Here is a 72,089-nt window from a genome sequence, read left to right on the forward strand (position 1 = left end):
ATGATGTGTATAGATCTATAATTCTATTGATTCTATAATTCTATACCAATTTGTACTTCCCAAGCGCTTAGTACAGTGCTCTGCACATAGTAAGCGCTCAATAAATACGATTGATTGATTGATTGATTGATCTATATTGATGCTATTGAGGCCTGTCTACTTGTTTTGTTTTGTTGTCCGTCTCCCCCCTTCTAGACAGCGAGCCCGTTGTTGGGTAGGGATAATAAGAGAGCCAGCTCTCTTCCTCCCTTCAAGGCCCTACTGAGAGCTCACCTCCTCCGGGAGGCCTTCCCAGACTGAGCCCCTTCCTTCCTCTCCCCCTTGTCCCCCTCTCCATCCCCCCATCTTACCTCCTTCCCTTCCCCACAGCACCTGGATATATGTATATATGTTTGTACATATTTATTACTCTATTTTATTTTGTTAGTATGTTTGGTTTTGTTCTCCGTCTCCCCCTTTTAGACTGTGAGCCCACTGCTGGGTAGGGACTGTCTCTATATGTTGCCAACTTGGACTTCCCAAGCGCTTAGTACAGTGCTCCGCACACAGTAAGCGCTCAATAAATACGATTGATTGATTGATTGATTGATTGATTGATTGTCTCTGTTCCCGGATTGTACTTTCCAGGCGCTTCGTACCGTGCTCTGTACACAGTAAGCGCTCAATAAAGCTGAATGAATGAATGAGTGAGAGGGCGACCGTGGACTTCTAACGGTCCTAATCAAAGAAAAGATAATAATGATAAAAATGGCATTTATTAAGCGCTGACTATGGGCAAAGCACTGTCCTAAGCGCTGGAGAGGTTACAAGGTGATCAGGTTGTCCCACGGGGCGGGGGGCTCACAATAATAATAATAATGATGGCATTTATTAAGCGCTTACTATGTGCTAAGCACTGTTCTAAGCGCTGGGGAGGTTACAAGGTGATCAGGTTGTCCCACACAATTTTAATCCCCATTTTCCAGATGAGGTAACAGGCCCAGAGAAGTGAAGTGACTTGCCCAAAGTCACCCAAGCTGGCAATTGGCAGAGCCGGGATTCGAACCCATGACCTCTGACTCCAAAGCCCGGGCTCTTGCCACTGAGCCTCGCTTCATCCCCATTTTCCAGATGAGGGAACTGAGGCCCGGAGAACCAATCAATTGTCTTTGTTGAGCGCTGACTGGGTGCGGAGCACTGGACTAAACGCTCTGCCTTGTAAGCCCACTGTTGGGTAGGGACTGTCTCTATATGTTGCCAACTTGGACTTCCCAAGCGCTTAGTCCAGTGCTCCGCACCCAGTAAGCGCTCAATAAAGACGATTGATGATGGAGCCAGAGAAGGGAAGTGACTTGTCCAAAGTCACCCAGTTGATAAGAGGGGTGGCGGCGGGACTTGAACCCATGACCTCGGGCTCTTGCCACTGAGCCTTGCTTCATCCCCATGTTCCAGAAGAGGGAACTGAGGCCTGGAGAACCAATCAGTCGTCTTTGTTGAGCGCTTACTGGGTGCGGAGCACTGGACTAAGCGCTCTGCCTTGTGAGCCCACTGTTGGGTAGGGACTGTCTCTGTATGTTGCCAACTTGTACTTCCCAAGCGCTTAGTCCAGTGCTCCGCACACAGTAAGCGCTCAATAAATGCGATTGATGATGGAGCCAGAGAAGGGAAGTGACTTGTCCAAAGTCACCCAGTTGATAAGAGGGGCGGCGGCGGGACTTGAACCCATGACCTCGGGCTCTTGCCACTGAGCCTCGCTTCATCCCCATTTTCCAGATGAGGGAACTGAGGCCCGGAGAACCAATCAATCGTCTTTGTTGAGCGCTGACTGGGTGCGGAGCACTGGACTAAGCGCTTTACCTTGTGAGCCCACTGTTGGGTAGGGGCTGTCTCTATATGTTGCCAACTTGGACTTCCCAAGCGCTTAGTACAGTGCTCCGCACATAGTAGGCGCTCAATAAATGCGATTGATGATGGAGCCAAAGAAGGGAAGTGACTTGTCCAAAGTCACCCAGTTGATAAGAGGGGCGGCGGCGGGACTTGAACCCATGACCTCGGGCTCTTGCCACTGAGCCTCGCTTCATCCCCATTTTCCAGATGAGGGAACTGAGGCCCGGAGAACCAATCAATCGCCTTTGTTGAGCGCTTACTGGGTGCAGAGCACTGGACTAAGCGCTCTGCCTTGTGAGCCCACTGTTGGGTAGGGACTGTCTCTATATGTTGCCAACTTGTACTTCCCAAGCGCTTAGTACAGTGTTCCGCACCCAGTAGGTGCTCAATAAATACGATTGATGATGGAGCCAGAGAAGGGAAATGACTTGTCCAAAGTCACCCAGTTGATAAGAGGGGCGGCGGCGGGACTTGAACCCATGACCTCGGACTCCAAAGCCCGGGCTCTTGCCACTGAGCCACGCTTCATCCCCATTTTCCAGATGAGGGAACTGAGGCCTGGAGAACCAATCAATCGCCTTTGTTGAGCGCTTACTGGGTGCAGAGCACTGGACTAAGCGCTCTACCTTGTGAGCCCACTGTTGGGTAGGGGCTGTCTCTATATGTTGCCAACTTGGACTTCCCAAGCGCTTAGTACAGTGCTCCGCACATAGTAGGCGCTCAATAAATGTGATTGATGATGGAGCCAGAGAAGGGAAGTGACTTGTCCAAAGTCACCCAGTTGATAAGAGGGGCGGTGGCGGGACTTGAACCCATGACCTCGGACTCCAAAGCCCGGGCTCTTGCCACTGAGCCACGCTTCATCCCCATTTTCCAGATGAGGGAACTGAGGCCCGGAGAACCAATCGCCTTTGTTGAGCGCTTACTGGGTGCGGAGCGCTGAACTAAGCGCTCTGCCTTGTGAGCCCACTGTTGGGTAGGGGCTGTCTCTATATGTTGCCAACTTGGACTTCCCAAGCGCTTAGTCCAGTGCTCCGCACATAGTAGGCGCTCAATAAATGCGATTGATGATGGAGCCAGAGAAGGGAAGTGACTTGTCCAAAGTCACCCAGTTGATAAGAGGGGCGGCGGCGGGACTTGAACCCATGACCTCGGGCTCTTGCCACTGAGCCTCGCTTCATCCCCACTTTCCAGATGAGGGAACTGAGGCCCGGAGAACCAATCAATCGCCTTTGTTGAGCGCTTACTGGGTGCGGAACACTGGACTAAGCGCTCTGCCTTGTGAGCCCACTGTTGGGTAGGGGCTGTCTCTATATGTTGCCAACTTGGACTTCCCAAGCGCTTAGTCCAGTGCTCCGCACATAGTAGGCGCTCAATAAATGCGATTGATGATGGAGCCAGAGAAGGGAAGTGACTTGTCCAAAGTCACCCAGTTGATAAGAGGGGCGGCGGCGGGACTTGAACCCATGACCTCGGGCTCTTGCCACTGAGCCTCGCTTCATCCCCATTTTCCAGATGAGGGAACTGAGGCCCGGAGAACCAATCAATCGTCTTTGTTGAGCGCTGACTGGGTGCGGAGCACTGGACTAAGCGCTCTACCTTGTGAGCCCACTGTTGGGTAGGGGCTGTCTCTATATGTTGCCAACTTGGACTTCCCAAGCGCTTAGTACAGTGTTCCGCACCCAGTAGGCGCTCAATAAATACGATTGATGATGGAGCCAGAGAAGGGAAGTGACTTGTCCAAAGTCACCCAGTTGATAAGAGGGGCGGCGGCGGGACTTGAACCCATGACCTCGGACTCCAAAGCCCGGGCTCTTGCCACTGAGCCACGCTTCATCCCCATTTTCCAGATGAGGGAACTGAGGCCCGGAGAACCAATCAATCGCCTTTGTTGAGCGCTTACTGGGTGCGGAGCACTGGACTAAGCGCTCTGCCTTGTGAGCCCACTGTTGGGTAGGGGCTGTCTCTATATGTTGCCAACTTGGACTTCCCAAGCGCTTAGTACAGTGCTCCGCACATAGTAGGCGCTCAATAAATGCGATTGATGATGGAGCCAGAGAAGGGAAGTGACTTGTCCAAAGTCACCCAGTTGATAAGAGGGGCGGTGGCGGGACTTGAACCCATGACCTCGGACTCCAAAGCCCGGGCTCTTGCCACTGAGCCACGCTTCATCCCCATTTTCCAGATGAGGGAACTGAGGCCCGGAGAACCAATCAATCGTCTTTGTTGAGCGCTGACTGGGTGCGGAGCACTGGACTAAGCGCTCTGCCTTGTGAGCCCACTGTTGGGTAGGGGCCGTCTCTATATGTTGCCAACTTGGACTTCCCAAGCGCTTAGTACAGTGCTCCACACACAGTAGGCGCTCAATAAATGCGATTGATGATGGAGCCAGAGAAGGGAAATGACTTGTCCAAAGTCACCCAGTTGATAAGAGGGGCGGCGGCGGGATTTGAACCCATGACCTCGGGCTCCAAACCCCAGTGGCCCCCCCACCGCCTGAAGCCCCTCCCTAGCAACGGAAGACGCCCTTCCCTAGCAACGGAAGACGCCCCGCCCCGCCCTCGTAGCCCCGCCCCTTCCGGTCCCCGAAGCTGGATTCTGATTGGCTCCTTCCCCCCCCCCCCCGGCCGGAAGTGGTGTGGAAAACGGGGAAATTCAAATCGTCTCCTCAAGGAACTTCCCAATATTCCAGCCGTTAGCGGTCCTGCTCAACGGTTTTTGCTCTTTCGTCCCCAATCCGGTCTCCGGGAGTCTCCGAGGCTCCCGGGATCCGGCGTCTTCTTCACCGAAGCCCGGCTTTTCCTCTCCTCTGGATCTGCGAGGCCGGCGGCTTACTGAGCGGTCAGTGGGGATCATCATCAGTCGTATTTAGTGAGCGCTTACTACGTGCAGAGCACTGTAGTAAGCGCTTGGGAAGTCCAAGGTGGCAACGTATAGAGACGGTCCCCACCCAACAGTGGGCTTACACTCTAAAAGGGGGGAGATGTCTCTGAGCTTAATCAATCGTATTTATTGAGCGCCTACTGTGTGCAGAGCACTGTACTAAGCGCTTGGGATGTACGAGTCGGCGACACGTAGCATTTGACTGAACTGACGGATAGTCGATCGTTTTTTATCGTCCTCCCCCGGGAGCGAACTGTCAAAGTTGTTCCCCCTTCTAATAATCAATCAATCGTATTTATTGAGCGCCTACTGTGTGCAGAGCACTGTACTAAGCGCTTGGGATGTACGAGTCGGCGACACGTAGCATTTGACTTAACTGACGGAAAGTCGATCGTCTTTTGTCGTCCTCCCCCGGGAGCGAACTGTCAAAGTTGTCCCCTCTTCTCATAATCAATCAATCAATCAATAGTATTTATTGAGCGCCTACTGTGTGCAGAGCACTGTACTAAGCGCTTGGGATTTACGAGTCGACGACACGTAGCATTTGACTTAACTGACGGAAAGTCGATCGTCTTTTGTCGTCCTCCCCCGGGAGCGAACTGTCAAAGTTGTCCCCTCTTCTGATAATCAATCAATCAATCAATCGTATTTATTGAGCGCCTACTGTGTGCAGAGCACTGTACTAAGCGCTTGGGAAGTACAAATCGGCAACACGTAGCATTTGACTTAACTGACGGATAGCACACTCACTCAGGCGATCGTCTTTTGTCGTCCTCCCCCCGGGAGCGAACTGTCAAAGTTGTTCCCTCTTCTGATAATCAGTCAATCAATCAGTCGTATTTATTGAGCGCTTACTGTCATCATCATCATCATCAATCGTATTTATTGAGCGCTTACTGTGTGCAGAGCACTGTCCTAAGCGCTTGGGAAGTACAATAAGGGTATTTATTAAGTGCTTAATACGTGCTAAGCGCTGGGGAGGTTACAAGGTGATATCGGGTTGTCCCACTGTGGGGGGGCTCACAGTCTTAATCCCCATTTTACAGACGAGGGAACTGAGGCGCAGAGAAGTGCAGTGACTTGCCCAAAGTCACACAGCTAATTGGCAGAGTCAGGATTTGAACCCATGACCTCCTACTCCAAAGCCCAGGCTCTTTCCACTGAGCCACGCTGCTTCTTCTGACAGCACACATCTGTCCGGTTAGACCACAGTGTTATATCTTGCGTATATATGTACATATCTATTATTCTATTTATTTTATCAATGTGTCTATATCTATAATTCTATTTATATTGGTGCTGCTGAGGCCTGTCTACTTGTTTTGTTGTCTGTCTCCCCCCTTCTAGACTGTGAGCCCGTTGTTGGGCAGGGACTCTCTCTCTTTGTTGCTGAATTGTACTTTCCAAGCGCTTAGTACAGTGCTCTGCGCCCAGATGGCGCTCAATAAATACGATTGAATGAATGAATGAATGAATGAATGGAGCCCCCTCCTTCCTGCTGTCCTCTGACAAGAACGGTGCTGTTAGGGAACTTGCTATGGAGCTTTTTTATGGCCCTTCAGTAGTCTAACCTCTCGCCCTGTTGCTGTTGAAGTTCAAACTGCAGAAACCCCATCTTGAAGATGTGCATGTGATAGGAGGTTTCTGTGGATGGTTGTCAAATGTGAGCCCATTGTTGGGCAGGGATTGTCTCTCTTGCCGAATTGTGCTTTCCGAGCACTTAGTACAGTGCTCTGCGCACAGTAAGCGCCCAGTACATGCGATCGAATGAGTGAATGAAATGTGCTGGGGAAAGAAGGGTATAATAATAATGATGGTATTTATTAAATGCTGAATCATCATCATCATCAATCGTATTTATTGAGCGCTTACTATGTGCAGAGCACTGTACTAAGCGCTTGGGAATGGGTGCCAAGCACTGTTCTAAGCGCTGGGGAAGATACAAGGGAATCAGGTTGGCCCACGTGGGGCTCACAGTCTTCACCCCCATATGAGGTAGCTGAGGCACAGAGAAGTTAAGTGGTTTACCCAAGGGCACACAGCTGGCAAGTAGTGGAGCCGGAATTAAAAGGGCTCTGCATGAGAAGAGAATAACAGTAATAATAATGGTGGCATTTGTTAAGCGCTTCCTATGTGCCAAACACTGTTCTAAGGGAAGGCAGCAGGACTTTTAAGACTTGACCCCACCACTTGTCTGCCGTGTGACTTTGGGCAAGTCACTTCACTTCTCTGTGCCTCAGTTACCTCATCTGGAAAATGGGGATGAAGACTGTGAGCCCCACGTGGGACAACCTGATTCCCTTGTGTCTACCCCAGCGCTTAAAACGGTGCTTGGCACATAGTAGGCACTTAACAAATACCAACATTATTATTGTTGTTGTTATCATTGTTATTATTATTAGGATGTGGATAGTGCCTTAGGTAGCAGTCGGATTAGAAAGGACCAGAGAAACTTTGAGACATAGAGCTTTGTGTCTGTGCCAGGCTCTTCAGAAGCAGTGTGGCCTAGTGGCTCTGCCACATGTTTGCTGTGTGACCTTGGGCAAGTCACTTCAGTTCTCTGTGCTTCAGTTATCTCATCTGTAAAATGAGGATTAAGATACTGAGCCCTCTGTGGGACAGAGATTATGACCAACCTGATGATCGCGTATCTACCCCAGAGCTTAGAGCAGTGCCTGGCACGTAGTGAGCACTTAACAAATACCATTAAAAAAAACTTATCTGTGCCTCAGTTTCCTCATCTGTATAATGGGGACTAAAACTGTAAGCCTCTTGTGGGACAGAGACTGTGTCCAACCTGATTAGTTTGTGTCTGCTGCGTGGCCTTAGGCAAGTCATTTTACTTCTCTGTGCCTCAGGAAAATGGGGATTGAGATTGTGAGCCCCATGTGGGACAGGGACCGTGTCCAACCAGATTTTCTGGTATCCACCCCAGCGCTTAGTACAGGGCCTGGCACATAGTAAGCGCTTAACAAATGCCATTATCATTATTGTATCTACCCCAGAACTTAGTACAGTGCCTGGCACAAAGTGCTTAACAAATACCATAAAAAGGGGAGGGTAGTACCTAATTACAGACTGAAACATGGTGAGAAGGTACACTTAGGAGGGACAGAGAGTGCATAAGTGAGAGAGAGTTTATATGATTGAGTTCCTGTTTGTTGCAGCAGGATGGGTAGCGCTTAGTACAGTGCTTGACACATTAATTGCTTAACAAATTCCATAATTATTATTATTATCATTAATCTTTGAAGGTTTTTGAGGAATGGGGAGATGTGTGCAAAATGACATTTTAGAAAGATTTGGGCAGCAAAAGGAAATATGGCTTGGAGAAGGGTGTTGCCAGAGGCAGAAAAACAGTGAGGAGACATTCATTCATTCAGTTGTATTTATTGAGCACTTGCTGTGTGCAGAGCACTGTACTAAGCGCTTGGGAAGGACAAATCAGCAACCTATAGAGATGGTCCCTACCCAACAGTGGGCTCACAGTCTAGCCAAGCTATGTTGAGTGATTGGGTGAATGTGATGGTTGTTTTAGTGGAGAGAAAGGGGCCGATTCCGAACTTGTACTGGAGGCAAGAGGAAATATGAGATTGCAGGAAGGAAGGGAGCGTAGGTAGATTCAGAAGTCATCTAGAGGTGGTAACTGAAGTCGAAACAGTGGTTGAGCTCCATGGGGGAGTAATTTATAGAGGGAGAAGGGAAGGGGACACCCACAGTTAGAGGTTGAGAGGTGGGAGAGGGGACAGAAATAATTGTATAAACTACAAGTTTCTTTACCTAGGCCAATCACTGATTCTATCCAAGGCCAGAGGAAAAGTTGGATTTTCTTCTCAGTCTCAAGAAAAAAGTTAACGCATTTGTTCTCCAAAAATAATTTTGAATCTTCTTTTAAAAATTCTGTACCACATCATGATCTTGTTTTTGTTTTAAACTTTTATTCTTTCCACCCTACAGGATACTGTATCCCTAAACAAACCTCACCAGTATGGCAGCGGGAGATTATGATGATCTACTCAAGTACTATGAATTATATGAAACTATTGGGACAGGTAATCATTCGGGGGAAGGGGGAGTTGACAGGAGTGAGGGATGACGGGTGGTTTGGGTAGTTTACAGCTTACCGAGACAGTTTTCTAATTGGTAAGATTCCCCAGTTGATCAGTAGTATTTGAGTGCTACCTATATGCACAGCATTCAACTAACACTTGGGAAAGTGCAATTGAAATAAAGACATGATCCTTGCCTTTAAGTAGCTTTAGCATCTTTGTTTTTTTTTTTTTTGGAAACCAGTCTATCTGCTTTGGTCAGAATATAACATTCTGATTTTTAAATGCTTCGAAGAGTATTGGGATTTTGGCATCCCTCATCAATGCTTTACTTTTAAAAGTGTTGAAAGCTTCAGGATGAGACAAAGAACCACTCTTAGGTGGTGGAGGTGAAAACCACAGGAAGGAGCTTCATTTAGCAAATAAATCCTAAGGAAGCATTCCAACATTTCACTACTCCTGATCTTTTTAGATTATTTAAAGTGCTGGAAAAAAATTGAGTTTGAGGACGTGGTCCAGAACTAGTAATCTTGGCTCTTTCCTGCCCCTTGTAAATAACAGCTAAATTTGAAGCCACTTAAGATTTTGTTGTTTGTTTTGTTTTTTTTAACTCAGGAGGCTTTGCCAAGGTTAAGCTTGCTCGCCATGTTCTAACTGGAGAAAAGGTAGCAGTAAAAATCCTGGACAAGCTTGCTCTTGGGGTAAGTCATTATTTACATGCGAGATCAAAGCAGCCAGGCAAATCAAAGCCCGCCTGACAAAATTTCCCTCTTTGACTTTTGTAATGTAGTTGATGTTTTTTCCTCATTTTTGTGTTAGAAGTGAGGGGAAGATGTCAAGTGGAGAACTTTCAGGCTACTTTCACTACTGTTCTTGGCTACTCTTGGTGCCTGTGGGGGAGCGTCTTAACTTCAAATATCACTAAATCAGTCACCCTGTCTCCCAATCAATCAATCAATCAATCGTATTTATTGAGCGCTTACTGTGTGCAGAGCACTGTACTAAGCGCTTGGGAAGTACAAACTGGCAACATATAGAGACAGTCCCCATCCAACAGTGGGCTCTTCCCCCCTCCCAACTCCCCAAATTCCAAACAGGTGCTTTGCAGAGGCCACTTGCATTCCCACCCAGATAACATTGGAATCTGATAAATTTATAAAGTGCCCATGACTTTTCATGCTTTTATTTATATTTTTAAAGTATGCCATTCCAACATCCTGACTTAACTAAACTACTACGGATACGCAAAAATGTGGCTAATATATGGAATGCTTGATCTGTCTTGATTAAAAAGCAGTTAATATAGGCAGAGGGATAACATCATCTTGACTCACCAGATGTAATAGTGGCCTATTTGAGGGGAAAAAAAGCCTCTGGTTAAAACAGGGTATAGTATCAAAATAACTTCTACCACATTTTTTTTTACTTTCAGAGTGTTAGAAAATTGACTTGGTTTACCACGTCCCTACTGTACACAGTGACAGTATTGTATTATTGACACTGTCATCTTTTAAATCCTTTTGCATTTCAGCTAAAAATGAAATTTCTTGAATGAATGCCCATGTTTATTTCTTGGTAGTTATCTACTGAAAACAATGGAGTCTAATGATCTGCACTAATAGTCCAAATTTTGGATTCGAAAAAGAAAAATAAGTTTTTATTCAGTTTCTGCCCTTGGGTTTAATAAACTACTTTGGGTAGTTTTTAGGTCTGGGTCTTCATTTCGCCCTGCTTAAAATGGTTAGATTACAGTACATAATTAAAATTTTTATATTGCTTTATGTGGAATATAAAGCATCTACAGCTATTTGAACAGTTTTCCAGATGTTATTTTGTTGTGATCTAGCAGGGGCTTAACTTGTGATATTTCTTGAAAATAAGCTTGCAAAAAATGTTTTCTAAATGCTTTCTACCAGATTAGTTAACACTCTTACATATGATATAAAGCTGCCGGGACAATCTAAACTTAAACAGTTTCCTCTTCTCCCCCCAACCTTCCATAATTTCTGATAGAATTTAAAAGGAAAAAGTACTTTCTCCTTTTTATTGTTTTTCCTTACATTTAAGACAATTCCTGTTTCTTACTCCTTCTGTCCTTCCTAGTTCACGATTGTTCGCCCAGTCCCCTGGACTTGGTTATGTTTGTTCCTGTTTGTGTATTTTTTGTTTCGGCAATAGCATTTTGTAACGTGCCTGAACTGCTGTAACTTTTTTTCTCAGAGTGATTTGCCTCGTATAAAAATAGAGATAGAGGCCATGAAGAATCTAAGTCATCAGCATATCTGCCGCCTTTATCACGTGCTGGAGTCATCGAAAAAAATATTCATGGTTATGGAGGTTAGTGTTTTTTTGTTTTTCTGAACATTCACAAGGTATCCTGGAAACTCACCTTCTGGATAGGCATTATAGAATTGCATACATCTAGATTGTGCTGTTTAAAAGTTGTGAGAACCAGTATATTAACAGTAGAATTTTGCATTAAAAACTTCTGAATAAGCCTGGATTCCAAGTGGGTAAGTGACACCCAGTTCCAAACGCAGGTTTCTACTGTTAGATCTATGTTGCCCTCACTATCCATTATAGAGGCATGTACTATTACTGCCGCCTCTGAGCCTGCCTCAAGAACCCCGAAGTCACCACATTGCCCTAAACGAAGAACAGACATCTCTCCTGTAATGCAAGACTTGCTTTCCCGAAAACTCTTTGTAGTTCCCTGTTTCAACACCGCATGCATATGCACCCAAGTCAGAAAACCTTTATACACTGCAAATATTCTCATTCTTTAGAAAAGTGCTTGTGCGATGCTCCTTGAAGATAAGTACTGTATTTTTATTGTTGCAGTACTGCCCTGGAGGAGAATTGCTAGACTACATAGTTTCAAAGGCTCGTTTATCGGAAGCAGAAACACGTGTATTTTTTCGCCAGATTTTATCAGCAGTCGCTTATGTGCACAGTAAGGGCTATGCTCATCGGGACCTTAAACCAGTAAGTGGCTTCACGTATTTCGTTTCATTCGTTTAGGACTGCACGTCATCTGGCTCACAGAAAGGAATGAATGCGTTTTATTTACTGGTTTCAATGATTTTTATTCACATCGTAGTCAAGGATCATCTCACTGCCTTTGTTTTTGTTATGGCGCACCTTGGACATAATCACATCCTTGTTCTCTTCTCTCCACACCTCTCTAAGCTATTCCTGTAGGGTTTTAAACTTTTTTTTTATAGATGCAGAATACTAGGCATGTGACCCCACACTTGGGGTAGTGAGGAAAAGAGGACTTCAATTTTATTTATAAACTTATGTTGCAGGAACCCACACTTTCTATATATTGCCTGCTCCAAAGCAAAAGCATTCCATGTCAGTCTTTATTTGTGGAACTTCCTTGCTGTCATCTCTGTCAAATCTGCCCCAGGTTGACTTGGTTTATTGACCAGATGCCCTGGTGGGTGAAGTAATTCTTAACTGTAATATGCATTAGGAGCTAATTCTCTTGAAAACATGAGTAAAAAAGGGTTATTTTACAATATTACAAGTTTAGGTTCAGTTTTTAGCAATGTTAAAGAGAAGCAAGCCAGAAAAACGAGTGTTCTCTTGCTTCGTCGAGGGGGCCTTAATCATTAGAACTACGTTTTGTTTCATCAGGAAAACTTGCTGATTGATGAAGATCATAACTTGAAGCTGATTGACTTTGGTCTTTGTGCAAAACCCAAAGTACGTATGATTAAAAATGGATTTCTTATATTTGTAGATGTGTCTTGTCAAGTTTGTTTGAAAATTATGTTGCCCAAAATTCCAGTCTTACCCTGGAATGGCCTCTTGTCTAGTCTTATGCCGTCGAGTCGTTTCCGACCCGTAGCGACACCACGGACACATCTCTCCCAGAACGCCCCGCTCTCCACCTGCAATCGTTCTGGTAGTGTATCCATAGAGCTTTCTTGGTCAAAATCCGGAATTGGTTTACCATAGCCGCCTTCCGTGCAGTAAACTCGAGTCCCTGCCTTCGACTCTCTCCTGTGCCGCAGCTGCCCAGCACAGGTGAGGTTTGACTCTAGCTGATAGCCTTCCACTCGCTAGCCACTGCCCAAGCTAGGAATGGAATGGGTAGGCCTCTGCTTGACTCTTCCTCCCGTAGTCGAGACTGGTAGTGTACTGGAAACTCTCCAGGTGCGACCCTGAGATGGGGAATGGCCTCTACCTAGGTGTGATTTGTCTCGGTGACTCTTCAGAGCCTCTCATCACCCTTTTCACCCCCATTGAATCCTTTGAAAATGAGTCTAAACCTATTTAAATGGACCTACATTGAATAACCAACTTTTTTTTGACTTCTGAGGGTTGTAATAAAAGTAATGGTGCAAATCCTGTTAAGCCGATGAACACGTTTAAAGTATTGCCACTAATAAATGTAGGCTCTTTTTTGGTTTTCTTTACACCTTATGACTCCATGGAAAACCTTGCATGAATATTATTTGAGGTAATAATAATCCCAATTGGGCTTATTTGGACAAGGAGAGTAGAGGATATTAAGGTCCTGAGAGGGTGCGGGACTTTGGAATAGAACTTGTTTGAAAGAAAGTAAGTGACCAGCTGGGAGCCTGTGGAGACTGGTTGATAGATTTAGGAAGCTAAGGAGCCTTCTTGCAGGGTGGGTATTGGCAAAATTGGAGCCCCCATAATGTGGCAACGGAGTGATATTTGAAGACTTCGGGGGTAATCTCTGTGATATCAAGGAACATTTTCAATTCCAACTTTTGGGCTAGGCTATACCCTGAATAGCTAACTGTATGGATTCAGTGCAATACATCTAGGTACTTTTATTTTGGATAGTTACAGCTACTATCTGTTCTTATTTAGTTACTAATGTATGGTTGTATAACAGCAGTTATTATGAATCTTGATGCTGCTCCTATTTAATACAGGGGTCCTCTTGGCTTTGGGATGGTTCTTCTTTCTCAGTATTTAGTAAGACTGGACAGATGAATGGTAAAAGCTACCATTTGCCTGGTCTGTGAAAGCAGCGGTTTGGGTGGCTTATTTTCCCATTTGCTGATCAAAATCTGTTCACTCTGAAAAGTATCGAATTGTTCTATAATTTCAATTAATGACTAAATTTTGAGCCAATTCCATAAAAGGTTATTCCTGTCATAGAAACAGTCCTGTTGCCTGCATACTTAGGACACCTAAATCCTGAGGTTGGGCAGGTGAGTCTCTGGGGCTTATGGAACTCCAGATTTTTCAGTCGTGACTGGTGGTGGAGCAGCATAACATACCAGCTGTCTTCTTACTCTTCTTGTTGGTCCGCTGAGTGACTCAGAGGGAAGTGGCAAACTAAACCAACTGGCTCTGCCCATCACTTCCAGTGGCTACAGTGAGACCGAGCTCTTTTCAGGGACCACTTCCATCTCTTCCTCAGTCTCCCTTCAGCAAGACTTTGGAGGGAGTAGACAGGTTTTATGGGGGCTGGCTCCCATTCCTTCCTGGATAGGTCTCCAAGGGGCCAGAGGAATGGCAGTTGGCAGATCTTTCCTCCAGTTTCAAGTTTGTTGAGGAAATCGGCAGCCTCCCGGGTCAGCAAGTATCCTGGAGCAGTGGAAGCTGCTGTGCAATAGAGATATGTAGCCATGTTGACTGACTTGTGGCCATTTTAAGTCACAGCTAGCTATTCAGCATTTGGAGAATGGGGTAATTTACCCTTCTATAAACAATAATTACTTTCAGTTGAGCAGTTCATGTCATCTCACTTGTCTTCAAAATGTCCCTGGGAGGTATATTTGGGGAAGGTGGTATTTCCATTTTACAAACATAAAGGCTAAAATAGAGGCTTGGTGGCTTGCCTACTGTTACGGAGCTGTGACTAAAATCTCAGCCTTCTTGCCAGTCCAACACAGATAAAATGTACCATATTTTATCGACCATATTGCCTCCTTCTTTCCAGAGCAAAAGTTTGGTCATTATTGAAAATGAAACTGATTGTTACCACTTCTTTATTTGTGGCAGAGTGACAAGGATTGCCATCTCCATACCTGTTGTGGGAGCCCAGCTTATGCAGCACCTGAATTAATTCAAGGCAAATCTTATCTTGGATCAGAGGTATCTTCATGCATCATACGTATTTTATTTTGTTGGTATGTTTGGTTTTGTTCTCTGTCTCCCCCTTTTAGACTGTGAGCCCACTGTTGGGTAGGGACTGTCTCTAGATGTTGCCAACTTGTACTTCCCAAGCTCTTAGTACAGTGCTCTACACACAGTAAGCACTCAATAAATATGATTGATTGATTGATTGATACGTATGACAATGAACTGTGCTGAGCTGTGACTGTTATATGGATATTCTGTTCTGAATTCAGGTGACTTCAAAGTGCAGTAACCAGTGTACTATGATGGTTTTAAAATCTGTGTGAAAGTACTCGTCAGTAAATTCCTCCCGTAGAGTGCCTCAGTTATCTCCTTTCATTCAATTGTTCATTCAGTTGTATTTGAGCGCTTACTGTGTGCCTGGCACTGTACTACGTGCTTGGGAGAGTACACTATAACAATGAATAGACGTGTTCCCTGCCCACCATGAGCTTACAGTCTAGAGGGGGAGACAGACATTAAGTAAATTACAGATATGTACATAAGTGCTGTGGGCTGGGAGCTTGAGTTTCCAATCTCTTCTTTGCCAATGGAGAATTTGAACCATCATTCTTCCCTGTGATGTCAGAGGGATATTCTAAAATGTCCTTTGGAATTCTCCCCTTCCAATCCCTCCCCCCAAATTCCAGAGTCCCCATAAGGCTTGGGCGAAGCTGTCTGAGCACGGGTGGAGGAAAGTTCTCAAGGTGCCTAGGGGCATTACGTGGAGTAGCTTTCGAGAGCAGGCAGGTCCCTTGAGTTGGGGAATTCCTTGCCCATCTGCTCCTCTAAATAGCAGATGAGAGGACCAAGGCAGTGGGAAGTCTGCAGGGTCAAGGGCAGGACTGGAGTATGGTACAAAGAGGACCTTTTGGAAGGAAAAAAATCCAAGTGATTAGGTAGAAAGAGCTTCGGATATATCAACGATGTGAAAGAAACCCTGGCTATGGAAATGTTTTTTCACTTGTCTTGCCCAATCGGTTAAAGAGAGCCTTTGTTTTCTCTTACTAAATTGTGATTCTCAATGTGAGCTGCACTTTATTGGAGCCTCACCTATGTTACCATGAATGCATTGGCATGCCTTTTCAACTTAACTTCCTGGTTAATTTAAGTTTTAATGTTTCCAGCCTTGACATTGGAAAACAGATGCATTGTGCAGTTCCTGCGCTCCGAAATTACCGGTTCCACCTACTAGATGAATTTCTCTTATTTTTAGGCATCCTTGGGCTAGCACTCCACTTCACAGAAGAACATTTTTCACCTGGTAGAAGCAGCCAAGCCAATTAGGCAAATTGAACTTCTCCCACACCTTAATATAAGAATTGTGGTATCTATTAAGCATTTACTAGGCAAATGGCAGTGCTGGGATTTGAATCTACATCTACTGACTCCCAAACCGTGCTCTTTTATTATTAAATAATGGTATTTAAGCGCTTACTGTGTGCCATACAATGTACTGACTACTGGGGTAGATACAAACTAATCAGGTTGGACCCAGTCCAAGTCCCACACGGGGCTCATTCTTAATCCCCACTTTTCAGATGAGGCAACTGAGGCCCAGAGAAGTGAAGCGACTTTCCCAAAGTGCCACAGCAGACAAGTCACAATTAGCACCCAGGTCCCTCTGGCTCCCAGGCCCACGCTCTGCCCATTAGAGCATGCAGCTTCTTCCACTAATAATAATAGTTATAATTATGGTACTTGTTAGAGAAGCAGCGTGGCTGAGTGGAAAGAGCACGGGCTTTGGAGTCAGAGGTCATGGGTTCAAATCCTAGCTCTGCCAATTGTCAGCTGTGTGACTTTGGGCAAGTCACTTAACTTCTCTGTGCCATAGTTACCTCATCTGGAAAATGGGGATTAAGACTGTGAGCCCCCCGTGGGACAACCTTATCACCTTGTATCCCCCCCAGTGCTTAGAACAGTGCTTGGCACATAGTAAGTGCTTAATAAATGCCATTTTTATTATTATTATTATTATTTAGCACTTACTACGTGCCAAGCACTGTTCTAAGCACTGGGGCAGGTACAAGTTAATCAGGTTGGACACAGTCCCTATCCTCCATGTGGTTCACACTCTTAATCCCCATTTTACAAATGAGCTAATATTGTCCCAGAGAAGTGAAGTGACTTCCCAAGGTCACACGGCAAGCAAGTGATAGAGCCGGGATTAGAACCCAGGTCCTTCTGACTCCCAGGATCGTGCTCTAGCCACTGAGCCATGCTGCTTCTCCACTGCTACACTGCCTCCTTGTGCTTATAAATCCTTGACAAAAACCTTTCTTTCCAGGCTTTGGATGTTTGGCAGAGTTGTATGCTATGTCCACTAATGGAATTGCTTATTGCTATGTTTGTATGTGTATCATTATTCTAAAATTTTTCCTTTGGTGCTCTGAATCTTCTTTTAGGCTGATGTTTGGAGCATGGGAATACTCTTATATGCCCTATTGTGTGGATTTCTGCCATTTGATGATGACAATGTCATGGTTTTATACAAGAAGATAACCGTAAGTATTCAGTTCAGATGAAGAGTGACATTTCAAAAATGGTCATATAGACGACCTCTAAACGTAGAAGTGCAAAGTAGTTAGAGTTTTGTGATTACTTCTAAGTATAGCTAAAAGGTACTTACTGAATAAAGCACTGGACAAGAGGAAAAAAGTGTAAAAAGTCATCAGGTGACTACTTGTGAAGGCTTAAGGACACCCTTGCTAATTCAGAACACAATTGTTGCGGAGCCAAAATACTAGGTTTGTTAATAACCAGAAGGAAAGAATAAAAACTGATAAACACTGACTGACTGTATCATAAAAAAAACCCACCCCAAAACCTTAATTAGTTGACACCAGGAGCTACTCATTCAGCAGTGGATTTTGTAAAATGGCTTAGAGGATGTTCAAACAAGTACTGGACACCACCGTCCAGGGTTTTGGTATAACCTGGCCTAGGTCCTCTCAAGGATCCTGTCTCAAATGAGGTGATCAACAGTAGTAATTGTAACTAAAGAGCTCTGACTGAAGAGAGGAGAAACAGAAGAGACTCCAAAGGTCTCTGGAGAGGACGAGAGGGGCCTGGGTGATGGACCCTAATGCCTATAGAAGGTCTAATGATAGAGTCATTGGACTGAAGGAAGAAATGTGGTGTTTTATGGGGTTGAGACTGATTGACTGGGGGCCTGGCGGGGAGTAGGGGGGAAATTTGTGACTAAGTTGGATCCGACACCAGTGGGAACCTTCAAACTGCCCCTCCACCCAATTGCAGTGTCAACGTATAGCTGGGTTCCCTTCTTCAGGACCACATCGAGATGGGGATTCCCTTTCCCCATGCAATTTTCGCTCTAGGAAAGGGAATTCCTGGACACAAGCCTCAAAACAGCTGTAATACCTAACTAGGTCCACAAAGGAAGACCCGGAGGAACTATAAAAATTGTCTAAGGGCTTGGAGAAAGATATAAGCGCTTAGAACAGTGCTTTGCACATAGTAAGCGCTTAATAAATGCCATTATCATAAAGTAGTAGAATGTTTATGTTGGCTGAGAACATTTTTTTTAACATTGGAAGAAGGAAGATCAAGGGGAAAAATGTGAACAACCTCAGGTTGTCTTTAGACAACATAGATGGGGTGCTATATGCATCTACTGGCATATATAAATAGCAATGGAAGTAATTCATATTCTTTAGGGTAAGAGGCCTGGTTTTATCCAATGTTGTCCACAGACGTTTTCAGCTTTAAGAGGAAACCGTCTGGTTGTAGCTCCTTTATTTGTCCTATAATGCTTTTTAAATTGAACCTCAATTCTTGTATCCCCCTGAAGGCCAGCTGGCCTTTTCAGCTGGTGTAAAATGCGGGTTCAGATATTCTGTTGTCCCAACTCATGATTTTTAGATGTACAAAAATTGGGATGCATGAACTAGTTTGCCTAACTAGTTTGCCTAACCAATGTTAATCTTCCAATTGTAAAGCCAATTCCCGATAACATAAAACTTCCAAATGTGGCTTGTAGTTGATCTGGGGTATCCACAGCCCCACTTTAGCTCTACATCTGTGGAGTCTGGGAGTAGGTCTGAATTATACTGGGGGGCAAGGGAGCATTTTGCAACTAGTTTGGGGGTACGGTCCCTCGTGGACAGGAATCCTGTCTATTACTAATTTGGTCTGTTTCCCAAGCATTGCTCAAATACTATATATTTTTTTAAAAAACACCTTTACAGTGTGTCACTGTAGGTGAGGCAAAAAGTTGAGGGAAACTGCTTAATGTGTGTATTCTTTCCCCAGATGCTCTAGGGAAAGGGCAACGAAGCCAAATGTTATATGTACATAGGTGAATCCCACCTTCTGTTTCTGAACTGGAGTTGCAGTTTTCATATCCAGCGCTTAGAACAGTGCTTTGCACATAGTAAGCACTTAATAAATGCCATTATTATTATTATTATTATTATTATATCCCATCACTTAAGCACTCACACTTTTCTTTCATCCTCCTATTCGTAATTTCATTTTAATCTCTCCCTTGCTAGATTGTAAACTCCGTGAGAGCAGGAATCGTATCAACTACTTCGACTTGTATTCCCAAGGTCTTAGTACAGTGCTCTGCAATCAGTCATATTTATTGAGCTCTTACTATGTGAAGAGCACTGTACTAAACGCTTGGGAGAGTACGATACAAGAGAATTAGCACACACATTCCCTGCCCATAACAAGCTTACAGTCTAGAAGGGGAGACAAATATTAATGAATCAATAGTCATTTTGTAGGTGATCAAATATTGATGAGTGATTGGGTTAAGGAAGTTTTGAAGCTAACCTAGGCATTTAGGACTGTGGTTCTGGAATAAACCCATTCCTCCACTTCTAGAGAGTAGTGTGGCTTAGTGGAAAGAGCCTGGGAATCGGAAAACCTGGGTTCTAATCCTGGCTCTGCCACTTGCCTGCTGTGTGACCTTGGGCAAGTTACTTTTCTGTACCTCAGTTTCCTCTTCTGTAAAATGGGGATTCAATCCATTTCCTCCCTCCTAGACTTGCAAGCCCCACGTGGAGCAGAGACTGTGTCCGACATGTTGACCTTGTATCTATTCCAGCACTTAGAGCAGTGATTGATGCATAGTATGTGCTTAACAACCACCACAATCTTTATTTTTATTATTACACCCACTGCTGAGTGTACCCTTGGGAGAGTACAATGGATATTGGTATACACGATCCCTGCCCTCAAGGAGCTTACAATCTACTTAGACTGGCTCTGGTTTACTGGTGGTCTGCACTGGAGCAGAGGCACGGATCCCTCCCTAGTCTGGATCTCCTGGGGGTGGGTTGGAACCAAACCTGCGCTGCAGGTAGGAGGATGATTACTTTCATTTAGGTGCATTTTTCTCCATGTCAGGTATCCAGAGTTCTAGAAGGATCCAGCAGGGCTATTCTATTTGCATAACGTCCCCTCCACCCCTGCTTTGGCCTTCTCTAGTGACTTTTTCTTTCTTCTTAAATTGATGAAAACTGATGTGTGCTTTCCTTCTCTGTCCCTTCTGCTCCCTTCAGTTCCCCCCTGCTCCATTTTATTCCCTTTGACCTCTTCAAGATAGTATAGACACAGCAAACGAGGAATTTGGTCGTCTTAAACCATACAAGAATTTTAATGCTGAACTTATTACAACCATATTGTTTTTGAATTTGACAATATAGGGCCACTATGGAGTAATGCTTATAACTTCAGTGCTTTTCCATGGCCTTATTTGAACAAGACTTGCAGATATGATGTTTTAAACTGTATTTATAGCTTTAACTTGCATGACTAGATGATAATTTGCATATTTGAATACATAACCTGCTTGTTCAGTTTGAGGGGGGAAGATTCTTGCATTGCTAACCCCAATGATGGAGAGTGGGCTGTCTGCCAGTTGCATGGAGCACGTTGCACCCGTGCTTATTGGTCTTCCCTAGCTGCCTATTTGCTTGCATTTGCAATTCAAAGTGCAGAACATTACCATAAACCCGTACATGTCTTGAAACTCATTTTCTTTGACTGCCCTATTTCATGGGCTCCCATTAGGCAAATTAAGATCAGCCTCCTGTTGATATTCTGTAGTCTCAGTTTTAGAACTGGAGGCAAGGAATTTTCTTACGGAAGTTGGCATAGAACTTTTTTCTGTTTTGTTGAGAACTTTTAGCTTGTAGGATTATTTCTGGGGCTGTTTTTTGTTTTTTCCTCTTCTTTCCCACAAATGCGTAATCTTTTACGCCGAGAAGCCGTGGGGCAATTGTTTTGAAGCTTACAGTCCTTTTGGACTGTAAGCTCGTTATGGGCAGGGAACACGTCTGCTAATTCTGTTGCACTGTACTCTCCCAAGCCCTTAATACAGCGCTCTGCCCATAGTAAGCACTTAATAACTACCATTGATTGATAAGAAATAATTTAAGGGGAAATGAATCATTTCAGATTCCCTTATCAAAGAAGGGATTTGTGTCCAATAGTTTATGGCTTTTTAGTTTGTAGCTGGATGGGGCACTGACAATTCTAGATGTAGGATACAAGAAGTAGGATTTACGGGTTTCCCTCAATACTTTTCCATCTATTAAAAAAAATGAGGAAGGTTGGGAAAGAAGCCCGAGAGCTAGAGTACCTTAACCTCCAGAAGGAGATCGTATCTTCATCAGTACTACAATTGTAAACAATTGTAAATCATATCTGAGGCAGGACATTGTGGACATGGAAGAAGAGGAAAAAAAGGGAATTTTCAGATTTCCCCATATTTGCAAGCATATCCCGTGCAATCCAGATGAAAAGGTCTAAAGTAGCTTTCTTAAGAAACAGCATGGCCTGGTGAAAAGAGCATAGGCCTGGGAGCCAGAGGACCTGAGTTCTAATTCTGGCTCTGCCACTTACTTGCTGTGTGACCTTGGGCAAGTCATTTAGCTTCTCTGGCCCTCAGTTTCTTCAACTGTAAAATTAGAATTTAAATTCTACTCCCGCCTACTTAGATTGTGTCCATTCTGATTATGTAGTATGTACCCCGGGGATTAATTCAGTGCTTGGCACATAATAAGTATTTAGGAAAAAAAACACCTAGGGATGCCATATTTTTATTATATTATTATATACATTATTATCGTGCCTCGAGTTAGTAAACTCAAAGATTTGAGTCACGACATTTGTTGGCTAATCTCATGTCTACTTTCAATTTATAGTATCTGTTGAGCACTTTCTGTGTACAGGGCACTGTACTAAGTGCTCGGGAGAGTACAGAGGAGTTGATAAATCAATCAATCAATCGTATTTATTGAGCGCTTACTATGTGCAGAGCACTGTACTAAGCGCTTAGCACAGTCCCTGCCCTGAAGAAGTTTACAGTCTCTAGTAGGGTTCCCCGCCGCCTTACCTCCTTCCACTCCCCACAGCACCTGTATATATGTATATATGTTTGTACATATTTATTACTCTATTTATTTGTACATATTTATTCTATTTATTTTATTTTGTTAATACGTTTTGTTCTCTGTCTCCCCCTTCTAGCCTGTGAGCCCACTGTTGGGTAGGGACCGTCTCTATATGTTGCCAACTTGTACTTCCCAAGCGCTTAGTACAGTGCTCTGCACACAGTAAGTGTTCAATAAATACGATTGAATGAATTAATAATGGCATTTATAGATACAAGGTTCTGAGATTCAAAACAGTCCCTGCCCTATAAGGGGCATGCAGTTGATCTTCTCACCACTTTCCAGATGAGGGAATTGAGGCAGAGAAGTTAAGTGACTTGCCCAAAGTCATCCAGTAGTCCATCAACTTCCCGGCCTATCCGTTTTCCAGTAGGCCATGCTGCTTTGATATTATTATGCTGGCAAAATTGGCAACAGCCGGAGGAAAGGGGGGTTGTGGGGTCTTTTTTTGTTCGTTTAATCAGGAGAGATGCAACCTTCCTAGAGTATTTACCAATATATTATTTGTTTCTATCACCCTGGATTTCTTTTTTTTCTTAATTTTCATGTATTTGCAAGTTGAAAATTGATTGAAATTAGCACTTATGCATTATTGTGCAATTTAATTTCACACATTATAGATTTTGAAATTTATTGTAATCTTAGCTCAGAGCTATCGTTCCGAGTCATAGTGTAATTTAGTCTGCCGGTTGAATCTAATTAGGGTGTTGTATCACTTGCACGCAGTATGTTCCTTTGCCTAGAATGCTCTTAAAGTCTTCGGGAATCACACTTCACTTGATGCTTCCTGGTTTGATTAAAAACCCAACAGAATTTGATGCCCCACGTATACCCCTTCTTTGTTAACTACTGATAGATTGAGTGATAATCTTATTAACTTTTCTGTGCTCATGAGCCAAAGCTTTATTCCAAGCCAAGTCTGAATGTACTGCAATTCTTGGCACGCAAACATCAAAGTAGTTAAATCATATAGTAAATGGGTAGATATAGTTTTAAATAACATAGGTGTATCCATAAGATCTGATTAACATGGAACTCAGAGGGCTAAGGAGACTATAAATTTAGAAGACGAGGCCTTCCAAAGTCTAGAAAATTTGTCAACATGTGAGGATGACTTTCACTTTGAGGAAATCACTTCTGTAACTTGTCTTGAATAATATTCAGTTCCTGGAGCTGCTGCATCAATCTTGCTATTTTACAAGTTGAGAGGGGCAGTTATTTCTCAGACCTCTGGCACGGGCTATACCCCAACATAAGGAACTCCAAGGAAATGCTCTGGAATTTCAGAGTCCACCAACATCATCATCTTTAAAGAGGCAAGAAAGCCGAACTGTTATCTTCAAGTACAGGTACAATCCTAGCCAGAGTCCCGTGGCACTGAAAATTAAAGAATATTACTGTTAATCAAATACTACCAAAATAATAATGTATCCTTTAACTTGTGAAGGGTACAGTGTTCATACTCTTTATGGCCTATCAGCTATGGAATAAGTGCCTAGAACAAAGAGGAAGACCTATATATGCTTATAGAAGTAGTAGTCATGGTGTTTATTGAGCACCAACTGGCTGTAGTGCACTCTATTAAGTGCTTGGGAGAGTACATCACGTACATGAGACGCATTGTCTGCCCTAAGGGAGCTTATGCTCTAACTGCCGTATAAATGCATTTAACAGCATTAGCCTACCTTCTGAAAAATGTGACTTCCCTAAAAAGAGTTTTCAAGCAAACCCTTGATGATATGTAAGATGCCTGCCACTAATGGAGTGAAAAGCTCAGCTTTATTCAACTTATTCTGCACGTTCAATTTTAAGGATGCAATATTAGATCTAGGCACGCCTGTTCCTGAGCAGCGGGTTACCAGCATCATCAGAAGTCCTTAACCCAATTATACATGCTCACAAGAATTGATGCAAATAATTCTCAACTGCTCTGTGAAATTGGCACTACGCGATGGACTAACGATTAGTTTGAGGAAGATTAAGGCAATAGGCCAGCTTCTATGAAGGAAACTTTATACCTAATACACTACAGTGGCACAGCTAAAAATTTACAGGGAAACAAGAGGCGTATGTTGTTGTTGAATTCCATCTCATTATGTGCCAAGCACTGTTAGGTAGGTACCCAACCATTTATTTTCAAACCCTAACCTATGTATCCAGACAGATGTTGAAAGACGGTTCCCTAACACTGCTGTCATGTTCTATCCAAGATATGTAGTGAAAACTCAAGTTCTTACAGCTCTTAGTATGTTACTGTATCAGCATGGCCTAATGGAAAGAGTACGGGCCTGCACATCAAAGGACCTGGGTCCTAATCCCGGTTCCACCACATAACTGCTGTGTGATCTTGAGCAAGTCACTCAACTTCTCTGTGTCTGTAACCTAATCTGCAAAATGGGGATTCAATGCCTGTTCTCATTCCTACTTAGAGTGTGAGACCTGGGTGGGACAGGGACCGTATTGGACCTGATTTTCTTGTAACCACCCTAGGGCTTAGAACAGTGCTTGACACATAGTAAGCCCATACCATTATTAGCATATTGTCCAATAAGGCATGAATAGGCCTTAGAAAACAAAGAAAACATAGGAAACAAAGAGGGCCAGCATGTCCCTTGGGAGACTGACGTAAGTACACCTCCAACAGAGCATCGCAATTAGTTGCAAATTGAAGGTCTAAAGAGTAGTTGTAGCCTTCACCCATTAAAAATAACTGAGAGTCCTGGACCTACTTTAGATGTCATCCACCTGTCATATTTGCCATCAAATGGCAAGTCCTGAAAAATGAGATTCTGGAATATAATCTACCCGCTGCAAAGCACTACCTAGGTTTTGTTGAGGGGAGTGGATGTCAGAAAGACATCCATTCAGTTACTACATGACAAGCTGAAGACCATAAATAAGAATACTGAAAGTATAGCAAAGTACCATTTTGGGTGATAGAGGTCATAGGGGCTGGAGGATCACAGTGGCAGACAGACAAGAATGGTATGTAGCCATCAAAGATGGGATGTCTCATTTTAGGACAGGTGTCTTGTAATAAATAGTGATCTCAAGAGACAGAACTGAAAGTCACATAAGGAGTAGCATAGAGCAAATGCTGTAGCACAGCAAAGGCCTGTCTTTACCTACACCCCGGCATAGATTGAATTGTTGGCCGTTCGTGTCCCTTCATCCACATCATCATAATCTGTTCTGTGCACTATTCTAAGCACTAAGGTGAGTACAGTGAGAAGGTCTACAGTGCAGTTGTGTCCACCCATAAAAATGGCTGGACACAATAGTCCCGTACCTATTTCAGTAAGAAGTAAAAGAAACCACCCCTCCCCTTAAAGGAACTTACAATCTATTGGGTGAAACAGAGTAGGAGAAAGGTGCAGACGTATAGCTGGCGATAGGATGAATAACTGAATAAACTGGTAGCATATGTAAATTACTATACATGTAAGTGGTAAAGGTGGTTGTTGGGATGGAATGACTTGTGGCAGGATTGAATCGAGGGGTGCTTCCTGGAAGAGGTGGAATTTCAAGAGGGTTTTGAAGATGGGGAGATTAGCAATCTGGGGGACCATTAGGCACTTGAGAAAGTACAGCCAAGAGAAATGCAAGAAATGTTCCCTCCAAGAAGCTTATGTATTGGAGGCAGACCTACAGACATTTACAAACGGTAAAATAAGAAGAAATAATTCCATATACAGGAGGATTAGGACAGAGAAGAAACCATTGTTCTGATAAGAGGTCACTGGAAACTTTGGTGAGCAGTCTCAGTGGAGTGGAGGGAACACAAACCCAATTGCAGTAGGTCAAGAAGAGAGTTGCAGGAGAAGTAAAGGTGGTGGATGTAGTTAACCCATTCAAAGATAATTTTTTTTGGACAGAAATGGGAGTAAGGAGATGGGTCTCTAGCTAGAGCATGCCTGGGAGTCCAGAGAGAGGTTTGGGGGGTGCTTTTTGGTTAGTATAGAGAAGATTTGAGACTGAAGGTAGAGAGGAGGGAGATAGAGATTGAGAGGTTGATGATGCAGATAAGGGAAGGGAAGGGCATAGAAGCAAGCGCTTTAAGAGATGAGTAGTGGATGCTCATCTAGAGGGTGTAGCTTTGGGGAACATGTGCTAGATCTCTTGAGTTGGGAAGAAGAAAAATATGTAGGTGGGGGTAGGAGAGCATTGAAAAGAGAAGAAATACACAGTTGTCAAGAGAGGGAGATTTGCTGGTCTGGAGGAGGCAGAATTAGAGCTAAGATAAACTTGAAGTGGCCAAAGTCAACCTGTTAACTGGTTTTCGGGCTAGGGAGTTTAGCTGCATGACTGCAGGAGTTAAAGAAACAACTTGTGGGGGTGACCCAGGGCTGAGGATTTTGGAGAGAGAGAGAGTTGAGTTCAGTGTAGAAAGCAGTGTTGAAGGGATGGAGTTTTGCACCAAAGAAAGGTTGATAGGGAGTCTAGGAGGGGTGTGATAGTGCTTGTGACAGAGGGAGTGGTCAAAAGTTTAGCAGTTTCTTTAAGGGTGAGGACCATTTTGGTGGGGAGAGATGTGATCAAGGTGGCAGGCTAGGAGGTTATGGTCATAGATTGGCAGATCAGAGATGATGAGATTAGAAATGATGCACTGACATAATAATAATAATTGTAGTATTAAAGTGCTTACTATGTGCCATGTACTGTATAGTAAGCCCTGGGGTAGATACAAGATAATCGAGTTGGGCACAGTCCCTGTCCCACATGGGGCTCACCATCTTAATCCCCATTTTACAGATGAGGTCACGGAGGCCCAGAGAATTGAAGTGATTTGCCCAAAGTCACACAGCAGACAAGTCCGGAGCCAGGATTAGAACCCAGGTCCATTAGAACCCAGGTTCAGTCCCTTTCCAGTCTAGTGCCCGGATCATTTCTCTAAAAAAGTGTTCTGTGTACATCTCTCTACTCATCAAAAAAATTCCAATGGTCACTCCTCCCTCTCCTCAGTGAACAGGAACTCCTGACCACTGGCTTTAAGGCACTAGATCAGCTCTCTCCCTCCTACTTTCTTCTCTCACTGCATCCCAACTCACACCCTTCAATCCTCTCACGCCAATCTGCTCGTGGTGATTCACTCTCATCTCTCCCATCATGACCTTTTGGCCACACCCTCTCCACTTCCTGAAACCCCATCCCCATTCAAACTTGATAGACATCAATCAATCAATCGTATTTATTGAGCGCTTATTGTGTGCAGAGCACTGTACTAAGTGCTTGGGAAGTACAAGTTGGCAATATATAGAGACAGTCCCTACCCAACAGGGGCAACTCTCCCAATCTTCAGAGGCCTTTTGAAAACACATTGCTCCCTTCCCCAATTATTTCTAATATTACGACCATATATCACTGAACTGCCACATCCGCACTTTTGCCTCAGTTAAGTTATTTAAGTTCTCGAGAACTTATGTGCCTTTCTTTATACTTTGTTAGGTCCCTGAATCTGTAATTTATTTTAGCGTCTTTCTCCCCAAGTTCCCTGAGGGCAAGGATCATGTTCATTCATCCTCTTTTGCTCTCGAAGTAAGCACACGGATGCTCCAATACCATTAATTCACTGACTGCTTTGGGCTTCAGTGAGATTTTATCCATACATGTGAATGTAGCTGACTGACGATCCCGTCCACATTATGTGCCTGTCAGCATTGTCCCTGGCAGCACTGGTACATTTTCTTTCTGCAGTGTCTGCTGCCAATCAATCTGTCAGTTGTATTTATTGAGCACTTACTGTGTGCTGAGCACCCTTCTAAGCGCTTTGGAAAGTAGTATACAATAGAGTTGGTAGGCACAATCACTGCCCACAGAAGCGCTTATAGTCTACAGTGGGGAACAGATATGAAAATAAATTACAGATAGGGGAAAAAGTAGAGCGTAAGGAGATGTACATAAGTGCTATGGGATTGTCACCATTAATTACAATTCTGCCTATTGATGGCATGATCTTCTGGAAGTCAAGTGACGCTATTTCTAATATTAGTGTTGCACGCCCGGACATCAAAGAAGTTCTTAGTCCTCAGATGAGACTATGCAAAATCAGTTTTTTCAGAAACAAGGAAGTAAATCCATTTGCACATCAGCAAGTCACATAGCATAATTCCAGGGTCAAGTGCATAGAGGGGGCTGATAGTCTTTGTGTATCTCCTATACCTGTGGACTAAGAAGGTCATATCTGTTGGGTTTGGGATCGCAATTCTGGGAAGGCATGGTTGGTGATGGTCTTGGCTCCCCTTCCCAAAAATACTCTGGCTAGAGTGTTCCTGGCAATGGAGACAGTGGATACCCTGGTAGTGTTTCTACAGGCAGCGGTCTCCACCGTTCTTCTTGAAGTTGGTGATTATGATGGTTTCTTTGAAGGCTTTTGGTATTTCTTCCATGTTCCAATTGTTGAGGAATAGCCCATGCAGATGTTCGGCCACCTGGAATGGGACGTGCGTTACCAGAGTGGAGTTCACTCTCCAGACCATTAAAATAGGTAAGTACGTAGCAAAGACCCCAGCAGTTTCCCCAAGCAGAACTTTACCTTTAAGTATGCTCTTCAAGGGCGGCTGAAGCAGCTGAAGGCCCCACAGTGTCTGCTGCTTCATCGGAAAATAGTGAAGCAGTGTGGCCTAGTGGAAAGAGTGCGGGCCTGGGAGCCAGAGGACCTGGGTTCTAATCCCGGCTCTGCCATTTACCTGCTGTGTGGCCTTGGGCAAGTCCGTTACCTGCTGTGTGCCTCGGTTTCCTCATCCGTAAAAATGGGGATTCTATACCTGTTCTCCCTCCAGCTTAGATTGTGGGCCCCAGTGGGACATGGACTGCGTCCATCCTGATTATCATGTATCTACCCTAGCGCTTAGTACAGTGCTTTGTCCATAGTAAGCGCTTAACAAATACCGCAATTGTTATTAATTTCTCTGTATTTATTCATTTTCTATCGGTCGTAGCCCCCCAGGTCCATCAGCTGTGGTTCTCTGAGTCAATTTCTAGGGGTCCAGACTAACTAGAATACTAAGCAAACCAATGCTACCAGAAAAGGGGGAAATCAGAGAAGAAGCGAGGTACTTTTTTTTTTCCAGAGGGCACTCCCGTCTTCCCAGTGATCTTTTAGGCATCAGATTTGAATTATACAATCCTTACTCTTGAGCTAATGAAGAACAAGAAGACTTAAAAGAGAAGGGGAAAACAGGACTGGGACAGACCCATTCCAGTTGTACCAAAATCTGGCAAACCGATTACTACATGGGATTTCACCTGGGCAAGAGGTCTTCAGACCACATGGGATTAACAAGTTACTACTGCTTAAGGAGTGTCAAACCCACAATGACTGTTCATCACCCGCATAAAAAAAAAAATACATAGGTGAACTTAAACTTCAAGCAGTAGCACCTCATCGGGACTTGAAAGATGGGTAGAGCATTGCAGTCACGTGGCATCCTCTCATCCAGTCTGATGGACTCTACTCTGCCCTAATCCTTCTTGGCTTCCTGACCGTCTTTTACACCGTTGACCACTCCCTTCTCGGGGAAACGATATCTGGCCTTGGTTTTGCTGGCATGGTTGTAGTGTTATAGGTGTCTGTGCAACATTTTTGAGTAGTGAGGTGAGCTCACCCCTTGGTGCTAGAAAGGAACTGGAAGTGGAGTGCTCTACCCCTTTCCCTCTGCAGGCAGGAGGCAGTCCCTGGCTCTGGAGTCTATAGAGTGAGCCATCCTCTTCACTGTTGCCGTGGGGGGCCTGAGTTGCCCTCTGCCATCCCCCACAGCTAGTGGCGCCGAAAATGGGCTAGCAAAATTGGAGCTACTTGGGTTGCACACCATGACAGGGATAGGACTCCCGCCACCTCCGTTTAGCCTCTTCAGGCCATAGAAAATGCCACTTCCACCTTTCTGGGTCTCACCGGGGTTGATCACTGGCAGTTGCTCCTCCTCCTCCATCCCTCGCATTGGGTGAGCCATCTTCTCACCTTGCTCCCGCCCTGGTGATTGGGTGAACCGATGCCCCGGGTAAGGACCACTGCCAAGGGGCAGGGCCACTTAGCTGGAAAGTGGCCCTGCCAAATTGTGCTTGTGCTGCCCAATGGGACACCTGTGTCATGGCAACTCCCTTTGGATCCCCGTTGGGAATGTGGGGGGAGACATCTCTTCCTTGGGAATTTAGAACACAGGCACAAGCGTGAGAAGCGGTTGCTTTTTAGCTGGGTGTGCCTGGGTAGCCCTGGAACGCCCATCTCCTCCTCATCTGAGGTGTCTGCACCTAGCCCCAGTACCAAGTAATGGTATTTACTGAGTGCTTACTGTGTGTAGAGCATGATCCCTTCCCTCAAGGAGCTTACAGTCTACTGAGGAAGGGCATTAAAATAAATTACAGGTAGGGGAAGCAGCAGAGTATAAGAATATGTACATACGTGCTATGGGGCTGGGGGTAGGGTGACTATCAAAGTTCTTAAGGGGTAGTCGATGCAGTAGGGAGGGTGAATAGGGTGGGGAAATGAAGGGTTAGTCAGGGAAGGCTTGTAGGAGAAGATATGATTTTAGTAGGGCTTAGAAGATGAGAGTGGTGGCCCGTCAGATATGAAGGGGGAGGGAGTTCCAGGCCGGAGGGATGATACAAGCAAGGGGTCGACGGCAAAATCAAGGTACGGGAAGGAATTCCCAACTGCAGATACCAGCATGAGTGTCAAATGGGCATTTTTCCAAGTTACTGCTTGTCAGGCAATCACCAGAACTGTGGCTCCGGCAAGAAGACAACACCCACATTGCTTCACTGAAAAATATTTCTGAGCAAGAACTGCATCAACACCTTGTTGAGCTGTATGTTCATAACAGAAGGGGTGTCTCCAAAACCCTATGGTGTGACATGCAGAGCTATCCACTAGCCTGTGTAGTCAATGCTAGAATGCCAAGGCTATAGACATCAGAGTTGGATTGACAACAGAGAAGCAGCGTGGCTCAGTGGAAAGAGCCCGGGCTTTGGAGTCAGAGGTCACAGGTTCAAATCCCGGCCGCGCCACTTGTCTGCTGTGTGACTTTGGGCAAGTCACTTCACTTCTCTGGGCCTCAGTTCCCTCATCTGTAAAAAATGGGGATGAAGACTGTGAGCCCCCAGTGGGACAACCTGATCACCTTGTAACCTCCCCAGTGCTTAGAACAGTGCTTTGCACATAGTAAGCACTTAATAGTAAGCATTATTATTATTATTGACCTCCACTAATCCAAGGAGTTCATTCAGTCATATTTATTGAGCACTTACTGTGTGCAAACAGCGCTTGGGAGAGTACAATGTAACAATAAACCGACACATTCCCTGCCCACAACGAGCTTACAGTCTAGAAGGAGAGACAGACATTAATATAAATAAATTTCAGATCTACTAAACTACAGCTATGAATGAATGAAAAAAAGATTGAGGCACTGAGGTCTGGTTAAAATGTGATGGCCCAATCTTTGTTCTAACTTTTGAGGCAGGCCTTATCATAGTCAAAACAATGAAACATGGTACAGAAATTGGATCTAATAGCCCTCCTACAAAATAAGGAGAGGACTTAAATACTTAGGGATCTGGCTAGTAAATTGTTTGTACAGGATGGTAATCATTAATACCTTTTCACAATAGTTATTTTCGGGGCTTCTCTCTGTCAGCTTGGGTGAGACTGGGTGTGTAAGTAGCAACTGCTACCTATTGCGATCCCCAGACTTTCCCGTGACCTGTTCTCGTACTCGGCCCAGATATTTTATCCAACGGAGAGCTGTCAAACTTGTTTCAGTCCTCCCAACGTGTGATCAAAATGCTCAGCTCAGCCAAGTACTCTTATGATTTAGCTCTCAGCACTGCACACTTCTTGTTCAGTGTCACCCCAGATTGTGGTCTCCGGTGTGGATCTGTTAACTAGAATTCTCGGCTCTGAGATTCATATTGCATCTAAACTGCCTCTTCTGTTTCCAAACTACTGATTCGCAGTTTAAAACAGATTTGCAAGGTTTGCTTTCCTAAGCTGTGCTCAGTTTTATCTGGATCATCTAAGTTTTGTTATTTAAAATTTAAAGCCTTTTTTTTTCTTAATTTTATCTGATTATTTATTAAGAACTGATTGAGGGCAAGGCCCCAACTCCATTTCACAAAATCAATCAATCATACTTATTGAGCTCTTACTGTGTGCAGAGCACTGTACTAAGCGCTTGGGAAGTACAAGTTGGCAACATATAGAGACAGTCCCTACCCAACTGTGGGCTCACAGTCTAGAAGGGGGAGACAGAGAACAAAACCAAACATACTAACAAAATAAATAGAATAGATATGTATAAGTAAAATAAATAGAGTAATAAATATGTACAAACATATATACATATATACAAGCTACCATTCTGTTCCAGTGCTTAGAACAGTGCTTGGCACGTAGTAAGCACTTAACAAATACCACCATCATTATTACTAAGCCTCAATATGTTTTATAGGTTATCTATGTTAAGACTAACTAAACTGCTTTAACTGTTTCACTGTTGTGTTTTTTTTCCTACAGAAAGGGAAATACGTGGTTCCTAAATGGCTGTCTATTGGCAGCACTTTGCTTCTCCAGCAAATGCTGCAGGTAAATTTTGCTTTTAAATAAAATAGGTGACTAGGGAAACCTCTCTTCCTCATTACTTCTTTGTATGAAAATGTCACCAGAAGTACTGACTTTCTTAGTGGGAAAGTGTTTATTTGAAGGGAACATTGCTATTCTCTCCAGATCATGCCTAAAATAATCTTATTCATAACATCTACCACATCCATCTCCTCCAATCCATTACCTCACTATATCCTCTGTCAAATCTCTTGACACTGGGCTGTATAATTTCTCCCAATTCCTTACTCAACTAATGCCCTTCTCTTTGGCCAAGTGAACTTCCTTTTATTCCTGTGCCTTTCTTTCACTCTGACCTCCCATGCTGTTGCTGCTTCATCTGCCTGGAAAAGATTCCAGTTTTCCATGTGTCAACCCGGCCTCTCATCTTCATTCAAACTCTACCTTGAGCGTCTAAAATCTACATCTCCAGACCTGATCTCTCTCCCTCTCTCCAGTCTCACATTTCCCGCCTGGCTACTTGGGTGTCCTCCCATCACCGCAAACATAACACGTCCAAAACAGAATCCCTCATCTTCGCACCCAAACCCTTGATTTTCCCGTCACTGTGGACGGCACCACCATCCTTCCTGTCTCACAAGCCCGTAACCTTGGCGTTATCCTTGACTCCTCTCCGTCATTCAACCCCCATATTCAATCTATCACTAACGTCGGCCCCACCTTCACAACATAGCTAAAATCTGCCCTTTCCTCTCCATCCAAAATGTTACCACATTAATAAATCACTCATCCTCCTGGATTACTGCATCAGCCTCCTTGCTGACCTCCCAGCCTCCTGTCTCTCTCAGCAAAAATGTGTGGTAGTGCTCTTGCTGATTAAAGCTGGCCACAAATTGTCCATACCAACACGCAGTCAGCGTTTTCGGTCCTAGTAATTATAGGGTCCTGCCCTGGACTCCGAAAAGCCCGCAGGAGTCACCTTTGGGCTGGGATGACTCCCGGGAGGTGGAGGGGCTGGGCTCCCGTGGAGTTCTGTTGGGCTTTGAGAAGGAGGGGCGTTCCTTCCTGACTTTCACCCTCCCTTCCTCTCTCTCACTCCATTACACACATACACAAATTTCCCTGGACCTTATTAGAAGCGTTAGGCCCCAGCCCCTTGAGAATCTCCCAGACTTTCCAAGTTCGGAGATTTGCATTTGCAAAACTGGGTATGGCTTTAAATTCATGTCTTCGCGTCCGGACTGTATTTGGGCAATTTTTTCATTTGCTCACGTTTGCTTTTCACATCTACAGAATTCAACAGTTAGGGCCCTTGGGAAAGAACAAATTCTATAATATCCATTTGAAAAATTCCTTGCTGATTAATTCTTTATGGCCACTAGGTGGACCCAAAGAAGAGGATTTCAGTGAAACATCTGCTGAACCACCCTTGGATCGTGCAAAGTTACCTGTGTCCTGTGGACTGGCAAAGTAAATATGAAGTAAGTATAAGTGAAACTAAAATAATTCGTATATTTTATATAGCTCTTAGTATTTGCCTTTCATGTGAATCCCTGCCACGGAATGATGTGGCTCCAATCCAACTCCCAGAAGGTACGTCTGAACGCTTAAGACCGTTCTTCCTAGGTTTGCTTGGTCAGAGAGGTGTGCACTCACTTTCGGCACGTTACGTCCGGAATTTAGAAGAGGAGGAACTTCAGAAGTGAATGTCTTTGATCATTTGTTTCCAAAGGATGGCCGAAAGATTCATACGCTTCAACTTTCAGTCTAGTGTTCTTTGTTACGGTGCCACGTGTCCATGGTCTGAAGCTGTCTGACGTTATTTTGGAAATATAAATGTTATTTTCCTTTCGCTTTCAAAGAAGATTGTTCTTTGGCAAAAGGCGCCAAAACACTGCGCCGACCGGTAATTTAAGTATTTTGTACAACCGTAAAGTAACTACTCAGGGTACCAATAGGTGGTCGCATGGGCAAAGAGAAGCCTTTGGAATAAATACTCATCTTTGGCCATTGGGTGTCATCATTTCTCTATATTAGGAGGTGCATTATCAGTAGCTATTTGAAGCTAATTTGCAATTAACCGTATAGGTCTCTACTTGGTACAAAAAAACCCAAAAAGCGTGTGTGTTGTCTGCAATCAACATGTTTTCAAAGAAGTATATGCTTTGGGTTTCCATTTAGTTAAAGCTAGACCAGAACAGAACATAAACTAGACATTTGCAGTTAACCGTATAGGTCTCTACTTGGTAAAAACAAAAAACGTGTGTGTTGTCTGCAATCAACATGTTTTCAAAGAAGTATATGCTTTGGGTTTCCATTTAGTTAAAGCTAGACCAGAATAGAACATAAACTAGACATTTGCAGTTAACCGTATAGGTCTCTACTTGGTAAAAACAAAAAACGTGTGTGTTGTCTGCAATCAACATGGTTTCAAAGAAGTATATGCTTTGGGTTTCCATTTAGTTAAAGCTAGACCAGAATAGAACATAAACTAGACATTTGCAGTTAACCGTATAGGTCTCTACTTGGTAAAAACAAAAAACGTGTGTGTTGTCTGCAATCAACATGTTTTCAAAGAAGTATATGCTTTGGGTTTCCATTTAGTTAAAGCTAGACCAGAATAGAACATAAACTAGACGATTAAAAATGATCATTAATGCTTTGAATATGAATTTGGAGTTAAAGCATCATTAAATGGCACTAACAACTCGGCTTGTAAATGGGGTTTTTAAAAAGAAAGTATAGTGAGGTAAGTGTGATAAAAGAGTGAAATTAAGATGCGATACCAGGGAAATATGCCTCTAAAACAGTATGAGGAGGAAAAGGGCATTTTATACAAGGATGGGTGGCAGGTGAAATAAGCTGTAAGGGTAAAGTCTCCCTTGACATGAAATTGGAAGATAACAATGTGTGCCAAATTAAATATAGCCAATTTAAATTCTTCAGAAACTTGTAGCAATTGATTTCCATATTTTCTCTTTGTGTTTCATTCTTTTTATTTGTAAGTACTATTTGGGTGTAGCACTAGATTGAAGAGATGAAGGAGAATCTGCCTCCAAATTTTTCATCTAATATGCTTCCTATAGAAGAGAGCTGTTTTTGTTTGCCCTTCCCCATCCAAATCCTTTATGTGCCTCCCTTCCCAGATAGTTGTTTTAGAAAGTGATTCTAGGTGGCAAAGAATAAAATTGATTATCAGAATGTTAGTTTTCTTACTCAGCCCTTTAGAGGTTTGGCCAACTTGCTGGAATCTATTCTACACATTTGTTTTTGTAGATTGGAAAACTTGATGAAGACTGTGTTATTGAACTTTCAGTTTATTTTAAACGCAACAAGCAGACAATGGAGAAACTGATTTCAATGGTAAGAAACCCTAGTTAGTGCTTGAATAATAACTTTCTGCTCATTTTTCAGAGTACTTATTCAGACTCTCTTGTACTTATGGATATTCTAAATTCAGTGTCTGTTTTTTCAATATCTAAAGTTTTCACTGCTGAGGCTCTTTCCCATTTATCACTTTGCAGACTTTGATAAAAAAAAAAAATGCAGTGCTTAAAGCATTGATTTGGGGTCGTCGAGAATTGTATAATGGAAATTAAGGGATTTTTTTTGACAATCCCATGGTGAGGATTTCTACAGCAGTAATTTAGTCTTTAACATAGCTATTCTAAAATGATACCAAATAATCTAGAAATGAAGCTTACTTCAATGCACTTTTGCCCTTGCCCTACATGGAAAAGTAAAAGGGGAAGGGCAATGGTGTTCCATCACCCAAATATTTCTCAGACAAACTCTCATTATCGTGATGGCTTGTTGTCTGAATTTCCCTTTGTCCTTCTCTGTTAGAGCAGAATAGGTTTCAGGCACTCAAAATTTTAAACTTGCCATTTCGTAGTAATACGTCCAGGATTTTCAGAAAAAGTACTCCCTAGTGCTCAAAAATGTTTAAGTACTTCCTTTTTTTGTCATTGATTTTAAAATGTCACTAGTTATCAGGATGTAGGGTTGTGTGTGCAAACTGTGTCAAGAGGCAGATCAACCCAATATTCCATGTCATCCCCTTGGGTGTAGCAAATTAGGGTTGCTTTGGATCAGGAAGGGAATTGTGAAGAAACTTCTGGGTAAAACTGCCAAGGCTCTCCCTAGACACTTCATAAGTCATGCTTCCAGATTGTCGGCTGAGGAGGACTAGCTTTGAAAAGAATGGAGCAAGATTAATGAGCACTCCACTTTAATCACCACTTTCCCCACTCTTAGTAGAAGTAGTAATAGTAGATCGAGCCCCCCGAAGGGACCCAAGAGCATGTTTAATTCCCATCTGTGTATTCTGTCCAAGGGCTTAGCACAGTGCTTGGTGCATAGAAAGCACTTAATAAATACTATTTCTAGCAGTGGTAGTATTGATTGAGTGCCCACTTGGTGCAGTGGACTGTTGTACTAGGTGTTTAATAATAAAAATAATAATTATGGTATTTATTAAGCACTTGCTATGTGCTAAGCACCGAGGTGGATACAAGCAAATCGGGTTGGACACAGTCCCTGTCCCATGTGGGGCTCACAGTCTCAATCCCCATTTTCCAGAGGAGGTAACTGAGGCCCAGAGACGTGAAGTGACTTGCCCAAGGTCACACAACAGACAAGCGGCGGAGCCGGGATTAGAACCCATGACCTCCTGACTCTCAGGCCTGTGCTCTATCTACTACGCCATGCTGCGTAGGAAGTACAGAGTAAAGTGATACGTTCCCTACCCGTAAGGAGCTTTCATTCTAATGCGGTGGTCAAACATGCAAAGATTTACAACTAGAGTGACAAACTAGAGCTGAGGGTGTGTAAAAATTAGTTCACAGTGGCCGTAATGGGCATTTGGATAGCAGTCCCTGAGTCATTCTGGTCTGAAGCGCTGGTCTGAATGACCAGAAGCGCTTAGTACAGTGCTCTGCACACAGTAAGCGCTCAATAAATACGATTGATGATGAAGGAGCCTACGGCAAACTGAGGCATTTGCGTCCATGTCCGTTCTAGGGGGGACCCGGGGATCCAAGCCAGCTGGCCCCAGACTCCCCAGAACAGCTCCCGAGGATTCCCCAGGTGGTGATGATGGCTTTTTTTAAGCGCTTACTATGTGCCAAGCACTGTTCTAAGCGCTGGGGTAGATCCAAGGGCGTCAGGTTGCCCCACGTGAGGCTCACAGTCTTAATCCCCCTCTTACAGGTGAGGTAACTGAGGCACAGAGAAGTCGAGTGACTTGCCCAAAATCACTCAGCTGATAAGGGGTGGATCCGGGACTAGAACCCATGACCTCTGTCGCCCAAACCCATGCTCTTTCCACTCAGCCATGCTGCTTCTCTAACGACTCACTCGAGGAGCTTGGAAACGAATAGTAGGAGGGAGAAGATGGAACCATTAACTGGAAGGTGCCATGGGGTCAAGGCAGGTTTAATTTTCCCTTCACCCCTGCTAGATTATAAACTCCTTGAAGGCAGGGATCTTGTCCATCCTGTCCCTGACAGTGGTATCAAAGGACACTTCAAGCAGTCATGAGGTGGTGACCTTCTTTACAGCATCCTCATGGTGGTTTTACCCTACCTGTAATTTTTCAATCTATCAACCAATGGTATTCACTGAGTGCTTACTATGTCCTGAGCACTGTGAGAGGCAGCATGGCCCAGTGGCTAGAGTATGGTCCTGGGAGTCAGAGGATCTGGGTTCTAATCCCGACTCTGTCACTAGTTTGCCGTGTGACCCGGGTCAAGTCCCTCAACTTCTCCATGCCTCAGTTTCCTCAACTGTAAAATGGGGATTAAATCCCCCTCCCTCCTACTTTGACTGTGAGCTAAGGGTGCACCCCAGAAGGAGACAAACAGCTATTTTTGTCATTGTCTTCTCCGCCTCGTCCAACTGCCATTCTCCAGTCGATGGTAAGTCCCATCATGTCTAGAAAGGAAGACAACAAGCTACTGAAATGTAGCTTTGTTTCCCCAAATGATAATGAATTTAATACTCCAAAGATTTGGTCATCATACATCAAGATCAAAGAAGTGGGGCGAGAAGAAGAATCTCATTACTGTATAACCAAGTACAAAGATGGAAAGGGGCAAAGGACGCCAGGTCAATATTTTTAAAGAAATTATCCTCAGATAAATCCTGTGTTAGGGGTCAACTATGTTGAAATGAGCCTTTTCACCCAGTTTAAATCTTTGATGAATTGAAAGTTGGCACAGGTTATTTAAGCAACCAAGCACACTGAATAAAGTGGCACCCGCTTGACAACATCTTGTTGTCTCCGGATTAGCTATCGCTGCAGGGTTTGAACTTTTCCAGGAGGGACAAGTGCCTGTACCCCACCGGGCAAGCTTCGCCTACCTTCTGCCTCCACCTCAGCTGTTTCCAACCTTCTCTTTCACCCATACGACTTCCTGGGAAGCTGGGAATCCAACCCTAAATGCTACCAGTGCTTGCTGTTCATTGTTTCGGCAGCACATATACTAAAATTGGAACGATACAGAGAAGATTAGCATGGCCCCTGCGCAAGGATGACACGCAAATTCGTGAAGCGTTCCATATTTTTCTATTTATTTATTTATTTTACTTGTGCATATCTATTCTATTTATTTTATTTTGTTAGTATGTTTGGTTTTGTTCTCTGTCTCCCCCTTTTAGACTGTGAGCCCACTGCTGGGTAGGGACTGTCTCTATATGTTACCAATCCGTACTTCCCAAGCACTTAGTACAGTGCTCTGCACATAGTAAGCGCTCAATAAATACGATTGATGATGATGATTGTTGTGAATCTGTGGCAATCAGGCTAAAGTGTATGTCATTGATATGAAAAGGATTTAACAGTTCCACATAAGTCTACTGATGCTGTATTTTGGGAGGGGAGGAACATAATGATATTCATTCAATCATATTTAGTGAGCACTTAATGTGTGTGAGCCTGTTGTTGGGTAGGGACCGTCTCTATACGTTGCCAAGCGCTCAGTACAGTGCTTTGCACGCAGTAAGCGCTCAATAAATACGATTGACTGAATGAATGATGCCTGGCAGAGTAATGACAGTGCCTGGCACCTAGTAAGTGCTTAACAAATACCATTATAATATTATGCAGTGCAAACTGCTTGGGGATGCAGAGGGTCGTAAAATATTCTTCTTATGAACCACCTTACTAGGTTGTAAACAATTTCTCTCCTCAGTGGAAATATGATCAACTTTCAGCTACATACCTCCTACTTCTAGCTAAGAAGGATCAGGGTAAACCGATACGTCTAAGATTGCCATCTGCATTCCATGAACAAACAAGTTTGACTCCATTCAGTGAATTTAAGGTAAGTTTTAATCCAGGTTGCCATAATTTCGCCTCGGTCCAAATCCATCGTTCTGAAGAAGGCCAACTTTACCGTGGGAAAAGAGCTAAGTAAAACTCAAGAAATTTGCAAGTGACTACCTATAGTGCAAAACCTCGAGGAAAAGCTTATAGGAGAGCTTATGTGCATGTTATTAAGTGTACGTATATTAAAAATTATGTACATAAAAGCGGTGCCAAAAATTTTGAATCAGGAAGTTCCTAAGAGGATTTTACTAGAATTTACCTTCTTGAAAGTGATACACCATTTAGAACTGAGATGGGAAGTATTGTGAGCCCCTCGTGGGTCACGGACTGTGTCCAACCGGATTATTTTGTACCTTCCCCAGTGCCTAGCAGAGTGGTTGGCACATGGTAAATACTTAACAAACACCATTGTTGTAAATACCAGTTGTCATTATTTGGGCAAGTCAGTGAAATCAAAGATAACAGAATACTAAAAATTGATATCTTGCTGCATTGAGAGATTCATGAGAACTCTGTCTCTCTATCTATCTATCAAAAGGTTCTTGGGGCAGAGGAGGGGGGCTAATAAAATGCTTCTGAGGTGTTCAGTGCATTAGCTTCAAACCAAAGGGAGGCATACATAGCTGTAAACATGACTGTGTGATCCAACCTGGTATGTGATTCATCATCTAGAAATCACACCTTCACATATTATTATTATTATTATTATTATTATATTAAGTGCTTACTATGTGTCCATCATTGTTCTAAGTGATGGGGAAGATAAGTTAATCAGGTTGGACATCATTAAATGATAGATCCACAACCTATTTTGACCAAATCAGCGAATGTTGCGGAGTGGGAAGATTGGGACTGGGAGTCAGGAAACCTGGGTTTGAATCCCAGCTCTGCCATTGGCCTACTGTGTGACCTTGGGCAAGTCACTTAACCTCTCTGGACCTCAGCTTCCTCCTTTGATAAAGGGGGATAAGATAATCGTGAGGCTTGTGTGGGGCTGAGATCGAGTCTGACATAACCTTTTGGCTACCTGGCACCTAACGCATAGTAAGCATAGAAGCAGCGTGGCTAGAGAAGCAGCGTGGCTCAGTGGAAAGAGCCCGGGCTTTGGAGTCAGAGGTCATGGGTTTGAATCCCAGCTCTGCCAATTGTCAGCTGTGTGACTTTGGGCAAGTCACTTCACTTCTCTGGGCCTCAGTTACCTCATCTGTAAAATGGAGATTAGGACTGTGAGCCCCCTGTGGGACAACCTGATCACCTTGTAACCTCCCCAGCGCTTAGAACAGTGCTTTGCACATAGTAAGCACTTAATAAATGCCATCATTATTATTAAATAAGTGCTATTATTTTTGCTGTAACTCAAAAGACTAATTAGTTGGGCATTTTTCATAGAAAACTGACCCTGAAATATCTATCGTGTATCTAAAACCATCACGTAATCTGTAAAGACATTCAAAAAGCACTCTTAGCAAACTATTGTTTCTGTGTGTTTCTCTTTTTACATTTTTTTTTTGTAAAACGGAAGTTGAAAACCTGTAAATTGTGCATTACTGGATGAAATTTGCAAGTTTCTACAATTGGCCATTGTCTCGTTCTCTGTATATTGGCTGCTGTAATGTAGTCATTTTTATAATGTGGGGACTACATTCTTAAAGGACCCCACATTTAAGGAAAATTGATGTATATCAATCATAGCATACATAAAATCACATTGCATTCTGCCCAGATGGACACACATGGAAAGACGAACGTTCCCTAATTCTTGCCATCAAGTCCTATCCAAAGTGCATAGTGCAAACATGCGTTGTAGAACTGGCTGTATTTGGAAAACACTCTTCATAAAGTGATTTAAAGAATTTCATATCGCTTCCTGATTTGAAATTCCAAGTCCTATTCACTTCTTCGCAATATTATAGTTCCATGAATCTCACATTAGAGAATTTGGCTACTAAACAAGATATTATGTAGTTGGCATTTAGGATTAAATGTACCTTTAACGTAACATGAGATTAGTGATCTGGGAGCCCTGTGTCACTACTAAGGCAAATTGCATAGCCATTTAATTACCATTTGTCCCATATGCAAAACTGACCAAACTGACCTACTTCACTAGGCTTTGTAAGGAATAACTAATGAATTCTTTTGTTTAGCATTGATTTATTTTACTTTATATCAGTTCCTAGTGCCTTGGTGATGGCAATATAATTCTTTAGTTGTGGTAATAATAATAATAATAATGGCATTTATTAAGCACTTACTATATGCAAAACACTGTTCTAAGCGCTGGGGAGGTTACAAGGTGATCAGGTTGTCCCACGGGAGGCTCACAGTCTTAATCCCCATTTTGCAGATGAGGTAACTGAGGCACAGAGAAGTTAGGTGACTTGCCCAAAGTCACACAGCTGACAATTGGCGGAGCTGGGATTTGAACCCATGACCTCTGACTCCAAAGCCCAAGCTCTTTCCACTGAGCCACGTGAATATTCTAAAGCTTCCTGTTTGTCCAGGAAGTCCCGACGCCTCTTCCCTCCCATTTTTCACTGATTTACCTTGCTGAAGGGTGCCTTTGTTCTGCTTCTCTGTCCTGCCTTCTGGCTGAGAGCATTTTGGCTGAAATATTCTTTTATGAAATTTCTCAATCGCTTACTATGCGCCAGGGGCTATACTAAGTGCTGATAGATACAAGCTACGTGTCCCGTGTGGGACTCACGGTCGTAATCCCCGTTTTACCGATGAGGTAGCTGAGGCACAGAGAAGTTAAGTGAGTTGCCCAAGATCACACAGTAACCCAGTGGCAGTGCGGTGATACAACCCAGGTCCTTCTGACTCCGTGCTCTGTCCAGTAGGCCACACTGCTTCTACTTTACCCCTGTCCTCAAGAGTCTCCCCTTCTCTCTGCTCAGTGCTCTAGTTAAAGTTTGTCTTTGTGCTATTTATTTAATGCTTTTAATCCATTTTTCATCCTTGTATAATTCAAGAAGCTTAGTCTGGAAGAAGCAGGGGACGGTGCTGGTTCTTTTGAACTAGGCTCTATAAAATGTCCTGGAAAAGATGAATTGACTGAAGACAGTCCATCAGCAGAGATAGGGCCAAATATCTCCCCCAAAACTGAGGTATGAGTTATTTTACTTTTGGTTTTAGATTTTTTTAATTCTAAATTTTAGTCTTTGTGTCTAAATTTTAATGTATTATAGCTTCAAAACTTCAATTGTAAACCAACTGTTTTCGGCAACAGCAGTGTATACCAGGGGTGTTACCTCTTCATTTCCACCCTTCCTAGTCATCCCTAGGCACTCATGTGTTCATCAGTTCATTTGTTTATTCATGTGCCTGTTGGTTATTTATACCTATGTTCTCACTATGGTAAAACACATCCCTTTTGTTGACCACATCCCTCATTTGATTGAAAGCTTCTTGAGGGCAGTGATCCTGTCTTTGCTTCTTTTCTATGCTCCCCAAGGTGCTCAATAAATGTTCTCAATTCACTTTGATACACACCCCAGCTCCACAGTCGTTGTGTACATATTCTTATACTCTACTGTTTCCCCTATCCCTAATCTATTTTAATGTCTGTCTCATGTAGACTTCTGCTTCTCGTGGGCAGGGATCGCGTCTGCTAACTCTGTTGATTGTACTTCCCTCAGCGTTTAGTACAGTGGCATGCACACAGTGAGCCCTCAATAAATACCACTGCGTGGTTGATACTACCCGTGGAAGTGTAGTTTTCATCCAGTGAGACTAGTCTGGTTTGAGTCAACCCCAAATGTACCTGCCTCGTGGAAAGAATAAGAATCGTGGCATTTAAGTGCTGTACTAAGCAATATACCAAGCACTATACTATCCAGCTTCATGAGAAGCAGCGTGGCGTATTGGATAGAGCATGACCCTGGGAGTCAGAAGGGCCTGGGTTCTGATCCCTACTCTGCCACTTGTCTACTGTGTGACCCTGGGCAAGTCACTTCACTTCTCTGTGCCAGTTACCTCATCTGTAAAATGGGGGATTAAGGCTGGGAGCCCCAAGTGGGACATGGACTGTATCCAACCTGATTATCTTTGTCTACCCCAGGGCTTAGTACAGTGCCTGGTGGCACATAGTAAAGCACTTAACAAATGCAATTTTTAAAAAATGCACATACATGCAGCTAACCAGCCCACCACTACTACATTTGTAGTGGTCTGCAGGTCGCCCAATTCAGGGGATTTAGAGAGTGTTTGGGGAACAGTACCAAGAAGTAGGGTACGTGGGACAATTCCGTGCCTACACAGGTTTTGCCCAGGTTCAATAGAATATATGTTTCATCCTGAGCGTAGTTTTTATTTTTCCAGTTTGCTTTCCAAATTCACATGGTTCAGTTTTTTGTTTTTTTTGCATAGGTTATATGCCCATTGATGCCCACTTTTAACAATGCCATAAATTAGACTTTGGACTTTAATCAGTTCATTTTTACATTTTACACTGATTACAGTAAGTTACGGTCTACGTTTCTCAAAAACCCTCCAGCTGCTAACCATACCTCATAATATTAAGCTTTAAAAATTACTAGGCAACATAAAGTACTGTGAAAGTGATTAGAGCAGAAGAAATGAAGTTTCCCTCTCCTGCACTATGCCTTACCCCAATGACTTCTTTACAGCTGGCAAAACATCAGACGGAATCGCTTGGTGCGGAGTCTAAACCATTAACTCCAGTCATTCGCAGAGCAGCCATAAAGAAATCAGAGAACAAAGAGAATTTATGCACTCCTATGTCTGGTGTAAAGGATGAAGAGTACTTCATGCTCCCTGCTCCAAAGACTCCAGTTACTAAGAAATTGAATGAGAAAGGAATACTAACCACACCGAACAGTCGCACTGTTCCTTCCAAAGGTACATCTTGTTGGTAAAAAGCAGGGATTAAGTAGTGAATAAAAAGATGGCCTCTCTTAAAATCGATGTTTAAGATTAAGTTGATGACAAGCAGTGGTAAGGGCATGAGGAGTTGTTCAGAAAGAGGTGAAATTGCTGTAAAATTTTCTAAAGTGATATGAACTCATTTTAATGATAGGTGACATATGTTAGTCCATACATGAAAATTATGCTGTCAGTGCTTTTTGGAAACAATGCAACCTTGACCTATTTTCGTAATTTCCAAAAAGCTAATGAGTTGTCTCAACACGTAGGAACTGCACATGATAAAATTGTTTATAAACTTGAGAACATAATGAATTTTCTAGCTTTACCTTCTTACTGAGATTGGCCTTGCTCTTTACCAAACTTTTTTTGCATAAGTGATTCTTCCCCTTTATTTCCATGATGCAAGACTATACTTGATTGCGCCCCACCCCAAAATTCAAAGAGCCATCGCGGTAGACTCTGGTATTCAGCATATTTACTGAAGAATATCAGCTTAACTAGTGAATCAGGTAACCAACAAGGTCTGCGCCCTTCAGTGTTAAAACAAGATAAAGCTATTTCTTTACCTTTTGGAAACACATTGCAGTTCTTCAGTGTGGAAATTATATTCCTGTAAAAGTCTTTTTTGAGGAAAACTCGAAGTACGCTCTGTGTCTGCCACCGTGCCTCCGTGCATTAGACCGTTTCTTCTGATGAGGTGACATGCTGAATTCCAACAGGCTCATGTTGCCATAGGAGCATTTCCTAATTCTGCCATCACATTCTAGTCAAAAGGTGGAATGAGAAAACCGTGGAAGAACTGAGCGAGCTGATCCATGGTGATTGGTGTCTGCCAATATGCCATTACCTTGTTTTATCATTAGCATTTTAGAAATCCTACCTGAGCATCTGAATTTAACTCTGAACCATCACAGTCCTTCCTATGTCCCTCTATGGCACAATCCCAATCACTGTTCAGGCTGCTCAAATTCAATCTCACTTGAATTTGCTCTGTCTTGGCCATTGCTCCCCCCTCTAGTTCCGAAGGGCCCTTCCCTGGCGCCAGAAAACTTCAGGAAGAGTTTGGTGGTTGGGAGAGGGTTCTGTTAATGCAGGATCTTTTCTGGAGCAGAGAGAAGTACTCGGTTCTCTAGAAATTCAGTACTATAAAGTGTTTCTCATTAATCCACAAGGTTTGCAGCTCAGAAAGGATTTGGGGAAAGTTGTCTTGCATATTGGTTGTCGTAAAGATCTGACTGGGGGTTTTGATAGATGGTCTAAGCATATTTAGCCAAGTGTCTGGAATGGCTTATCTCCTTCCTGTCTTGTCTTATGCTGTCGAGTCGTCTCCGACCCATAGCGACATCATGGACGCATCTCTCCCAGAACACCCCGCTGTCCGTCTGTAATCGTTCTGGTAGTGTATCCATAGAGTTTTCTCGGTAAAAATACAGACGTGGTTTACCGTTGCCTCCCTTCACCCAACTTGAGTCTCTGCCCTCGACACTTTCCCATGCCCCCGCTGCCCAGCACAGGAGAGTTTTGCCTTTTAGCAGATTGCCTTTCACTCTCTAGCCACTGCCCAAGCCAGAAATGGAATGTGTGTGCCTCTGCTTGACTCTCCCTCCCGTCATCGAGACTGTATACCTGTATATATGTTTGTATGTATTTATTACTCTATTTTACTTGTACATATCTATTCTATTTATTTTATTTTGTTAATATGTTTTGTTTTGTTCTCTGTCTCCCCCTTCTAGACTGTGAGCCCACTGTTGGGTAGGGACCGTCTCTATGTGTTGCCAACCTGTACTTCCCAAGCGCTTAGTACAGTGCCCTGCACACAGTAAGCGCTCAATAAATACGATTGATTGATTGGTAGAATACTGAAAACTCTCCAGGTGCGACCCTGAGAGGGGCTATCTCCTTCTAGTACCTATGAAATTAGAAACCGGGAAGAAGGTAAGGAATGAAACTTGGGAGAGATAGGAGCAATGATAATCTGTGCTTTATTTTAATGTCTGTCTCCCCTTCTAGACTGTAAGCTCCTTGTGGGCAGGGAATGTATTTGCAGATTCTTATATTGTACTTATTACCGTGGTCTGAACACAAGTACTCAATAAATACTATTATTTTCTGTTGTATTAGCCCATTTTTGAGGGTTGGGCTGACCTCGGAGCCCATCTAGTCTGACCCGTAACAAGGTTCCAAGCTAACTATCCACATTATTTACTCTTTACATTTGACTTCAACTATTTTGTGGTAATAATGCATTTCATTTCAATTTTTCAATTATCTAGTCGGTGACTTTTTGGAGCAGATTAATTTTTAGGATTAAATTTTCTCATTGAAGAGAAATCAAAATGATTATCCTAATTCACTGCATGGTATAGCTTTCCAAAGTTGTGGCATATAAGTGGATTGTTGTTTGTTTTTTTCTTCCTCAGAGAAAGATCAGCCCCCTAAAGAAACAACAGTGAAAACCTCTACAGACTCTGATATTTCAACTGATTTGGTAGGAGCTGTCATTAGTCCTGAAAGAAGGTGGGTATCTCTTATACTATGCATAAGAACTAAGTGCTTTTAACAACCATATTTCCTAAATTTTTATGCAACTAAACCTCTTAGTCCAAAGGAGTGAAGAAGGAGCTATTTGCAGCCTCCAGAGGGGTCTGAAGTGATCATTGGTTCTTACACCCCAGTCGTGGAAACTAGATGGTAGGCCTGTATAGGTGTATCAAACAACCACAAACTGTATTAAATCCTTACAATGTGTGAAATTCTGTACTAAATTCTGGGAAGAATACTTGGCTGTTTACTGAGGCACTGGTGATTGGGAAGGTTTATATGTATATATTTATCTCTCTCTCTATATAGATATATACACACATACTTGAACCTGTTTTAGACAACATACGAGCAGAATGACATAAAAATGAGACATAAAACTTCGGTTAAAATTGTCTTTAAAGGTGCCACTCAGTAGAATTGGCTCTCAACCAAGCCCATATGGAGAGTGCTCAGAAGAAAAAAGGAATGGGAGTATTTGGAAGTCTTGAAAGAGGCTTGGATAAAGTGATTACAATGTTTACACCAAGTAAAAGGAAGGGCTCTGCCGGAGATGGACCAAGAAGACTGAGGGTAAGATCACCAACACGTTAGTTTTGTTGGCTCATTTGTTTATTTTCAAGGAGCCTCTGATCCGTAGGGCCTTGCTTTGGTCCGTGGGCCTTTGCGCAGGTATAGAATAGCATTATTTACATGTGAGATAAATGTGAGAGGAGTCGTTAAAGATGACACTAAGATTACCAACTCTTATATTGTACTCTCCCAACCGCTTAGTGCAGTATTCTGCACACAGCACTTAATAAATACGATCGATTGGTTGCAAACTTGTGGAACCAAAAGGACCGTGGTGTTCCTGACAGATAGAGATGGAAAAGTTAGAACACGGTTTCGGAGAGAATCCAAAACCATTACACACTTAACCATGCTTTACAATTGATTGTTTGCCAAGTAGTATTAAGTAGCCAATCTTTTACTTTGGTGAATCTTATGAAACTGTCAAGATTCCCCCTGCTAGGAGTCTTGTTGACTGGGAGCTGTAATTTCCTATTCAGTTGTATATAGCTCTTAATCTCCCTGATTCTTGGCCTGTGGTTTTGGTACTCTGATCATTTCCTTTGCAAGTAAAGGAGTATGTGGATAAATTTCTCCAGAAGTGAATGCATTATAAAGAGCCAATTACCTTGCAGAAACACGCTAAGAAAATCTGAATAACTACTGCTATGCTTATCGACCTTTCTACTCACCCACTCTGTCTCCCATCCAGCAGACCTCACATTCACTTATTCTACTGTTGAATATGCCTCTCCTATCCAGTTTTATCTTCCCTTCCCCCTATATTTTCTTGGCTGTGACTCCAATTTTATCTGTATTTGTTTCTACTCTTTTTCTCTTGGTGCTACTGAGCATGCCTAAAACCATGGTTATAGGGGTACCGCTATCACAATTTCAAACACAAAAATGAGCATTTGTGTCCAGAAACTTAATTTGTGCACCACTGTTTCAACTATGTTATAAATGATAGTTTTTCCACTTTCTCATTTTTGTGGAACTAAGCGGTTATTGTGCAACCTGGTTTTAATGAGCTCGCTTGGGACAATAACTTGACTATGGCATTACTCATCACTTAGCCACAGCAAATTCCCTATAGGAAGTACAAAAAAAAATCCTGGGTTGATGATACTTTCCCTCTTCTTCTGAGAGGCATATATATTTTTTTTAATAAAGAGGTAGGCTAGGAAGAAGGCCTATGGCCACTGCCCGACATCAGTTGAAAGAAAAAGGGTGAGAGAATAAAATTGGGAAATTTGGGGATGTTCTGAAGTTTCCCTTGGTATTTAGCTGACATTTTGGCTAGGCTAGCAGAGGGAGGAAGCACATGGTCTGATTCACAAGCAGTGGAGAATACCCTGATTTGCAGCAGGAAGAATAGGGATGCTAGTGCTCATTCTCAATATTAAGAAGGAAGAGATTGAATAATAACTAATTTGCATGATAATATATAAATTGGCAACCTCCTAACCAATGTAGATTTCAGGGTTTATTCCATTCCGATTTTTGTTGACCCTCCTCTGGAAAGCGAAAGAGGGGGAAATGAAGATGAAGCTCAGATTCAAACACAGAAACCATGTAAGATCACTATTAGAAGTTTAGACCTGTAAGACACAAGAAACTTGGGGGATTGATTGGGAAGGAAAGTGATTCACTTTCAGGAGTGTACTCTCACTCATGCATTCCCTCTCTCAATCCCTAACCATCCTAGCTCATAGTTGTTTTCAACTGCTGTTACTGCAGTTTATATCGGGTAACTACAGATATATTCTAGTGCACAATTCTGGAGGAAATGTTCAAATGATGGAATCTTCCTATGAAAATGACAGATGAGTCTTGGTCCTGAGACTTTAGGACAGATAATCCAAATAAAGGAGTTAAATTATCAAAGGTATTTACTGGGCTCTCACTGTGGGCAGAGCTCTGTACTAAGTGCTTGGAAGAGTACAGTACAACAGTGTTGGGAGACATGCTTCCTGCCCACAAGGTGTTTACACTCTAAAGGGGAAGGCGGATATTAAAATAAATTACAGGTATGTACTGGGGTCAAGGTGGGGTGAATTTCAAGTTCTTAAAGGGTACAGACTAAGTGGCACAGAAGGGAGAGGGAGTAGGCGAAATGAGGGCTTAGTCAGGGAAGGTCTCTCGGAGTAGATGTGATTTTAATCAGGCTTTGAAGGTGAGAAGAGGGATGGTCCATGAAGAGGGAAGAGGGATGATCCATGAAGGGGGAGGGAGTGTCAGGCCAGAGACAGGACATGGGCAAGGGGTTGGTGGTGGGATAGTCAAGATCGTGGTACAGTGAGTAGGGTGGCATGCTAGGTTGGAGTAGGAAATTAGCAAGGTAAATTTGGAGGGGGCAAGGTGATTGAGTGCTTTAAAGCCTAGGGTAAGGAGTCTCTGCTTGATGTGGAGGTGGATGAGTGACCACTGGAGATTCTGGAGGACCAGGGAGACCTGGACTAGGTGTTTTTGTTAGAAAAATGATCTGGGCAGCAGAGTGAAATATGGATCAGAGTGGGTGAGATGGGAGATACAGTGTTAGTGGCTTTTTCTACACCACTCGCACTCTTTATCCTCATCAGTGCTGGGATACTGAGTTCAACGAGCAAGCAGTGGGGTAGGGGTGCAGTATCTTGCCAAATGCACACAAAAGTGTTTAGGTTTTGGGGTTGTTGGTTTTTTTTCAATGTGCAGGGCCTTTTATGACCAAGGTAACTGCAGCCCAGAGTCAAGGCCGTGCCCTAGTGCTGTAACACAACAGCTGGTTGCTGCAGTTTTTGCTGCCCACTCTAGCCAGCTATTTTTCAGGATTCCTGCTAGACCTATCTACCTTGGGGATTCTTTGGTCAGGAACCTTCACTACTGATGACATAAGAGCGTGGCTTAGTGGAAAGACCCCAGGCTTGAGAGTCAGAGGTCATGGGTTCTAATCCCGCCTCCGCCACGTGTCTGCTGTGTGATTTGGGGCAAGTCACAACTTCTATGGGCCTCGGTTGCCTCATCTGTAAAATGGGGATTAAGACTGTGAGCCCCATGTGGGACAACCTGATGACCTTGTGTCTACCCCAGCGCTTAGAACAGTGCTTGGCACATAGTAAGCACTTAACAAATACCAACATTATTGTTAAGAGGCTATTATTTTGGGCCGGTCTTGCCTGATGCCGTTGAGTCATTTCCGACCCAAACGACACCACGGACACATCTCTGCTGCTATTTTCTCCCCAGCTAATGGCGGATGTTCATTATAAAGAGTTTATATCACATTGGGATGAATTTCTGCTACTGGAAAAAAAAATTAGATTGAGTTTTGAAATGTTGTTGCAGTTAGTGATGGGATTTTAAAATGTTTTGGTTCGGTAGAATATTTAAATTAAAACATTTAATGTCCTGAATGAAATAATCTTAAGGTAATATAACATTAAATATTCATTCATTCATTCAATCATATTTATTGAGCGCTTACTGTATGCAGAGCACTGTACTAAGTGCTCGGGAAATACAAGTCGGCAACATATGTTGTCGGCAATATACAACTCGGCAAAATACGCAAATATTCCCAAATCCCAAGTAATTGGCTACCAAAACCAAGAAAAATGTAAGTTTTGTGTATTAGGAGGATTGAATTTGGGTTATTTTAGGGCAAGTTCAAAGACCTATATCAGAGTTCATATAAAAAATGTCAGTGTGCTTTGGTAAGACCTAGTCTGCGTCTTAGCTAATGTGACAGTAAAACTGTTCTATAAATAAATGTGGGTTACAAAAACAAACCAGGTGCCAGACGAATGCACACCCAACTACTTCTCCATTCTGGCTTCAATTTTTGTGTCTAAGTTAGTTTTCTGGGCTCCCTGTTCTACGTGAAGCATGTTGAGTTTCTCTGTAAAAGGTTACTAAACTTCAAGGTATTCATTATACGTGAAGACTGTTAACTTCTCAACCTTCTTTTCTCAAGTTAACCAGGATTCCTTTGAATTTTTCCTCATAGGAACTAATATTTAAGCAGTCATTTTTATCACTTTGTGAAACCCTTTCCCTTTTCTCCACATTGCTTTATAAAACGCAGTGACCGAAACTATACAACGCAAAAGAAGTTGGCGTGGACCTGTGTAGAATCATTCTACTTTCCCCAAAATGGGAAGGACATTTTTGATGTGCCAAAAATGCACATACAATGCTAAGAGAATAATAATAATAATGGTATTTGTTAAGCGCTTACTATGTGCCAAGCAATGTTCTAAGCGCTGGGGTAGACAGAGGGTAATCAGGTTGTCCCACGTGTGGCTCACACTTTTAATCCCCATTTTACAGACGAGGTAACTGAGACACAGAGAAGTTGTGACTTGCCCAAAGTCACACAGCTGACGGGAGAGCGGGATTAGAACCCATGACCTCTGACTCCAAAGCCCGTGCTCTTTCCCTGAGCCACGCTGCTTCTCAAACCCATTTCCTTCAGACTCCCAAGCCCCCGCTCTTTCCTCCAAGCCACGCTGCTTCTATGTTACCAACTGACCTCTTTCTACCTGTAAAATCTGATTTGGGAATTTTCATTTCATTTCCTCTCCAGAAGGACTTTCTAGACGTCTATTAGCGGGGCTTCTTAAAAGCTTTTAGGTCTTCAGAGGGCTTCTCCTTTGTGTGAACACCCCATTATTGGTGCTGTAGGCGAAGATGTGGTTAGGGCGCTTTCCCCACCCGTGAAGTTTCCTATTCCTTGCGTTTTGAGAGGAGATGTTCAGCTAGTTTTGCATCTGTGGCCCCTTCGACGAGGGAAGGGAGGTGGTGGAGGGGGCTGGGGCAGATATTGCCCTAACCAGCTCAACCCCAGTGCACACTTAAGTTCAGGAAGCATTTTAGTGAAAGCTCCAGCTCAGGTAAGAAAGGGGGGAACCAAGCTGGGAAGGGGGTCTCATTCGACATTTCAGTGTGTCTTGCCTTTAAGTGCCGGATTCTGAGCCGTACCCAGCCACCTTACCCACCATGCCCTTATTGCCCCTTTGCTTATTGAGGGGAAACATTTTAGACTTCCCCATTTTTGCTAAAATTAAGCCACTGCTTTTTTTTTGTTTGTTTCTTGGGGTTTTTTCATGTGTTTTGGTTTCCCCTTGGCTAGCCACATACTTTGATTTTAACTGTTCCTGCAACAGCCGTGTGGAACTGAAAGGAGGGCATTTGCAGATGCAACCTCCACCTCTTATATGAAGGTTTTAATGGGGCTCAGGTCGCTATTTATTACTCTATTTTACTTGTACATGTTTACTATTCTATTTATTTTATTAATTTGTTTTGTTGTCTGTCTCCCCCTTCTAGACTGTGAGCCCGCTGTTGGGTAGGGACCGCCTCTATATGTACTTCCCAAGCGCTTAGTACAGTGCTCTGCATCATCATCATCATCAATCGTATTTATTGAGCGCTTACTGTGTGCAGAGCACTGTACTAAGCGCTTGGGAAGTACAAATTGGCAACATATAGAGACAGTCCCTACCCAACAGTGGGCTCACAGTCTAAAAGGGGGAGACAGAGAACAAAACCAAACATACTAACAGTAAGCACTCAATAAATACAATTGAATGAGTGAATGATTGGCTTCAGCACAACTACTGAGCTAGATTTTAGGGTATGAGTTTGAGAAGCAATAGCAGCATTGGGTAGCATGCCATATAAATGATGATAATAATTGTGGCATTTGTTAAGTGCTTAGTGTGGGCCAGGCACTGTACTAAGCGCTGGGGTAGATAACAAGGTGATTGGGCTGGACACGGTTCCTGTCCTGCACGGGGCTCACAGTCAGTCCCCATTTTACAGTTGAGGTATCTGAGGCACTGAGAAGTGAAGTGACTGGCCCAAGGTCACACAGCAGACAAGTGGTGGAGCCAGGATTAGAACCCAGGTCCTTCTGACTCCCAGACTCATGCTCTATCCACTAGGCCACACTGGTTAACCTGAAACATGGACAAGCACAGGTAGAAAACAATTTTTTCAGGCAAACTGACTTTGGCACTGTATTTGGATTTCCAGAAATGGCATTGATTCCATCCTCATCACCAATGCTACCCCCATTTTCCAATGCTATTGCTACCGCCTCCAACTCATCTTCAACCTTCAACTTGTTCCCTACAGGCCAAAAAGGGGGGAAAACACACCTGCCAACTGTAAACTACTGTTCGTCCATAAACCCAGATCCCCATGAAAGCTGAACATAAAGGGTTAGACTATAAAAGGGAGTCAGATGATATTAAATTTTTCTTAGTCCCATTTTGATTTATTTTAGCCTGCCTTGTGATGTGCTTTTGATATATGCTGTCGTGTAGGTCTCTGCTGTTGATGAGCTGTGTCATATATCATCATTTCTCTGGGTTCCGCTTGGGTTTGATGCCTTTCATCAACATTTCATCCAGGTTTCACTGGACATCTTCAGAATGATTCACAGGCATTGGACAACTGCACGTGATAACAACTGACCCTTCAACCAGGTGGCAAACGAACCGAAAGAGCCAAGCAGAAAACATGCGGGCCTGAGCCTGAAACCGCCAATGCCTAAAAATCATCCTGAAGATGCCCAGTATAACTTGGATGATACATTGATGGAAGGACTCTGTCCACAACATAAGCATGATATGTATGTATATTCATACCCTAGTAAGTGCTCACAGAGTAAGTGCTCAAATGCCATTAATTGATTGATTATCTGTGCTAATATATGGGAGAGGTGGTACTAAAAATACAAAATATCAGTTAATACAAAACTGGTGGTAGCATGGGAGGTTTTGGCTAGGGTTCCAAAGTGGCCAATTAATTATTTGTGGATTTTTTTTTTTAAAGACGTTGGTCGATCACTTACTACGTGCCAGGCACTGTACTCAGTGCTGTGGTAAATGTAAGATAATCGGGTTGGACACAGTTTCTGTTCCACATGGGGCTCAGTCTTAATCTCCATTTTACAGATTAGGTTCCTGAGGCACAGAGAAGTTAAGTGACTTGCCTTGGGTCACACAGCAGGCAAGTGGCAAACCTGGGATTAGAACATAGATTCTCTGACTCCTAGGCCTGTGCTTTTTCCAGTAAGTCAGGCTGCTTCTGAGTTGATTCATGCAAACTGTTTAAAAACTGCATTAAATCTTTCAGGGTACTAGGAGAGTTTAATAAACTGCTGGTTCAGTGTACACCGGCGAGGTGAAAGATTTTGACAATCACCGAAAGTTCTGAAATGCATTCCCATGATCTGTCAGTGGGCAAATTTGGCCCATTATCAATTAAGCACCCTCAGACACATAATACATTCAAAACAAGCATAGTATGTATTCTCTAGGACAAATGCCTATCAAAATATGCTATTTCCTCAGGTTACTCCATTCAGTTTTTAAGATTAAGATTTAGAGATGATGCTCTAAATTCATTCATTCAATCGTATTTATTGAGCGCTGACTGTGTGCAGAGCACTGTACTAAGCACTTGGGAAGTCTCTTTTGAAAAACATGTAAAGAGTGGACTTATATTAAGACTTGTATGATTTTTTTTTTCACTTTCAGGCCCATTATAATGTGACCACAACCAAATTAGTGAATCCAGACGTACTCTTGAATGAAATCATTTCTGTCCTTCCAAAGAAACATGTTGAATATGTGCAGAAAGGGTGAGTACGTGTAACTGGGAACCACTACTATTTTCCTCTATGGCCGATGAAAGACATGCATAATAATAATAATATGGTATTTGTTAAGCACTTGCTATGTGCCAAGCACTGTTCTAAGCCTTGGGGGGAGATACGAGGTAATCAGGTTGTCCCACATGGGGCTCACAGTCTTACTCCCCATTTTACAGATGAGGTAACTGAAGCACAGAGAAGTTAAGTGACTTGCCCAAAGTCACACAGCTGACAGGTGATGGAGCTGGGATTAGAACCCATGACCTCTGACTCCCAAGCCCGTTCTCTTTCCACTGAGCCACGCTGTTTCTCTAAGGAGCATCATTCTGTGTTTTTCACATTCTGTGAAATCCATGCTGTGTTTTTCACATTTTCCTTGCCCATCAACCCACAGGACTTTCTTATGCACCTTAATCACCAATTTAAAAATTTGTGGTGAAAATTGGAAAATTTGAGGAATAGCCCCATTCCACTCCTTATAGCTTCATTCTCCCTTTCCCTCCTCTAGCCTATTACCTCCACCATCATATAGATGAGATCATTCCATGTTGTTGGGATAGGTTAGGATAACTGACTCATCATACAAATGAAAGCTGTAAGTGCCAGTAGGAGTAATATATTCTAGGTTAAATAATCTGTAAATACCCACCGTGTTTGATCAGTCTTTTCTCCAAGCCCACTGAAAAGCTGGTTTGAATACTTCAAGGAACACTGTTTTGAGGTGGGAAGCATCATGAATGCTTTCAAATGGGCTAAACTCATGAAGTGCTGCCATTATACATTAAAAAAAAAAATCTTAGCCATCCAGACAAACTCAGATCCGATGCTGCCAAGGAGAAGGTTTTATTGCATGGGGGCTGTCAGGTGACCTCTTTTTTCATATTTACCGAGTGCTTACTGTTTGCAGAGCACTGTACTAAGCGCTTGGGAGAGTACAATGTAAGAGTTGGTAGACTCATTCCCTGCCCCCAACAAACTTACTGTCTAGAGGGGAAGACAGACATTAATATAAATAAATTATCTGGAAGATGCTTCAGAATGACTTGGCAAATGGATATGGAAAATAACGGAATTTATCAATCAGTGATATTTGAGCACTTACTGTGTGCAGATCACCATACCAAATTGATCAGAAAAACACTCTCAGAATTGATCTCTGACTTTTCCGGCGTTTCCAATCCAACAATCCCATTCTTAGAAGTGACTGTTCCTCTGAGCACAGGAGAGCAAGGCAAACTGGACATGTAAGTGCCATTGACTAAAAGGACAAGGAAAATAGGAGTTAACCTACCTGATTCCCCTGATCTCCATCCTGACTGGAAATGGCTTCCCTTTGGCAAGCAGAGAGGTCAGTGGGCCTGGTACTGTTACCTCAGTTGACAGAAAACCCCTTCTTCCGAGTTCCCCGGGCTGCAAGGCCGTTGCCTAAGAAGGCTTCTGTCTCTAAAGTAGCATCACAGAGTGGAGTCCGTGCAGACTGCGTCCGTATTGTTCATATAAGGTCCCTTGGGAAAGGTGAGGGTTCTTCCTTTCTCTTCTATTGGTCAAGCATCCGGCCGTTCACTCAGTATTAAGACTAAGTGTCTTCTCTGGACTTGGGGAACGTGTGGAGCTTCTGGATCGCTGTAGCCACAGGACGGAGCAAAGTCCAGGAGCTGTGACTACATAGTTTAGACTGAACTGCATCTGAAATTAAGTCCACCTAGGCAGCCCCTGAGCACAGTTTTTATGACTGGAGATTTTGCAAGAAAGAGGGTTACTCGTTTTTAAAGCAGCTGTAAGATGGGAGCCAGAGATGCAGGTCTTGGGCTCACCCAAGGTTTGAAAGGAAATATTTAAGCAGACCTTTTCCCCCTCAGTTTCTTTTTCCTCCTTCAAAACAGGAACAGATTTTCAAGTACAATAGCAAATAGTGTCACCAAAGTAAATGGACATCAGCCTGCGAGAGGATGGTGAAGCTTTTTCTCCCCTGTTTCCCCCGAGGGTGCTAGACCCCCGTTTTCCAACAGGAGCATCCATTGTGCATTAGTGAGGCATCACTTTGAAACTGGGCAAAAAGCACTGACAAGGAATATTACTGATTGATGTGGAACAACCTTGCGTCAGTTGTATTCATTAACACCATGAAAATGTCTTGCAATATACAGAATATTACTGGTCTGCACACTAACCTTCTCCCATTTTTTTTTTCCACAGCTATACCCTGAAATGCCAAACACAGTCAGATTTTGGCAAAGTAACAATGCAGTTTGAGCTAGAAGTATGCCAGCTTAGCAAACCCGATGTCGTGGGTATTAGGAGACAGCGGCTTAAGGGCGATGCTTGGGTCTACAAAAGATTAGTGGAAGACATCCTATCTAGCTGCAAGGTGTAATTAGATCTCCTACAGGATCTGTGCCTCAGCAGAGGCAGGAAGGCAGGAGTTGATTTGTTTTATTTTTAAAGTTCATTATAATTTAAAAACTAATTTAAAAACTATCTTAAGGACCACATATTTGTTTAAGCAGAAGGCATTACTTTGTGAATACATCCAAGACAAACCCATCTGTCATCTGTCTGTCATTTTAATTGTACATCTTTGTATATTCATAACTAGTCATGTCTGGGGGCTCTCTTCCTCATCTGAAACTTCTGCCTGCAAATGTGTAATTTTCTGAAATAAAACAATTGTCAATATAGTCAGCTGTCCTCCGTTTTGTACATAAAATGCAGTCCAAACAAAACTGTTAATGGCATAGCTCTAAGTAAAGATTATTTTGGGTGTATCTTATCAGTTATCAAGTTTGTGTTGGGCAGAAAACAGATAAGAATTCATTTGCATAATTATTTTCCTGTCTCTGCCCTTAAGTAGGATTTATTGAGATCGTTAACTAAGTCACAGCTGTGGTTACTAGAGTTAAACTACATGCTCAATGTGTTGAATAAAATAGGACTGACTTCAAAAATGTGTTTAAGCCAATAATGATAGTATTTAAACTACCTCTAAAAACATTACCGTATAAAATATGGCAATTTTGCCAAAGTCTCAAAACGGTATTTGTATTCTGCTTTTTGATCTGCACCGATAATCTCTAAAGGTCACAGCTAGAATTGCACTGGCACCAGTGACTAGCTAAAGCTATGCAGTGAGTGAGAAAATTTTTAAAGTATGAGAGCTGGATAACTGGAAGAAAAACTAGCGCCTAGGCACAGCAGTTACCATTTCATTATGCCACCTTCCTAATCAACCGCACTTTCGGGGGCCCATTAATATGGCCTAGGAACAGCAGCATTGTAAACGCATAGGAGTTACAATGGATTTTGCCCAACTAGAATTACAACAGGCTCCAATATTGGTATTTACATTAAAAACTTAGTCACTTTCCGCCTTCACTACTGCAGGGGACTGAAGATCCGTTTCAATAGACTCACTCTGGAGCAAAATTCCCTGAGAGATCTCTTCTGGTGTCCTCGAAGGAGGCTTTCAATTCCTCCATTTCATTGCTTATTCTGCCTCTTGGCCTGCCATGCTCCTTAATTCACAGCCCCAGGTCTCACCATTCCCCTATCACCCTTTTACCTCATCACCCTCACTTACCTTGGTCCTCTTCTCCGGTGCTCTCGAGACCTAAAATGTAGGTCCTGGCCCCCACAGCTTGATATGAGGGAGGAGGCTAGTTTGCTAATGTTCAGTGGTAACAGCTGCATCCTAAAGCACAGCAGTCTCTCACTCAATCATATTTGAGTGCTTGCTTTGTATACTGTGCTCAGTCCTTGGAAGAGTCTGAGCTAATGGTTGATGTGACCCTCCCTTAAAGTTAGGATGGCGGTAGCATGACTGTAACCACCTGGAGTTACCTCAGGAACCGTCGTCTGTGACATTTACAGAACAGACTTGTAGCTTTTACCATTAAATTAACACTGATAATAACAGTTAACAATAATTATGGCATTTGTTAAGCACTTACCATGTGCCCAGCACTGTTCTAAGCGCTGGGGGTAGATCCAAGGTAATCAGGTTGTCCCGCGTGGAGCTCACAGTCTTAATCCCCTTTTTACAGATGAGGTAACAGGCACAGAGAAGTTAAGTGACTAAGTTAAGGTCACACAGCAGACAAGTGCGGAGTTGAGATTTGAACCCACGTCCTTTGACTCCCAAGCCCGTGCTCTTGCCACTAGGCCATGCTGCTTCTCTTCTGATATAAAGCGCCAAACACTTCCTTTATCATCCCACTCCCCCGGTCATTTTAATGCTGTTCATACTTCAGAAAAAAGTCCCAGGTGGGTCTGGAGTTGGGCTTTCCTGGCCCTTCCCCTCTGGAGATTGGTGGGCTTTGGGGCACCAAAGGGAGGGGGGTCTGGACTGGGTTAGTAGTGGACCAGGAGGCATGGATGGAAAAAGGTGGCGGCAAACCGGGCATTGCCTAGGGAGGGCAGCTTAGGAAATCCAGGGCTTGCACCTTGGGATCGGGACTGACAGTGGCGTCTAGCCTCCAGCGCCAGTAAGCCAAAGCTGGGGGATCCTGTAGACTTAGGGCAGCGTGATATTTGCGTCAGGCAGGACAACATTACAAACTGACCTCTGACCTACAATCCTGGAACTGCTGATCTGCGGTATATCTCTTGTGTCTATTATGTGGGGTAATTGCAATTGCTCCCTTCACCCAAGTGTAAACTCCTAGGGGGTGGGAGACACATCACTTCTTTGTTTCGCACTTCCCAAGTACAGTGGGCACTCAAATACTTTTATGACTTCCAAGACACAGGTAGCAGCCAGTGGATGAGGCAGCTGAAGAAGGGGTTCTGTTATCTCCCTCCCTCCACACATCTGCCAAGCTAGCTCTCTTCCTCCCTTCAAAGCCCTACTGAGAGCTCACCTCCTCCAAGAAGCCTTCCCAGACTGAGCCCCCTTTTTCCTCTCCTCCTCCCCATCCCTACCTCCTTCCCCTCCCCAAAGCACAGATTTATTACTCTATTTTACTTGTACATATTTACTATTCTATTTATTTTGTTAATGATGTGCATTTAGCTTTAATTCTATTTGTTCTGACGACTTGACACCTGTCCACGTTTTGTTTTGTTGTCTGTCTCCCCCTTCTAGACTGTGAGCCCATTATTGGGTAGGGACCCTATATGTTGCCAACTTGTACTTCCCAAGCGCTTAGTACAGTGCTCTGCACACAGTAATTGCTCAATAAATACGATCGAATGAATGAATGAATCTCCCCTTTTCTATATCTTCTAACCTGGACCCCATCGTCTCAAACTGCACACATGCTATGAAGATAAGGATTAATGGGTTTAAAAACACGAGTCGCCCACAGACTTTGCCAAAACCAACAGTAATATCTTCAGCAATTCTGATGACATTTGAATTTGGGATTCAATCCGAGACCAGAGCTGTTGAAACAGCTATGTGCTATTTTGTAGATTTCCATTGCTTGCTTAGAAAACTTTAGGTGAAAGTTGGAAAATTTTGCACAGCAAGCGTTAGACCCGACAAAGGTCTATAAAAAGAGAAACTACTTGAGACTGAGGTTAGAGCAAAAGAGCCTTTTAATAAGACCGGATTCCATTACTTGATTGTTCTGAATTGGTTATACCCTTCCTCTCCCAACCAAAATTTGATACTTAAGATTGGAAAAATAATTTCCATAGCAAATAACTGACCCAAGCAATCTTCCTCATGCTCTCTTTTCCCCTCAATCCTCCTCCAATTTGATACCTTTGTCACTTGGCTTCTTCCTCTAGGCAGCAGTAACATGGTGGGAAAAAACTTCCATGTTGGCAGAGATTGGTGAAAATACTCAGGACGCTGGGATCACAGAGTAATAACAATAATAACTATGGTATTAGTTAAACGCTTACTTCGTGTGAGACACTGTACTAAGCACTGGGGTGGATATAAGCAAATCGGGTTGAAAACACTCGATCGATGGTATTTATTGAGGGCTTATTGTGTGCAGAGCATTGTACTAAATGCTTGGGCGAGTAAAAGAGTTGATAGACACGTTCCCTGCCCACAGTAAGGTTACTGACCTTAGGAGACTAAAGAAGGAATGGGATGCTTAAGTCTATAACCTTCCTAGGAAATCTACACCACTGCCAAGGAGGTAGAATTGGCCGTTAAGAGTCAAACCAATAGGCAAGTTAAATAAATAAATTTATTTCCTCCAAATAAATTCAGGAGGAAAGGGATTTGTGTGTTCTCCTCCTCACTTCTGCATCTCTGACGAGTGTTCAGTGTCCACTCTAACCACCACCACCACATGCAATCTGTGAGTGGTAATAGCAGTGATGATACTATTTATTCAGTGCTTACTGTGTGCAGAACACTGTATTAAATGCGGATGAATTAGTCCCTATCCCTCAGGGTGGATGGGAGATGCTCAGAATCTAAAAATAAGAAAGGAGAGAGGGACCTGGTGACAGACACTTGAGGGATGAAACAAAACACAAAGACATGAGGGCAAAAACAGATCAGCAGAGTTCTGTAGTAGGAGGAGCAGAAATTTCAGACCACTCACAGTTCAGAGTTCACTGTGGACACGGTGACCGCTACAACCTTCCGACGCCTTTATGGGGGCAGGCCCATGCTTCAGCTGCATTTCTCTGTCCCACTGGACTGGTCAGGATGAAGATTCCTTGGTGATGCGGAGGAGAGGTGGGATGGGATCCGGGGGCGGCACCATGGCTGTGAAGTAGAGGGGGACACAGAGGGCCCAGAGAGCTGATATGGAGAGCAGCAGGCACTCAGGAGTTCGTGAGTTCTAATCCCGCTCCACCACTTGTCTGTTATGAGACCTTGGACAAGTCATTTCTCTGTGCCTCAGTTACCTCATCTGTAAAATGGGGATTGAGTGCGTGAGCCCCATGTGGGGCAGGGAGTGTCCAACCCAATTTGCTTGTATCCACCACTTAGTTCAGTGCCTGGCACATCATGACCGCTTAATCAATACCATAATCATTATAACCATTATATTATTATAATTATTATATTATTATTATAATTATTACTGTTATATTGTACTCTCCCAAACCCGTAGTACAGTGCTCTGCACACGGTAAGCACTCAATAAATACCATTGATTGACGGAGCTGTCGGGGGAGCTTTGTGCAGTCCAAGAATATGCTCAGGCCCAAGGGAGCTGGCTGTTCATTAACATTTTTGATGCTTGTATAAAGTGGAAGAATTAGGATTAGTTTATCCATCCCCTTTTGCTCTCTCCATATTAAATACGCATTTCTGGGCCTGAAATTTATGTGATGGGTTGCAAATGTCTGGAGTAACATTAATTTTTCCCTGGATCCTCCATTGCTGACCAGTTTTGACAAAATTCTCACAATATGGGACTTTTAGAAAACCCCCAAGCCCAGCATATTGGGGGTAGGCTTTGATCATCATTGTGGTAGATGTCTGGAGTGGCAAGGAAACTGGTCAACAGTGAAAGTTCTAGGAAGGTCCAATTGGAGGGGACACAGAGAAAAACTCAGCTTTTAATGGGTTATTTCTTAACAAAGAATGGGAGCTAAAAATAGCACCAACATTTCTCTTAGTGACTGGTGTAATGGCACCCTGTGAAAAATCAAAAGTCCAAAATGGTATATTACAACGTGACGAATCAATGGTATTTACCAAGCACTTACTGTGTGCAGAGCACTATACTGAACACTTGGGAGAGTACAATACAACAGAGTTTGTAGACATGTTTCCTGCCCACAACAAAATTACAGGAAATGGAAGCTCCTCCAAGGCAGGGAGTCAGAGGATGTGGGTTCTAATCCCGGCTCTGCCACTTGTCCGCTGTGTGACCTTGGGCAGGCAACTTCACTTCCCTGTGCCTCAGTTACCTCATCTGTCAAACGGAGATTAAGACTGGGAGCCCCCCATGGGACAACCTTGTATCTACCCCAGCGCTTGGAACAGTGTTTGGCACATGGTAAGCACTTAACAAACACCATTATTATTATTATTATTATTTATTATTGTTCTGTTGTACTTTCCAAAATACAGGGCATTGCCCCTGGTGAGTGCTCAAGCAATATCTTTTTCACTTGATCGTGCAGAAACTAATTCAGAAAGTGTTGGTGGCTTTCGAAACATTTTAGCCTTTTTCTTCAACCAGTTTTTCATTCTGGCTTGCTTCTTTAAATTGGTAGTGTATTTTCCTCAACCATAACTAGGAGTCAAATAATTCTTAGACGAATATATTGACCAAATAGATCCAAATGATGAATAAGTAATCCAACAACTACCTGGAGTGATCCTGAAAAGCAAGTATCTTACATTCTTATTGTTAAATCTGATGTAGTTATAGTCTAAACTTTATCATTAATCATAATCTTCATTTATCACTTGTGATTAATATTAATGCCTTCCCTTATATATCTTCATGTTAAATCTACTTGTTTAACTCCTTTCATGTAAAGTTAGAGGCTAGGCCATGGAGAATACAGAATTGTAGAATATTCTCAGATGGGTTTTGCACCTGGGGTTTTTAACTCCTTGTCCGTAGAAGTATCGATCGGATGGGAGATCTGGAAACTGGAATTTGGCTATGTTCCTGAGCTACCAGGAAACTTTTCCATTCAGTCATTCAGTGGAATTTATTAAACATTGCGTGCAGAACATTTTACTAAGCACTAGAGAGAGACCTATAGAGTTGGTAGACATAATGCCTATCCACAGCCCCACAGCACTTATAAATTGTTTATATTAGTGTCTGCCTCCCACTCTAGACTATAAGCATGTTGTGGATAGGGAACATGTCTCCCGATTTTGTTGTATTGTACTCTCCCAAAGGCTTAGTAAGTTGCTCTGCACACAGAGTTCAATAAACACCTTGAATGATTGATTTAGATGGACACCTATGAGCAATCAATAATTGGTATTTACTGAGCACTTACTGTATGCAGAGCACTTTGCTAAACACTTGGGAGAGTACAATACAATAAAGCAGGCACATCGACAATGGGACAGTGATTAAGGAACTTTATTGTGTGACCTAATGGAGAGAGCACAGCCCTGAGAGTCAGAAGGACCTGGGTTCTAATCCCTGCTCTGCTACCTGTCTACTGTGTGACTTTGGGCAAGTCACTTCACTTCTCTGTGCCTCTGTTACCTCATCTGCGAAATGGGGATTAAGATTGAACCCCATATGGGACAGGGACTGTGTCCAACCTGACAAATTTGTATCTACCCCAGCGCTTAGTACAGTGCCTGGCACATAATAAGTGCTTAACAAATACCACTATCATGATTTTTTATTATTGCAGTTGACAATGTTTTCATGGCACAAGAAGCCATCATCATCATCGGTATTTATTGAGTGCTTTGCAGATGCTTTTGAATTGCTCTGCTACAGACAAGAAGTGGGGAAAAAATTGAGTCATGTTCCAGCTTACACCCTGGAAACCCTGCACACGACCAAAGATTTTCATCAGAAACATAAGACTTCACAGTGTCTCTGAGTTCTGCTACTTAGGCAAAGAAACAGTCATTTGAATAAAAAGGGCCAAAATGGTTTTCAGCAGACTATGAGACAGTGTGGCAAAAATGGAGCATCAAATTCATTAATAATAATAATGATGGTATACGTTAAGCACTTACTATGTGCCAAGCACTGTTCTAAGCACTGGGGTAGATACAAGGCAATCAGGTTGTCCCATGTGGGGCCCACAGTCTTAATCCCCGTTTTACAGATGAGGTAACTGAAGCACAGAGAAGTTAAGTGACTTGCCCAAAGTCACACAGCAGACAAGTGCGGAGGCGAGATTTGAACCCATGTCCTCTGACTCCCAAGCCCGTGCTCTTGCCTCTAAGCCACGGTGCACACCAGGATAAAAGATTTCTAACAATGCAATCCTGAAGCACAGTCAGCTCACCAGCACTGAGGCAGCCTTCACAATACTCCCTCCCACTTAAGACCGTGAGCCCTGTGAGACAGGGCCTGATTGTATTCTATCTACTTCAGTGCTTAGCCTGGGGCTAAGCAAATATTCTAAGCAAATAACAATAATAATAATTATTATAATAATAATGATGGCATTTGTTAAGCGCTTACTATGTGCAAAGCACCGTTCTAAGCGCTGGGGAGGATACAAGGTGATCAGGTTGTCCCACAGTCTTCAGTGGCTCTTTCCACTGAGCCATGCTGCTTCTCTTACTATTATTACTATCATTATTATTATTAGCTAAGCTGGCAAGGACATGTGAGAAGAATCAATCAATCAATCAATCGCATTTATTGAGCGCCTACTATGTGCAGAGCACTGTACTAAGCGCTTGGGAAGTACAAATTGGCAACACATGGAGACAGTCCCTACCCAACAGTGGGCTCACAGTCTAAAAGGGGGAGACAGAGAACAAAACCAAACATACCAACAAAATAAAGTAAATAGGATAGAAATGTACAAGTAAAATAAATAAATAAATAAATAGAGTAATAAATATGTACAACCAAGAATACACGGCAACAGGATAGACAAGTAGCTGCTATAGCAAAGCCTAGTGGAAATAGTCTGGGCCTGGAGGTCAGAGGACCTGGGTTCTAATCCTGAACCTGCCACTTGCCTGTTGTGTGACCTGGAGCAAACTGCCTAGCTCCTCTGTGCCTCAGTTTTCTCATCTGTAAATTGGGGATTTGACACCTGTTCTCCCTCCTACTTAGATTGTGGGAAAGGGACTGGGTCTGTCCTGATTATCTTGCTCAGTGTTTAGTACAGAGCTTGGCACATAGTAATAACAATAATAATAATGGCATTTGTTAAGCGCTTACTGTGTGCAAAGCACTGTTCTAAGCGCTGGGGAGGTTACAAGGTGATCAGGTTGTCCCACGAGGGGCTCACAGTCTCAATCCCCATTTTACAGATGAGGTAACTGAGGCCCAGAGAAGTTAAGTGACTTGCCCAAAGTCACACAACTGACAATTGGTGGAGCCGGGATTTGAACCCATGACCTCTGACTCCAAAGCCCGTGCTCTTTCCACTGAGGCACGCTGCTTCTCTAAGTAGTTAGAGAAGTACATAGTAAGTACTTAAATACCACAATTATTATTGTTATAAATTTGGTGGGATTAAAGAGGGCACCAGTAAACTGGAATGGCAGAATAAACAATTTAAAGACATAGTGGAGCCCAGTCTCAAACAATATGGCATAGGAATGGACTGTTGGGAAACCTTCTTGAGCAAAGAATTCACCAATTATTATTATTATTAGTAGTAGTAGTAATCATATTTATTGAGCACTTGCTGTGAGCAAAGCACTGTACTAAGTACTTGGAAGAGTACAATATAACATCGGACACATTCCTTGCCCACAACAAGCTCACAGTCTAGAGGGGGAGACAGGCATTAATATAAATAAAATGATAAATAAATAGATTGCAGATATATATATATATATATATATATATGTGCTGTGGGGAAGGGAGGGAAGATGAATGAAGGAGCAAGTATGAGCGTCGCAGAAGGGAGCTGGAGAAGAGAAGAGGAAGGCTAAGTCAGGGAAGCCTTCCTGGAAGAGATTGAGATACGCAGAGGAAGGTGCTTAAAACAGAAATGGGCCCAGTAAATTACCATCTTCACATCCAAACCATGCAGAACGGCATGATCATCTCAGCCACACTCAATCAACCAATCAATGAATGTCTTTCCTGAGTGCTATGTGCAGAGCACTGTACTAAGCACTTGGGAGAGTACAGTATTATAGTGTTAGCAGACACTTCCCCTGTCCACAGCGAATTTACAGTCCAGAGGGAGCTTACACACTCACATATAAGTAGACTAACAGTAGCATCATCAGAAATAAAGGGAATCTTTATACGTATTGCAAACTTTAAACAGCATCCCTTTCTGTCTGCCCGATGAAACTATAATAATTATTTGTAGCAAATAATGCTACAAAACATGAATGAAGCCATCGCCCCACCCTCAACCCCACAGCACTTATGTACTTATCTTTAAATTTTGTATTATAAATTATTTGTATTTAATGTCCGTCTCCCCCTCTGGACTGTAAGTTGGTTATGAGCAGGGAACATGTCTGCTAATTCTGTGGTACTGTACTCTCCCAAGCGATGAGTACAGTGTTCTGCACACATTAAGTGCTCAGTAAATACCATTGATTGACAGACAAGATGGAGGTTTAATCCAGTGCAGATGTTTGTGGACCATACCTAAATTCTCTAAGCAGAGAATACATCCTCCATTAAAAATTTCAGAAGATTCCATAACCTTCTGCAGTCACCTGTTCTGAAATTTAGCAATATGCCTAATGAAGAAATTCTTCCTTTAATATAAATTCTTCTAGACGCAGCTAGTTACTTTCCTCTCATTAGGTTCTGAATGAAGAGGGTGAACTGCTGATCACCATCCTCTTTAATAGTTGTTCATATTCCTGAAGACCATTAAATATATCACCTTGCAGTCATCTCTTCTCCGGGCTAAAAAATTCCACTGATTTTAGCCTTCCCTCATAGGTTCAATTTTCTAACCCTCTGGTCACCTTAGACAACATTTTGGTTGTTAAAGAAATGCTCATTGTCACTGAATGTAATTCAAAGACTCTACAAACCCCTCCTATTTCCTTTTTTCCACAGGTTGTGGAATATTTTAACCATTAGTACTGGGTCAAGGAGTGTTTCAAGGGAAAAAGTACAAACAATTACAGAGCTAAATCTGTTTCCTCCGAGACAGTCTCATGCTGATTATCAAAAGAAACTTCTTTCCAGTGTGCCAAAGGCCTATTTTTTTAAAATACCATTAACAAGTATGCTGTAAACTTCCTCCTCCAAAAAGCCTCCAGCCAAGAGCAAGAACTAAGTAGATGTATTTATCATTTAGAAATACTAGTGTTGAGTATTTACATAACAATCCATCAATGCTGCTCAGCTCATCCGGAAAAATAATCTAATCAAAACTAAAGTTTTCTTTATATATATGTATATTAAATTTTAGCTTTGCATGTATTTTACACACACACACACACACACACACACACACACACACACACGACACCACTGATGGTGAAACTCATCCATGACTGCATGTATGGCCAAAAGGGCATATGTGCGATCCACAGTTCTGGCCACATTGCGCGTATTGAAATCGGCCTTTAACAGTAAAGTTTCTACACTGAGTTTGGCAGTTTGATTCAAAGAATATGTTCAAATACTAAAGCATACATTTGATGTCCTTTTCCAAAGTAAGGACAGCACTATTATTTACTAACTTTGTAAGATGCTTGAAGAGGCTACCTGGCCAGGCCTACAACGTTAGTACAATCACTCATCCTATCCCAACTGGATGACTGCATCAGCCTCCTTTCTGATCTCCCAACCTCCTGTCTCTCCCGCTTCAGTCTGTACTTCACTCTGCTGCCTGGATTATCTTTCTACAGAAAGGTTCTGGGCATGTCACTCCCCTCCTCAAAAATCTCCAGTGGTTGCCTATCAACCTCTGTATCAAGCAAAAACTCCTCACTATTGGCTTCAAAGCTCTCCATCACCTCGCCCCCTCCTACCTCACCTCCTTTCTCTCCTTCTACATCCCAGCCCGCACACTCCGCTCCCTGGTGCCAACCTTCTCACTGGGCATCGTTCTCGCCTGTCCTGCCATCGATCCCTGGCCCACGTCCTACCCCTGGCCTGGAATGCCCTCTCTCCTCAAATCTACCAATCACACTTCCCCCTCTTCAAAGCCCAACTGAAGGCTCACCTCCTCCTGGAGGCCTTCCCAGACTAAGCCCCCCTTTTTCTCAGCTCCCCCTCCGCCTGCCATGGCCCCAGCTCGCTCCTTTTGCTCTATGCCCCCTCCCCGCTCCGCAGCTCTTGTGTATATATGTGCATATCTTTAATTCTACTTATTTATATTAATGCCTATTTACTTGTTTTGATGTGTACATACGTCTATAATGCTATTTATTTATATGGATGCTACTGATGCCCATTTACTTGTTTCGATGCCTGCCTCCCCCCTTTCTTGACTGTGAGCCCGCTGTGGGCAGGGATTGTCTCTCTTTGTTGCTGAATTGTACTTTCTGAGTACAGTGCTCTGCACACAGTAAGCGCTCAATAAATACAGTTGAATGAATGAACGAATGAATGAATGAAAAATGAACACCCCACAGGAAAATATAATCAGGTCCTCCACGTAGCTCATGCTGAAGCTACTGATCAAAATGTAGTACAGTGGATCCATCTTTGCAAAGCAACAGGTAGACGAAAAATACAAGGGGCAACACCAAGACCTCTCTGCTGTATGCCCAGACCAAACAAAAATCACCTGGTGACATCAATAAAAGTGGTCTCTGGCAACTACAAAGAAGTTTTAATTGCCCAAGATCCTACAGTTATTCCACAATGCTATGGCCGGAGTTGATAACGTTCATTCATTCATTCATTCAATCGTATTTATTGAGAGCTTACTGTGTGCAGAGCACTGTACTAAATGTTCACTCGGAACCTTTTCCTAGCAGCATTTACTCTGGTAAAAAAAGAAAAAAAAAGCTGTGTGACAGCTCTAGCCCTATTCCAACTATGCTGCCATGCTTAGGAAGAAAGGTAAGATACCTGGAGGCTGCCGTCAGAATATGCTTACAAACCACCAGGAAGCTTTCAATTCTGTAGACTATGAGCACCATCAGAAACCTTTCAGATAGTCAAGGAACTGCCGCAGGCAGGTGACTGTTCTTGAGGCAAATACATAAGATGACAACGAAGTTGAGAAAAAATCCCTTTGCAAAGTTGGCCCAGTGCAATAAGCCTGAAGAAAACATATAGCACAATTGAAACTTTCATTGGCAGCAAAGCAAAACGTCACTGAACTATGCTGCTTAGGCAAGAGACTATCCAATGATGCACAAAAAGAAGTTAAAAAAAACAACAACTCAAGTTTGTCTTTTGGCACCTAGAGTTTGGTACCTAGGGCAGTGCTATCCCAGTTTTTATATACCTCAAGACTTGGACCAAGAACAGAGAGCATAGCCAGTTCTTGATCTTTTTTTTTCAGTGTCACTTGAGAGGATTAATGGCATTTATTGAGCACTTTCTTTGTGTAGAGCACTGTACTAAGTGCTTGGGAGAGCACAATGTAACGGTGGATGTGTTCCCTGCTCACAATGAGCCCTTCAGTCTAGAGGGGATCACCAATGAGTTTCAGAATGCAATCACTGTACCTGCACCTTCACAATGGAGATTTAGTGAATGGGATGTGTGAGGAAAATGGATGCTAGAAGGATACCCAAGAAACTGCTTGAGGACTTGTACAATCAGGGAGGACCAAAGAAATGCTTTAAAAGCTTAGTGATGTACTCTCAAATAACAAGGGAGAGTAGCAGACTGTTAGGAGACAGTAGAAGCAGATAGACCAGCCTGATATGTAGCAAATAGAGAACAATCTGGGCTTTGGCTTTCAGTGGTTAGAGCTTTGACTAATGCCACTTACACATCAGATGGAAAATTCAAATTTTGCAGTCTAATTATTCCATTCATTTGGGATTTAAAAAACGATTTTACTGGTGGAGTGACATATATGGCAACATTTTTACCAGAGCCCATCAAGTTAAAAACCAGGGAGTTACATTTATTTTTATTTTCAGTCAGTCTGACAAAGTAATGTGGAATTAGACACCCTATGAACTATTTCTTTGGCTTAATGCGAGGGCTGTGCTTCATTAGAGGATATACAATCATCCACTGTCATTTTTGTTTTTGCCGTATTAGTTTTTGGCAGAGAATTTATTCAATCTCCAATATATAGTTATTTATGTGCATTCCCTAGAGGAAGCTCCATTAAAACTCTTAATGTGACACCACATATTTTTAGTAGACTAGAAAATAGTTACAATTTTAATTTAAATTGAAATGACTATGTAATAGCTGGACAAATCATTCTAGCATCCCTAGAGTTCTTAATTGTAATTCTCCATTGTTTTCTCGGCATAAATTTTCTTACCAAGTGCTCATTCTGAATACTCACTAATTTTTTCAAATGTTCCATATGCATTCCAAAGTCACTTATTTAATAATTTTTGATGGTTAACAACTTCATGATTAAACTTCAGTGTTAAATATAAATGTTTGAAACAATAAGCCCATTCAAGTGTTGGACAAGAAAGCGTATTATATGTTTAGATTAGATTAAGGAATCCGTGCTTAAGAAAACAAGAAATGCAGTCTGATCAAGAGCGATACGTAGGCACGTGTTGTTTAATGGGAAGAAAAAAAATCAGTCAATCCTATTTGAGTGCTTATTGTGTGTA

General features: G+C 42.9%; 1 protein-coding gene and 1 non-coding gene across 3 annotated transcripts; both read left to right on the forward strand.

The window, feature by feature from the left end:
* The first annotated feature begins 4,566 nt into the window (after window positions 1–4,566).
* On the forward strand, window positions 4,567–58,527 carry MELK (maternal embryonic leucine zipper kinase). Of its 2 annotated transcripts, XM_038769859.1 has the most exons (18): window positions 4,567–4,707; window positions 8,707–8,801; window positions 9,414–9,499; window positions 11,019–11,135; window positions 11,640–11,783; window positions 12,441–12,509; window positions 14,793–14,885; window positions 17,315–17,413; window positions 32,847–32,915; window positions 34,274–34,372; window positions 36,168–36,254; window positions 40,085–40,216; window positions 43,197–43,331; window positions 44,853–45,084; window positions 47,535–47,631; window positions 48,060–48,228; window positions 55,734–55,837; window positions 58,046–58,527. In XM_038769859.1, exons 2-18 carry the CDS (start codon window positions 8,738–8,740, stop codon window positions 58,221–58,223), a joined length of 1,974 nt encoding a protein of 657 aa, XP_038625787.1. In that variant the 5' UTR covers window positions 4,567–4,707; window positions 8,707–8,737; the 3' UTR covers window positions 58,224–58,527. The 2 variants fall into 2 exon arrangements, with proteins under 2 accessions (XP_038625787.1, XP_038625788.1); XM_038769860.1 differs by lacking the exon at window positions 43,197–43,331.
* On the forward strand, window positions 39,357–39,459 carry LOC119948262. Its single transcript, XR_005456670.1, has one exon. It is a non-coding gene; the product is annotated as a U6 spliceosomal RNA (small nuclear RNA).
* Window positions 58,528–72,089: the final 13,562 nt, after the last annotated feature.

Source organism: Tachyglossus aculeatus, chromosome X4 (assembly GCF_015852505.1).
Source record: "Tachyglossus aculeatus isolate mTacAcu1 chromosome X4, mTacAcu1.pri, whole genome shotgun sequence".
Classification (NCBI taxonomy): domain Eukaryota; kingdom Metazoa; phylum Chordata; class Mammalia; order Monotremata; family Tachyglossidae; genus Tachyglossus; species Tachyglossus aculeatus.

Bases quoted from the DNA above. Each gene is read 5' to 3' on its own strand.
- MELK (XM_038769859.1), top strand. From the start codon at position 8,738: ATGGCAGCGGGAGATTATGATGATCTACTCAAGTACTATGAATTATAT. The intron at 36,255-40,084 runs GTAAGAAACCCT...TTCTCTCCTCAG, and splicing joins TGGAGAAACTGATTTCAATG to TGGAAATATGATCAACTTTC. The intron at 45,085-47,534 runs GTACATCTTGTT...TTTCTTCCTCAG, and splicing joins TCGCACTGTTCCTTCCAAAG to AGAAAGATCAGCCCCCTAAA.